The sequence below is a fragment of the Eleutherodactylus coqui genome, chromosome 4 (genome assembly GCF_035609145.1).
Source record: "Eleutherodactylus coqui strain aEleCoq1 chromosome 4, aEleCoq1.hap1, whole genome shotgun sequence".
Lineage (NCBI taxonomy): Eukaryota > Metazoa > Chordata > Amphibia > Anura > Eleutherodactylidae > Eleutherodactylus > Eleutherodactylus coqui.
In genome coordinates, this window is record NC_089840.1 from 80,512,556 (window position 1) to 80,584,644 (window position 72,089).

A 72,089-nucleotide genomic window follows, 5' to 3' on the forward strand; every position below is an offset into this window, starting at 1 on the left:
CCCTCAGGATGTGAGTGGCATATAACTTTTTACATTTGTATGACGGATGTATTTGTCTGAAGGATTAGGTTACATAACAAGCCATCCACAGTAGTTTTAACATCCAACAGCAGTTATTTATTACAGCACAGGAATTGCTCCGCTTCTATTAAGAGTTCCACTTCCTCTTTTTAAATGAAGTTAGCAGCCTCTTTTTTTTCCTTCCTCCAAACTCACTTACGGGCACAAGCCTATACTTCTATGCTATTATTAACGTTTAACAATTCAAAGGCAACACAGTTTAGTAGTCTGTCTTTTACTAGAAGGGATCCAATAATGCAACCTAACCTATAAAGTCCAAACCCACAGCGCGCCGCTGTGTACGGTGCATTATCTTGGCTATAACCCAGCCAATGCATTGCTCATTGCTCATTGCTAACACTCCCTTCTTACAGTTTAGCAGGACTGATACTAATTCTATATAACAACTCAGCAGGATTAGCTCTACACAACAGACAAGCACACTAACTTTATATAAAGGACAGGTAGGACGTTTTAAACACACAGAAAGATTGCTTGATTAATCAATGATAACTTGACTCTCCACCCCTTCCACACTTTTTTCGAGGGTGTAAGAATTAACCTTGGTACATTGTTTGCTGCCTTTCAATTTCAATCATGGCAGCCAGATTCATGATTATAGAAGTCTCCTCAGACGCCGGACACAGTATGCCCCGCCCTAGAGTCTCTAGCATTTCTGTCGCTACACAGTTTATCAATCTACCCTCAGACGGAGGGATCTACTCGTGGATATTTAAATGATAAACAAATATTTGTGGACACACACAAATAGACAGAGCACCAGTACGGCTGGCTTTAGTCTTACTGCCCCTCGGGATCCTGTCTGTCAGTTCCCTTTCTTCGGAAGCCTTTTACCAGACTTTACCGAAGTAGCGATACCTGCCCAGACGTTTGACGGCTTCCTTACTCTTAGGCTTTGTAACAAAACCAGACCAGAGCAGGAAAGCCTTTCCGTCAAACTACCCTCACAGGTCCCTTACTCTTAGGTTTTGTAACCAAACCTGGACCGAGTAATCGGGACACCTGCGCAGGGTCAACCCCCCCCCCCTTAAGGCAGCTACTGACCTCGCCACTCGACCAGTACTCTCAACACACCAGGCATGTAAACATTCCTTTATATCTTATGACAGGTTCTTATCATGTGATCGAGACTTAAAGAAGTACCTGCCGTCGTGCGTCTCCAAATCTATCGGCCTGGCACGGCACATAGGCAAGCCCGGAGTTAGCCACACAGGTATTGATAATTAATTTATCCTACCGTGTATTTGGTGGGCCCGCTAAGTCCAAGGTTGTCCATGTCCGTGCCTTGTGTCCGATTTCTTCGGAGCCTATCGATCACAGTCCCATCTGGGGTGCCACTGTCGTAGAATTCCTTTGCGGAATCACGGCTTACTCAATTTGGAATGTTTACACCCTTCCATATTAATTCTGAATTGATAATGCGCATAAGAAGTTTTCACACTGACACGAGGTTCAGCATGCATAGCTTCCTCAATTCTAACTTTAATGATCGGCGTGTAGCCTATTTTAAGAGTTTAACACATCCGCCCATCTGGGCAGGTCAAAGATTACATAGATACAACGTATTGTTTAATTATTGGATAAGCATCTTGCAATTCTTCCATCCTCCGGTCATCTGTGATTGGCCATCAGGTGGTGGATGAAATGAGTGGGTTGTCTTGGACCCACGTGTGGTTCTTTCGATATGATTGGATGTTACATCATGAACTATAAATTGCACAAACCTCCCATGTTATTTGCATACGTTTCCAGTAAAGTCGCTGGGGAAATTTTCGCGGTAACTTGAAAGCGGAAGCTTGTCTCAGATTCGGTTCATTGTCTACTTCCTAGTTCCTTTAATCACCCATGCAACCGGACAAACAGATATATTTATATCTTGGTTGCGTGCTAAATTCCATCCAGCAGAGTTTATAAAACAGATATTTCATATAAGCGGAAGTACCTATTGCATAACTGTAAGAACATTATATTTGTAGCAAGACAGAAGGCAAATATGTATACAGAATGTTAAATTGACAACTGTCTACTGCCAAGGCCCACCGATCCATATAGATATATACTGGGCTTCCACCACACATGTATGGCGGCAGTGGTTTTTGTACAAGTATCTCATTCAGTGTGACTACTTCAAAACCTGTTACAAACCTTCCTTCGTCATTCAGGTATCTAGATCCATCCACAAACATTTCAAGGTGGGGGTTTAGGAGGGGTTTGTCAGTGACATGTGCGAACCCAGCTGTCTCCTGCTCCATGAGCGCTGCACAATCATGCTGGTGTTCTGCGTCAAAGGCCTCCTCTTCATCAGTCAGAGAATTTGCAAAAAGCTGGTCCTCTGTACTTACTCCCCCATTTGAATCAGTGTCACCTAATGGTAATAAGGTGGCCGGATTCAAAGTGGTGCAACGTTGAAATGAGACATTGGATGAAGAGTATACTGCAAGTTCCATTTTGGTCTGTCTAGCACGGGACAGATGTCTACGGCTTACCTGTGTCAGGATACCATGTATGTCATGTGGGGTGTAGATCACCATGGTGTGATCTAAGAAGTTTCTCTTTGCTGGCTTTGCAGCCATTCTACTCTGATGGAGGAAACACAAAAGGCTTAGTGATGCATTGAGGTAACTATTTGTGTCAGCAGTACATAAAAGTAAATAAAAATAAATCATCAACATATTACAAGAGGGCGGTGCCCTCGGGAATTGGCCAGGCATCTAATACCAGCTTCATGCATCTGGTGAACTGGTTTTGGGCTATTCTGTGCCCCTTGTGGCAGCACTATCCAACAGTACTGTTTTCCTCTGAAATTAAATACAAACAAATACAGACAGTCTGTCGAGGTCCGTCTGACTGGTAGCCCAAAGGCTCGAAGGAACGACACTAAGAACTTGTTTCTCTGCGTGCGTAAGAGTGAAGACAGGTAGAGGTGTCGCTAGGTCTGCTGCCATCCGACAGAAGGTCGGGTGACTTTCAGACCTGGGGTGTATACGAGCCTCACCGGATGAGTGAAGTTCGATACAACATCCCAAGGATCCCATCATTTTGGTTCCCAATATGCTTTTAGGACTTTCCAGCACAAGGAAGCGCATGAGGCATCGTGACCCTTTAAACATTACCTCTAGTGGTTCAGTTTCTGCCAGCTGAATCGGCATTCCTGAAACCCCTTGCACCAATTACTGCTAGACAAATAGACCAGAACCTTGTTGCAAAAAATAAAAATAAAAATTTAGAAATTGCTGACCTGCAATACCTGGATCAATTATGTCAGATATCCAGTTCCTTGGGCTAAGCAATGACTCAGGAATTGGAGTTTGTCTTGGAGGTGGCTTACTATTTGTCAGGACCTGCGGAAAGCTGAGTTTCTGCAGTAGCTATCAAGACAAATACATGAGCCGGATCTACCAAGAGAGCAGTTAGTTTACAAACCTCCTCTGAACTGTAACTTGAGGTCTCAACCCGTATCGATCCATCCGGTGAAAATTTGATGGATGCAGATAAGGCTTGTAAGATATCAGTACAAATAACAGAGACATAAATTACAACAAGGCAGAATAATCCACAAACATCTAGCCACATTGAAATATGATATTCCTTAAGCAAATTCATTATTAATCTGATCCTGCCTGCAATGTCTCATCAAATTTGAGAAGGAAAAAAAAAACTTTTCCTAACTGCCCAAGCTCCTCACCCCCTTCCCTCCTTTGTAGACAAAAGAAGGATGAAACATTACCTACTTTTACATTATCTAACTCCACCCCTTGATGCTGGTCGTCTGCATGTCTCTCCTACAGAACATTCTCTCAGAGACAGTGCAGTACTAACAGCATTTAGCAGTGATATAGACGTCCAACCAATCACAGAACTGACATTTACACAAAAAGAAAAAAACAAAAATATATCTTAAAATCCCTATGTTCTCTATTTTTAAGACCGTATAATTCACATAATTCATTACAAGTTTCTTATTTCATCAGCGTCTGTCTTCCTTTCTATGACATTGAATTTTATCTCTATGAAACAGAACAATAGCTAAGATATTAATAAGCAACTAAAACATTCAGACTTTAAACAGCATTAATTATTAGTAATTACAAGACGTATACTTCTCTCCTAGGCTGGTCTGTGTTGAGGGTGGAGCAAGACCTCTTCCTATTGTTCTTCCCTCCCGTCTCCTTACATCACCTAGCTCCACCCCCTGTGATCTGGCTCAGCGTTTGGTCTTTCTTGCCTCATTTAGTTTCTAGCCACCGGACAGTATATACCATATAACACAATCTAACTCTCATACGGGCCCTTCATTAATACACAAATTCACACTCACTGGGGTTTTCATTCACTCATATACAGACTGATAAGTATCTCATGTGAAGTAGAAACTGGGATTGTATTTACTGTTCATAGAACTTCCCATATTGAACAAAGTATATATATATAAGAAAAACTCTTATGTACCGTGGTTTTTACATATTTTGTTCAGAATAGGCTATCCAATGACAAACATAATACAACTTATGCCCATTTCCATCCACATACTTATATTCACCACTCCAGATAGCAACTATTATCACCATTCATTGTTAAACCTTCTACCTTTCCTTAACTCATTGAACCTTCAGCTAAAATAGTTTACATCAACTTTTTCTTTTTACTTTCTTGTAACAAGTTATACTACACATTCTTTGTTCCCTATTAACCTGCACAGTCTGTTCACACCATTCACTACTACAGAGACAATATAAAAAAAACCCCTCATAGCTCACACCTTCTTACACTCAGAACATTACTTCACGGACAACATAAAAACCACACAGTATATATACTTCATTGTTCTTTTGAGCCCCCACAGATGTGAGTGGGGTATAACTTTCTTACCCTTATATGAAGAAGACTAAGTCGTACAACAAAGATTAGTTTACATAACAACAAGACTTACAAGACAAACAATAATGGTTATTTGTCACATAATTGTCCACAGATTTTGCATGAACTTACTTTATGTCCCAGAGGGACACAAACTATAGGAGGATTCCCTTTCTCTGATAACCCCTTACTGCCGTATCTATACTTGCCTTAATCCATCTGTCTAACATATTTTTATACAACCTTTTGACTATCTCTGAATCTTTTCCCCAAACTTGCTGGTCTAAGACTCACAAAATTCTAAACACCTTACTACATTCTTCTTCCCACAGCTAACGTGCCTTCTTTGTCTTTTACTATTTCTCTAGCTGATTTCCATATAGGCATACTGCTTGCCCTGTACGTTTCCCATATTGTCTGTTCCTTTATCTAAACCGGCGTCTCTGATATCTTTCATATGCTTTTTCCCGTACTATTACCAGAACTCATAGTTAAAGGTTCCCGCTTTTCTAAGTCCTATCTGTATATATATTTTATACGTTTGTCTGCGTTCGTCTCCCCCTTCCCTTTCTCTTATGGACTTACCTCTTGATTTACCACTGTTACACAGCATTGAGGATGCATACGGCTTTCCTCAGATAAATCTGGCGGTCCCTTCTTACCAAGCCCGCAGCTGGCAGGACAATTATTTCTCACACAGACCTCTATTTCCCACTATTCATCACTAAGTAAACAGGACCTTATTTCACACAGTACACTAAGGACCCCTGGTCCCTGGTCCTGGAATAGTTTTACGGACTCCTTAAGAGGGGGGGGGGGGTTTAGGGGAGACCAGACCTCTCTTCTAAGGGAACTTCTGGTGATATTATAACAGACTCAGTAAAAGCAAATTATGGCTAACACGACACAGACTATCAACGTACAGATTTCAACAATTACTACAGGCAACATGGCAATATACACACAAGGGTTCTTCCGTCTAGCACGGTTACTAAGAACACCGTAAATAACAGGCAGAAGCGTCCTATATAACATGCAGCAACTCACCCCCTGTCGACACGAGACTGAATGAAGCCAGGAGAGCCCAGAGCTTGAGTGGTAAGTCAAGAGCTTACCGTATACCGGTGTTTTGTAGATCTGGGGTCCCGTGGCCTCTGGTCCGGCTGGTCGGCAGGTAGTGTCGTCAGGTATCGGCTGCAGGTAAGGAGTTAGCTTCTGCCCCACAATGGGCGCCAAATAAACTGTGGGGGGTCTGGAACGCAGACCGAAATGCGAATGTTGCCTGTGTCCAAATTAAAAGGAAATATTATATAGAGTACTCATAGAGAACCATAATAAGCCACTACACAGACCGTCTAGTGATATCAGTATGAGTTCTGTTTATTGTTGTACATTGCTAGTTTATATGCAAGATGAAAAGAAGGCGTTTCCAAATGTTACCTGATGCCTAGTTACAAAGTATTTTTGGTGACCAGACCCTCATTCCAACAGGTTACAACATGACTGTAAATCAAAAAGCTTTCTAAACAAAAGGTATCAACAAAACTGTTTGAAGTAGACATAAAACAGTTACAGTGTGATAATAAAGGTTGACTCCTGGCTGTCTACTGGCTGAGTACTTTTGTTAATTACATTTCTTGTTTGACTAGAAATGTAATCTTCAAAGTCCATCAACAATTTGCACATCAAAAGAGGGGACATTGTTTCTAGTTTACACATAGAACTGGTTCAGCCACCTACTCGGGAGTCAGCACAAAGTTGATAAGTTGGTATTCAGTAAGATAGCTGAATAAAATCTAATTAATCATACATTTAGTATTCTAAAATCAATATTCAAATAGACTCTTGAATATACCTTTTTACATATGATTCTATATCCAAATTCTACTAGCAACTTCCGGAATGTTTTACATATTTTTCATTTCCATAATACATAACATTATATAACCAAATAACTAATGTCACATTTATTACACTGTTTCCTTATCTTTCTTATGTTAGGTTATGAAAAATATTGATTGACCCCTATCACTTTGTAGAATTGCCCAGATTTTCACACATGAAAACCTTAGCGAGCATCGGCGAAATACAAAAATGCTCCGGTCGCCCATTGACTTCAATGGGGTTCGTTACTCGAAACGAACCCTCGAGCATCGTGGTAATTTCGTTCCGAGTAACGAGCACCCGAGCATTTTGGTGCTCGCTCATCTCTAATAATAAGTTGTGAGATTGAGAAGTTTTTGTACAAATACCTCCATGTTATACCTATATAACTATGAGTGAAGAAAAAAATCCACGAAGATTGAGTAGTACAATAGAAGATTAGATAAGCTGATCATGTGATTATTTTCATAGGAGGGATGCAATGTCAGGCAATGGAGCGCACGTTGGCTGTACCTGCGTTCCAGCAAACGTCATGACGTACAGTTCCTCCCCACTACCCCTACATGGCTCGCATATATCTATATTACTCCCCAAATCCGCACCATTTGCAACCTGATTGGTTGTTTGAATTTACTCATTCCCGGTGATTGGTTATTTGGGTTGGCTGATTCACAGTGATTGGTTATTTGAGTTGGTTGATTCCTGGTCATTGGTTATTTGAGTTGGCTGATTCACGGTCATTGGTTATTTGAGTTGGCTGATTCACGGTCATTGGTTATTTGAGTTGGCTGATTCACGGCTGGCTCATGTAGAAGTGGGGAGTAAAAGGCTAATATGCTGATGGCTCTCCAAACTTGGAAGTGAAGCCGGCTAGGCAGGGTGAACGCCACAAAGTGAACACATGTGAGTGCAAAAAGAGAATATATACCTAAGTTGAAAATGTCATTGTATATGTATTATGCTTGTGCAACAAAACGCGTTGCAATAAAGGATCACATTTGATTTTGAAAATCGGAAGGATTGGAACATTTTTTTCTTTGAGCGCTGAGTAAATTTTTTTAATGCATTGGAACCTTCACTGTTGGCTATCTGCATCCCCGTAGAGAGGAGGAGATGAAATGGAGCACTTGTCATGCTTTTCACTACCTTTGCACCTATTTATGGCCTTATAATCCCCTCAGTGCTATTACTTTTCTTGATCTTTTTTTCATTTTTATTAACTCTTTCCCTATGGCAAATGTTGTGGAAAGATGGTTGGGGCATGTTGGATTTCAACATGACCCATCATTTATTGCTGCAAAAGTAAAGCTGCTGACAGAGATATCTCGCATTGATGTTCCTAAAGGGTACTTTACACAGGGTGATTATCATCAAATTCTCACTGGAAACAGCGAATTCAGGTGATAGTTGTCCCGTGTACACATGGCCATCAACAGGGCACTGAGGAGAAAATGCTCACCTGTTGGAGTCACTTGGCTTTTAGCAGAACTAAATAATAAGTGACTTTCGATCCGTATAAAAAGGAATCACTCAATGTTTGATCGACTCCTGTTGACTGTGAATGGAGGCAGGTGGTCCGGAACGATCCTTGCCCACTTCACCTCAATTCACTTGAACAACTATCGTAAACATAGGAATGATAGTCAGGTGCCAGTCCATAGACCATGTAAAGAGAACTTAAAGGGGTTGTCCCGCGGCAGCAAGTGGGTCTATACACTTCTGTATGGCCATATTAATGCACTTTGTAATGTACATTGTGCATTAATTATGAGCCATACAGAAGTTATCAAAAGTTTTATACTTACCTGCTCCGTTGCTGGCGTCCTCGTCTCCATGGTGCCGACTAATTTTTGGCCTCTAATGGCCAAATTAGCCGCGCTTGCGCAGTCCGGGTCTTCTGCTATCTTCAATGGGGCCGCTCGTGCAGAATGCCGGCTCCGTGTAGCTCCGCCCCGTCACGTGCCGATTCCAGCCAATCAGGAGGCTGGAATCGGCAATGGACCGCACAGAAGCCCTGCGGTCCACAGAGAGAGAGGATCCCGGCGGCCATCTTCAGCAGGTGAGTATGAAGACGCCGGACCGCCGGGATTCGGGTAAGTACTACCCGGTTTGTTTTTTTAACCCCTGCATCGGGGTTGTCTCGCGCCGAACGGGGGGGGGTTAAAAAAAAAAAAAAAAAAAAAAACCGTTTCGGCGCGGGACAACCCCTTTAAGAGTACGTATGTATGGGGAAGTCAAGAGACATAGAACCCTCATAAATATATGTAAAAATGTACCGTAACTCAAAAGAGTGAACATGTAGACAATAGGCTGTGAGGTTCTTTATCTTAGCAGAAGGTAGCACATGTGGCTACCAGTATCATAGAATAAAACGCCAGAGTATAAGAGGGTGAAAAATGTTTAATGTCACCAGTAAATAGTAGTGTAAGTCAGTAGTTTCCTTTATTGATACTGCTTTAGTTGCAAGCAAACATGGATTCTGAGGCGTTGGTGGACAAATACATGCAAGAATCAGCAAGTCACCATGTACATCAGAGAGAAGGTCCTAGTGATGGACTGTAAGAAGGTGGTTTGTACAAGTAGTATTATGGTCCCTTCAGCAGAGGCCAAGAAGGCCTTTCATATATCTAATAATCATCGAGACCTACATCATCTTTTCCCATAGAATCCAACCCTTCTCTTAATCTGACCACACAAAGCAGTAATCGTAAGATTACAATATGTTCAATACAGAAAGGTAAAACTGACAATTTGGGGTCAAGACAAAGGGAGAAATAAAGAATAACTATATTTTCAAGGAAAATAATACATTAAAATTAGAGATGAGCGAGCACGCTTGGATAAGTCAGTTACTCGAGCGAGCCTCGGTCTTCTCGAGTAACTGCATTCTTGTCCGAGCGTGCTTGGGGGGGCGGCGGTGTGTAGCGGGGTGGGGGAGTGAGAGAGAGAGATCTCTCTCACTCTCTCTCCTGCTATCCTCCGCACCCCCCCCTCCCTTCCCGAGCACGCTCGGACAAGAATACAGTTACTCGAGAAGACCAAGGCTCGGTCGAGTAACTGACTTATCCGAGCGTGCTCGCTCATCTCTAATTTTAATGTTTGGGTCACTACCAGGGCAAGTGGATACCGAGGCGTAATAAGCAGCTCAGACGTCATATTCTGTCTTCCTGACGAAGTGATACCACAAATTTGTATAGAATAGGGATACTGTATAGGTAGATTGAAAATGCGGCAATACAAAACATCAATAGCGCTCTATGGGCTAAAAGGCCACTAAATGTAAAAATAAGCTGGATTGTATAAAAGGCTATACAGAACACTCACATATATCGGTATATGAAAAAGTTTAGAACTGAAGATAGTTAGGATAAATCTGGGAGCGGTATTTCCCTACACACATTAGACTTCCTGTGCTAATATCTACTGAAGAACACTGTAGCCATGCTATTCCCATACACACAACAATGGCTTACAAGGTAGGGTTTGTGTGTGCATGCAATCAGCTTCATAGCAACAAATAGGGCTTAATAAGACGATCGTATGTGCAAATAATTAGTGCACATATCTGCGCATATTGCTGCACTTTTTGCGCACACAGGGCCAGTTCACATGCGTGCGCTCATGGGAACGAACCCATTTTTGTGTTTATCACGTGTATTTTTTATGCGCACAAAAACATGCGCAAATACGGTCATGTGAAGAAGCCCTTTAATGTAATGTAAAATACATCTAAATATGCACTTTCGTTGTAAACATTCTTCACCAATACGTTGGGTTTGCCCTGTTGTCAGCTTGAAACTGATGAAGCTAGAATTAAAGGAAACCTTTATCTTGGAGCCATATTAATGGGCTTTTCTGGGCAAATTCTATTGATGGCCTGTCCGCAGGATAGGTCATCAATAGATAACGTTGGGGACCTACCACTTGGGATCCCCACCGATCAGCTGATCGTCTGACTCGCTGTCAGAACAGGATAGGCCATCAATAGATTTTGCCCAGAAAACCCCTTTAATCTTGCACTAGGTATGTGCATTACCAGGAATTGCAGAATGTAAAAAATGTATCCTTTCACAAGTGGTAGCAATTTCCATAATAGAGTACAGTAGTAGTGAGGACAAAAAATCCAGAATAAGCAGAATTCACCACTTCATCTTGGGACCCAACAGAGTACTCTGGAACTAAGTGGTGTAACTGAAGGCGGAACCCTAACCAAGCAGCATTCCCACATTGGACTGCTGGTGGTATGCAGTCCTATATAGTTGTGTGACCATGTGCCTGCCCCTCACAGTGGTGGCGAACCACTACATTACAGAATCCCAAAAAGTAAGAGCTACCTTTTATGCTTCTGGCTGTGATGCATGGTGAGACAATGACCTAGCACTGAACTGTTTCTCCTGCTTCCCATAGTCATAGGGGGGAATTTATGCATCTGAAACCAATGGAGGAACATGCGCCAAATGTTTTAAGCAACGAAAGCCCATTAATACATTTAGCACATCTTGGGCCGTCTGTGTGCCACCAACTGAAATCGATGTCACCTATGAGCTGGCATGGATTTCACTTCGAATTTTCTAGCCAAAATTATAGTAAACTTGTGCCTATCTCATCCACTGGGCCATCACCACTTTTATAGAAAATGCCCAGGGCAGCAAAAAGGACTAAAAAGTAGAATATTCTTGTTCAAGTATAGCTGACACAAAAATCTGGTATTACACCAAGCTCTCTCTATTCATAGTGTGCATGCACTCTGCTAATATCATGGGAGGCAAATTGTTTTTGACCTAGTGGCTATACTTTCTTCCCAAGAAACTTGTATCAAAACTATTGATGTGCTTTATTCTTTGCTTATTTATTAGTCTTTGCAGGCATCAGAACTTTTTATATATTGGATATTGGATTTGGTCTTTGGGTGGTAGGAAAATAAATGGAAAATTTGAGGTATTACAATGAATGTTGGAGCTGGCACAGCAACGATTTAATGAGAGTCTTTCATTTGCCTCTGCATCTTCTGCAGAACCTCCTGCATTCTCCGCAACTGTAAAACAGAAATGAGGAAGAATGATGAAATAGTTCAGTAATGTGCAAAGCTGCAGACTGAAAGTGATTGTAAAGAAACAGCTGATTGCTAACTGAAAGGTTAGATACAGAAATGTGAAAACTGAGCTCTGGTTTCTACATTGAAGGATTACTGCATTAGGAACAGCGGGTTGGTCCACCTTCTTGGCTGATCATGGTTTTCAAATGTTGAGGGGAATAGATTCCATAAATTGGCAAACATCCACCATACTCAACTCAATCAATGCCCGTTGCAGCAGTTCTATCAGTTAGTGCAAATATTGCAGATAAGTGAGAGCAGATCACATAGCCCTTTCCAACATATCCCAAACATGATCAATGGAGTTAAAGTCCAGTATTTTTGGCAGCCAATGCAGTGTTGAGAATTCACTGTTTTGTTCCTCCAACCACTCCTAAGTGATCTGAGCTCAATGACATGGTCCTGTTCAAAGATGGCACTGTGGTCGGGGAAGACTTCCTGAAGATATGGTTGCAGATGGTCAGCTAACAGTTCACCATTCAAGGTCAGCTAACAGTTCATCACTCAAGGATTATGGTATGATGGCAAACAGTCCTAGGCCATGCCAGGAAAATGCTCGTTAAACCATGAACCCCACCACCACTAGACTGTATTACCCCACTCATGGGATACGAATTAACGCTGTTTACACCAGATGTGAATCTGGCTATGAATATGGGTCAGCAGTTATGAGGACTCGTCTATACAACCTATCTTCTACCATGTGTTCAAGGTCCATTGACATCTTTTCTGGGGCCATGCAAGGCATTGTTGGTGATGACATGGGGTCATCAGGGGCACCCTTGTCGGTCACAGGATCATTGTGGAAATTTGTCTAACTTCCCTACTGTAGAACTGCTGGGTCCACTGTTATACGTCATTGCTAAGATACCTTGGCAGACATGCCACCCCAACACTTGCATCTAGGATCAACCACATGTGGCCTGCCGCTGTATGCTCTTCTTTCGGATGTCTACCTATGGTTCAACCAGTCTTGGTATAGTCTTGATACTGGGAATCAACAATCTGCCTGCAGAGGAGTGGTCAGCACATTATCTGAGAGCACATAGTGATGTGGCCATCAGGTGGTACTGCAGTACTGATCACAAAATGTCACACGCCAGCTGTTCTTAAAGCAGGGATCTTTCAGTGTATAATAGTAAATAACACTGTGAACAATGCCCTCATATAATGGTATGATTGGAATGTCTTCCTTTAGAAAGAAGTACCATAATTTGGATAATAGAACAGAGCAGTATGTAGGAAATTAATTGGGTTGTTCCACATGTTGAGTCTGCCAGCTCTGGATTCCAGTTCTATAACTTAGTGATGTCCATATGACCTAATAGAGTTGTCTAGATGAGTTGCAGGTGCCATAAACAGAAAACAAGTATCTTTTATCATTTCTGGTCTCATGCTGTGATTGTACTCAGTAAGAGAAACCAAGTAATCCTGTAGATGTGATACCTTTTATTGACTAACAAAAATATATGATGTTGCAGCGAGGTCTCAAACCTACTTAGGGTTCTTCATCAGGCATAATAGGATAGATCTGAAGAATGTACCGGTATATTTGCTTCTTTAGATATGTCCTATTATACCAGATTAGAAACCCTTTGTAGGTTCAAAAGCTTGCCGCAACATCATCTCTTTTTGTTTGCGGTGTCCGGAATGTAGTGTCCTCTCACCTCCTCGTCCTTCTCACGGATGAGTCTCATCGTCTCATGGTCCGGTGATGGAGGAATGCTGGGAATTGGGAAATCTGTGCCACTTTCTCGAGTCAGTTTACTGTAAGAAGAAAACACAAACGTGCGGCTAAAATATTAGTTTATTTTTTGTTTGCATGAGCAGATATGAGCACAAACATGGCCTTAGCAAGAAAATGCTGCACTATGAAGAATTTGTGCAATTTTCAGGGTATGTTCAAACAAATAAGTTATGCAAGTTGATGCAGTTTCGGGCCAATCACATGATCTGGAAGAGTGATTAAAAGGGAAAAGCAGTCTATGAAGCTACCTTTCAAGATGTTGTCACATCCATGGAAATTGTTTTGTGTCAGTGATTTTCGTGTCTGGATAAAAGTTTTCATGACCAAGGGTCATTGATGTGCCTGCATCCATATTCCATTCTACAGTTCTGGTGTCCGCACTTTAAAAAAAATCATAACTTTTTTATTTCACTGGAGACATGTCTACTAGAGATGAGCGAGCACCAAAATGCTCGGGTGCTCGTTACTCGAGACAAACTTTTTGCGATGCTCGAGGGTTCGTTTCGCGTAACGAACCCCATTGAAGTCAATGGGCGACCCGAGCATTTTTGTATATCGCCGATGCTCGCTAAGGTTTTCATTTGTGAAAATCTGGGCAATTCAAGAAAGTGATGGGAACGACACAGAAACGGATAGGGCAGGCGAGGGGCTACATGTTGGGCTGCATCTCAAGTTCCCAGGTCCCACTATTAAGCCACAATAGCGGCAAGAGTGGGCCCCCCCCCTCCCAACAACTTTTACTTCTGAAAAGCCCTCATTAGCAATGGATACCTTAGCTAAGCACCACACTACCTCCAACAAAGCACAATCACTGCCTGCATGACACTCCGCTGCCACTTCTCCTGGGTTACATGCTGCCAATTCCCCCCCCCCCCCCATGACCCAGTGTCCACAGCGCACACCAAACTGTCCCTGCCCAGCCTTCAGCTGCCCTCATGCCACGCCACCCTCATGTCCATTTATAAGGGCGTCTGCCACAGGAAAAGCAGGCACACACTGCAGAGGGTTGGCACGGCTAGGCAGCGACCCTCTTTAAAAGGGGCGGGACGATAGCCCACAATGCTGTACAGAAGCAATGAGAAATCCAGTCCTGTGCCACCTCCATCTGGAGCTGCACACGTGGGCATAGCAATGGGGAACCTATGTGCCACACACTATTCATTCTGTCAAGGTGTCTGCACGCCCCAGTCAGACCGCGGTTTTTTATAAATAGTCACAGGCAGGTACAACTCCGCAATGGGAATTCCGTGTGCACCCACAGCATGGGTGGCTCCCTGGAACCCACCCGCTGTACATAAATGTATCCCATTGCAGTGCCCATCACAGCTGAGGTAGTAATGTCGTGCTTAATGCAGGTGGGCTTCGGCCCACACTGCATGCCCCAGTCAGACTGGGGTTCGTTAGAAGTGGAAACAGATGCATTTACAACTCCCTGTGGACCGACAGCATGGGTGGCTCCCTGGAACCCACCAGCGGTACATAAAAATATCCCATTGCATTGCCCAACACAGCTGAGGTAGTAATGTCGTGCTTAATGCAGGTGGGCTTCGGCCCACACTGCATGCCCCAGTCAGACTGGGGTTCTTTAGAAGTGGAAACAGATGCATTTACAACTCCCTGTGGACCGACAGCATGGGTGGGTGCCAGGAAGCCACCGGCGGTACATAAAAATATCCCATTGCATTGCCCAACACAGCTGAGGTAGTAATGTCGTGCTTAATGCAGGTGGGCTTCGGCCCACACTGCATGCCCCAGTCAGACTGGGGTTCTTTAGAAGTGGAAACAGATGCATTTACAACTCCCTGTGGACCGACAGCATGGGTGGCTCCCTGGAACCCACCGGCGGTACATAAAAATATCCCATTGCAGTGCCCAGCACAGCGGATGTAACGTCAGCTGTAATGCAGGTGGGCTAAAAATTCATTTGATTACACTGTAGGCGAGGGCCCACAAAAATTGCTGTACCAACAGTACTAATGTACATCAGAAAAATTGGCCATGGCCAACCAAGAGGGCAGGTGAAACCCATTAATCGCTTTGGTTAATGTGGCTTAATTGGTAACTAGGCCTGGAGGCAGCCCAGTTAAAATAAAAATTGTTGGAGGTGAAAGTTTCAACGCTTTAATGAGCATTGAAACGTATAAAAATTGTTTACAAAAATTATATAACTGAGCCTTGTGGGCCTAAGAAAAATTGCCCGTTCGGCGTGATTATGTGAGGTTTCAGGAGGAGGAGCAGGAGGAGGAGGAGGAATATTATACACAGATTGATGAAGCGAAAAGGTCCCCGTTTTTGATGGGGATAGAGAACGATGCTTCCATCCGCGGGTGCAGCCTACGTATTGCTTAGGTATCGCTGCTGTCCGCTGGTGGAGAAGAGAAGTCTGGGGAAATCCAGGCTTTGTTCATCTTGATGAGTGTTAGCCTGTCGGCACTGTCGGTTGACAGGCGGGTACGCTTATCTGTGATGATTCCCCCAGCCGCACTAAACACCCTCTCTGACAAGACGCTAGCCGCAGGACAAGCAAGCACCTCCAGGGCATACAGCGCGAGTTCAGGCCATGTGTCCAGCTTCGACACCCAGTAGTTGTATGGGGCAGAGGCGTCACGGAGGACGGTCGTGCGATCGGCTACGTACTCCCTCACCATCCTTTTACAGTGCTCCCGCCGACTCAGCCGTGACTGGGGAGCAGTGACACAGTCTTGCTGGGGAGCCATAAAGCTGTCAAGGGCCTTAAAGAGTGTTGGCCTGCCTGTGCTGTACATCCTGCCTGATCTCCGCGCCTCCCCTGCTACCTGGCCCTCGGAACTGCGCCTTCGGCCACTACCGCTGTCGTATGGGAATTTTACCATCAGTTTGTCCGCCAGGGTCCTGTGCTATATAGCAACACTCTCGAACCCCTTTCCTCTTCGGGTATGAGAGTGGAAAGGTTCTCCTTATACCGTGGGTCGAGCAGTGTGTACACCCAGTAATCCGTAGTGGCCAGAATGCGTGTAACGTGAGGGTCACGAGAAAGGCATCCTAACATGAAGTCAGCCATGTGTGCCAGGGTACCTGTACGCAACACATGGCTGTCCTCACTAGCAAGATCACTTTCAGGATCCTCCTCCTCCTCCTCAGGCCATACACGCTGAAAGGATGACAGGCCAGCAGCATGTCTACCCTCACTAGTGGGCCAAGCTGTGTCTTCAAAGTTTCCAAGGACCTGGCAGATGTCTGCCAACCAGGCCCACTCTTCTGAAAATAATTGAGGAGGCTGACTCCCACTGCGCCGCCCATGTTGGAGTTGGTATTCCACTATAGCTCTACGCTGCTCATAGAGCCTGGCCAACATGTGGAGCGTAGAGTTCCACCGTGTGGGCACGTCGCACAGCAGTCGGTGCACTGGCAGATTAAACCGATGTTGCAGGGTGCGCAGGGTGGCAGCGTCCGTGTGGCACTTGCGGAAATGTGCGCAGAGCCGGCGCACCTTTCCGAGCAGGTCTGACAAGCGAGGGTAGCTTTTCAGAAAGCGCTGAACCACCAAATTAAAGACGTGGGCCAGGCATGGCACGTGCATGAGGCTGCCGAGCTGCAGAGCCGCCACCAGGTTACGGCCGTTGTCACACACGACCATGCCCGGTTGGAGGCTCAGCGGCGCAAGCAAGCGGTCGGTCTGCTCTGTCAGACCCTGCAGCAGTTCGTGGGCCGTGTGCCTCTTATCTCCTAAGCTGAGTAGTTTCAGCACGGCCTGCTGACGCTTGCCCACCGCTGTGCTGCCACGACGCGCGACACCGACTGCTGGCGACGTGCTGCTGCTGACACATCTTGATTGCGAGACAGAGGTTGCGGAGGAGGAGGAGGGTGGTTTAGTGGAGGAAGCATACACCGCCACAGATACCACCACCGAGCTGTGGCCCGCAATTCTGGGGGTGGGTAGGACGTGAGCGGTCCCAGGCTCTGACTCTGTCCCAGCCTCCACTAAATTCACCCAATGTGCCGTCAGGGAGATATAGTGGCCCTGCCCGCCTGTGCTTGTCCACGTGTCCGTTGTTAAGTGGACCTTGCCAGTAACCGCGTTGGTGAGGGCGCGTACAATGTTGCGGGAGACGTGGTCATGCAGGGCTGGGACGGCACATCGGGAAAAGTAGTGGCGACTGGGAACTGAGTAGCGCGGGGCCGCCGCCGCCATCATACTTTTGAAGGACTCCGTTTCCACAACCCTATACGGCAGCATCTCCAGGCTGATGAATTTTGCTATGTGCACGTTTAACGCTTGAGCATGCGGGTGCGTGGCGGCGTACTTGCGCTTGCGCTCAAACACTTGCGCTAGCGACGGCTGGACGGTGCGCTGAGAGACATTGGTGGATGGGGCCGAGGACAGCGGAGGTGAGGGTGTGGGTGCAGGCCAGGAGACGGTAGTGCCTGTGTCCTCAGAGCGGGGTTGGATCTCAGTGGCAGGTTGGGGTACAGGAGGAGAGGCAGCGGTGCAAACCGGAGGCGGTGAACGGCCTTCGTCCCACCTTGTGGGGTGCTTGGCCATCATATGTCTGCGCATGCTGGTGGTGGTGAGGCTGCTGGTGGTGGCTCCCCGGCTGATCTTGGCGCGACAAAGGTTGCACACCACTGTTCGTCGGTCGTCTGCACTCTCAGTGAAAAACTGCCAGACCTTTGAGCACCTCGGCCTCTGCAGGGTGGCATGGCGCGAGGGGGCGCTTTGAGAAACAGTTGGTGGATTATTCGGTCTGGCCCTGCCTCTACCCCTGGCCACCGCACTGCCTCTTGCAACCTGCCCTGCTGCTGCCCTTGCCTCCCCCTCTGAAGACCTGTCCTCAGTAGGCGTAGCAAACCAGGTGGGGTCAGTCACCTCATCGTCCTGCTGCTCTTCCTCAGAATCCTCGGTGCGCTCCTCCCTCGGACTTAATGCCCTTACTACTACCTCACTGATAGACAACTGTGTCTCATCGTCATCGGCCTCCTCACCCACTGAAAGGTCTTGAGACAGTTGCCGGAAGTCCCCAGCCTCATCCACCGGACCCTGGGAACTTTGCAATGGTTGGGCATCAGTCACGATAAACTCCTCTGGTGGGAGAGGAACCATTGCTGCCCAATCTGAGCAGGGGCCCGAGAACAGTTCCTGGGAGTCTGCCCGCTCCTCAGAATGTCTCATTTTCATGGAGTGAGGAGGCTGGGAGGAAGGAGGAGCAGCAGCCAGAGGATTCTGAGTTGCAGCAGTGGACGGCGCAGAACTCTGGGTGGACGATAGGTTGCTGGAAGCACTTTCTGCCATCCACGACAGGACCTGCTCACACTGCTCATTTTCTAATATGGGTCTACCGCGTGGACCCATTAAATGTGCTATGAATGTGGGGACGCCAGAAACGTGCCTCTCTCCTAATCCCACAGCAGTCGGCTGCGATACACCTGGATCAGGAGCTCGGCCTGTGCCCACACCCGGACTAGGGCCTCCTCGTCCTCGACCGCGCCCACGTCCTCTAGGCCTACCCCTACCCCTCAGCATGCTGTATTACCAGGAATGCAGAAACACAACACTGTAATTTAATGTGCCGCTTATTGCCCTGTGGTTGTAGGCTGAGTTCGCTTACGGAACGCCAGGAAATAATTTTGCGCAAGCCTGCTGTAACACTTAGCTGGCTGCGTATTTATTTTGAAAACTACAACCCGCAGCAGACACAGACCCAGAACACTGAGCAGCTGTAACACTTAGCTGGCTGCGTATTTATTTTGAGAACTACAACCCGCAGCAGACACAGACCCAGAACACTGAGCACAGTGACAGGCAGGCCAAATAGTTTTTTTTCAAATAGTTTTTTCTAAAGGACCACTGCATATATTCAATCTATATATGTCTTCTGGCCCTGCCTACACAATTCTGTCCCTGATGGGTGTGTCACGGAACTGCAGCGTTAGACTGTTATTAAGTGCAACAGAGCGGTGATTTCAGAGGCAGGAAAGAATTTTGCGCAAGCCTGCTGTAACACTTAGCTGGCTGCGTATTTATTTTGAGAACTACAACCCGCAGCAGACACAGACCCAGAACACTGAGCAGAGTGACAGGCAGGCCAAATATTTTTTTTTTTCAAATATTTTTTTCTAAAGGACCACTGCGTATATTCAATCTATATATGTCTTCTGGCCCTGCCTACACAATTCTATCCCTGTAGTATTACTGCAGGGCGCAATGCTCTGCACGGCCGATATAGCAAAAAAAAAAAATGTGCAACACTGCTAAAAGCAGCCTCCACACTACTGCACACTGTTAGATGTGGCCCTAAGAAGGACCGTTGGGGTTCTTGAAGCCTACACTAACTCCTAACACTCTCCCTGCCTAACCACCACTTCTGTCCCTGTAGTATTACTGCAGGGCGCAATGCTCTGCACGGCCGATATAGCAAAAAAAAAAAAAATGTGCAACACTGCTAAAAGCAGCCTCCACACTACTGCACACGGTTAGATGTGGCCCTAAGAAGGACCGTTGGGGTTCTTGAAGTCTACACTAACTCCTAACGCTCTCCCTACAGCAGCTCCAACACTATAGCACTGTCCCTCAGCTATCTCACAACGCATCTGAGGCGAGCCGCGGGAGGGGCCGATTTTTATACTCGGGTGACACCTGATCTCCCCAGCCACTCACAGCAGGGGGGTGGTATAGGGCTTGAACGACGCAGGGGGAAGTTGTAATGCCTTCCCTGTCTTTCAATTGGCCAGAAAAGCGCGCTAACGTCTCAGAGAGGAAACTGAAAGTAACTCGAACATCGCGTGGTGCTCGTCACGAGTAACGAGCATCTCGAACACGCTAATACTCGAACGAGTATCAAGCTTGGACGAGTACGTTCGCTCATCTCTAATGTCTACATGAGGGCTTGTTTTTTTGTGGACGAATTAGATTTTTCAATTGTTTTAGCGTACTGTATAATGTATTGGAAGGCTTATAAAAATGTATAAATGGGGCAAGATAGGAAAAAAAAACTGAATTGTACCATGGGGGGTGGGATTATTTTTAATGCATTCATGGTGCAGTAAAAGTGTCATGTCTTTATTCTGTGGGTCAGTACGTTTACAGTGAAACCAAATTTAGATTATTTTATATGCACTTAGGATGGATATAGCTGTATGTTTGACACAAAGGGTTTAAGTAGTAAAGAAGTCTCTAAGAATTCTCTCCCACAGCCTCATAATAAAGATTAACCGCAGATTATGGACATAGTCAACACTACTTTAGGACAATATTCAAGCAGTTTTTGAATCAATGCAATGTCACGTTAATGACTGTGTCACCTAAAATGATGACCCCACTACTTACTGATAATCCTCTTTATTGGGCCATAGGAGATATGTAATTGTATAAAATTAAAAGTGATAGTTCAGAACTTAATTCTCTAACGATTTCTTCATTTTCTATGTGAGGCAGTGTAAAATCATTATTTATGTATCATCATACTGTGGGGACTGTATTCACAGTGTTTCCTGTAGATCAGGGGTCCCAAAACTCATTTTCACTAAGGGCCACATCAGCCGTATGATTTTCTTAAACGGGTTGATTGTTGTTGTAAGACTGTATAGTAATAGTAACCCCCATAGTGACCCCAGTAATAATAGTGACCCCCCTCCATAGTGGCCCCAGTAATAATAGTGACCCCCCTCCATAGTGGCCCCAGTAGTAATAGTCACTGCCATAATGGCCACAGCAGTGATATTGCTCCAGTGGTAATAGCGACTCCCATAGTGACCTCAGTAATAATAGTGACCGCCCATAGTGGCCCCAGTAGTAATAAGGTCCACCATAGTGGCTACAGTAATCATAGTGAGCCCCATAGTGTCCACAGTAGTAATAGTGACCCTCATAGAGGCCCCAGTAGTAATAGTGACCCCCATAGTGACCCCAGTAATAGTAGTGACCCCCCTCCATAGTGGCCCCAGTAATAATAGTGACCCCCCCTCCATAGTGGCCCCAGTAGTAATAGTCACTGCCATAATGGCCACAGCAGTAATACTGCCCCAGTAGTAATAGCGACTCCCATAGTGACATCAGTAATAATAGTGACCGCCCATTGTGGCCCCAGTAGTAATAAGGTCCTCTATAGTGGCTACAGTAATAATAGTGAACCCCATAGTGTCCACAGTAGTAATAGTGACCCCCATAGAGGCCCCAGTAGTAATAGTGACCCTCATAGTGGCTGCAGTAGTGATAGAGTCCCCTATAGTGACCCTTGTTATAACAGTGACCGCCATAGTGGCCCCAGTAGTAATTGGGTCCCCCATAGTGGCCACAGTAATAATAGTGAACCCCATAATGGCCACAGTAGTAATAATGTCCTTCATAGTGGCCCCAGTAGCAATAGGGTCCCCATAGTGGCCATAGTAATAATAGTAAATCCCATAGTGGCGACAGTAGTAAGTGTCTTTCATAGTGGCCCAAGAAGCAATCGTGACCCCCCATAGAAGTCCCAGTAGTAACAATGATGTTTGTAGTGGCCCCAACATTAAGTGTCCCCTGTATTGGTGGCCCCAGTAGTAATACTGATTCCCCTATAAGCCTATGGCCGGGCAGCATCCCTACAAGTACTCCACTCAGCCAGCCCGCAGATCCGATCTGGCGGCAGCCGCCACAGAGTCTGTGACCAATAAGCTACAGGACCGCGAACACAAACATTGGGGGGGAAGACATGAGCAGTCACAGACTCTGCACTGAAGCCCTGGGACCGCTGCTGCAGGCTGGGTGAGTGGAGTGCCTGTTAGTTTGCTGCACAGCAAAATGAAGTGGCGGGCCGGGTTTGCCCCACGGGCCTTGTGTTGGCATGTATGCTGTAGATACTCCAAAAGTCGTAGACTAACATTAGCAAATATTCTATTCTCTGAGAGCAGTATTACAGGCAATATATAGAAGGACAGCCTCTGTTTAGTGACTTATTTCATGTGTTCATGTTGTTATTCCAGTAGGGGGCAACAGAAGCTAATATACAGTATAATATCTTAATAGTGGTGGTCTTATAGCAGAATTAGTTCCCGATGGACAATGTTGTACATGCACTTACTTGCGATTCCGTTCCCTCACCACCCGTTGTGTCAGGCTCTGAATGCACTGCGCCCGGTAGTTTTCATAGTGGGTTTCTCTGGTCACGTCCTTCAGGTCTTGCATGTGAGTACGGACCAGCATTGTGCGCAGCTTGACAAAGTCACAGTGCTGCTCATTCTCCACTAGGAAAAATATTAGAGCGTTAGAACATGCGCTCATGGCAGCGGGTTGTCCTGATTTACGGAAGTGTTGGTTAGAACATGAGTGGAGAACAGGATGATTATCACGTTTAGGAAGGTTATAGTCGCAGTTCAGGCATTTATAAAGGAGCCCAGTGGCGATCCCCGAAAAGTAGCAAAAATAAAATAAAATGTGACTACTAAAATGACAATAACCAATCCCAGAAACCGTAACCCCTTCCCGCGGCAGCTCTTTTTGTTTTTTCTTTTTCATCTCCCCATCATAACCTTTTTTGTTTTTCTGGACACATAACTGCATGTTTTGTTGCGGGACGAGTTGTATTTGTCAATGGTACCATTTAATAATGTATTGGGAAACTCTTCAAAATGTTTAAGTAGCGCAAAATGGCAAAAAAATGCAATTGTGCCATTTTTTTATGGTGGGGGTGTTTTTATGACATTCATAGTGCTGAGAAAATGCCATGTTTATATGGTACTAATTAAAAAAAGTTGCTTTCTTCCACCATCTTTGACCCCCATAACTTTTTTATTGTATCGTTGCCTGCTCTGTGCAAGGGCTCAATTTTCGCCAGATGACCTGTAGTTTTTATTGGTACCTTTTTGGGGTACATAATAGATGACTTTTATTTTTTTTTATTCAATTTTTTTTAGAGATGGAGTGAAGTAAAAAGGGCAATTCTGGCATTGTGTATTTTTTTCAGAAGGCATTCACTGTGTCAGATTAGTAATATGATATTTTAATAAATTGGTCTTTTAGGGATGCAGCGATACCCATTTTAATGTCTTTAATATGTTTTACTTTTTAATGCGACAACTGGGGAAAGTTTTTTTCTTCTAATTTTTATAGTTTTGTTTTAATAATTAAAAAAAAATCTTTATTTTACTTGATTCTTACTTTTCTTTTTTTAGTCTCCATAGAGGACTTGATTGGTTAGGCAGAGTTATTATACTTGCCTTGTGCTGCCAGTCATTTAGTTGTAGTCTAGCTATGTAGGTAGGGTTACTATACTCTGTATTTTGTCGCTAGCTCTTATGGAGGATTGACCATTTGTTAGATTTAAAACCTTAAGGCCCAATGTCCAAGGGCGGATTTGATTTGTGGAACCTGCACGGGGCACCAGCAAATCAAGCCGCCCATAGGGATGCATTAGCATCCGCAAAACAATTTAAAGCATGCGGATATGATTCTTTTTTTTCCCCTGCATGCATGCTCCACTTTTCTGCGGATCCCGCAGGGAAGGCTTCCATTGAAGATACCATGGCACCCAAACAGCACCCTGCCATCTCATCATGGAGGGTGTCTGGGACTGTTTCCATCCTGATCGCTCCATTTAAATATCTCTGTCAGAACTGACAGTGGCACTTAAAGGGTTAACAGCTGTGATTGGAGATATCTCTGATTGTGGCTGTTGTAGGCAGGTGTTGGTTGTCGACAGTCGATACCCGTTGTGTATGGACATTATCTGACCACTATGGCCTCTGATTAGCTGCAACAGTTATGTGGTACCTGTTCCTAAATAATGACCATGAGGACCATGGGGCTGCAGCGCTGAATCGCCCCGTCTCAGAAGGGGTAAGCTCTGTTGGTTTTATTATGTTAACAGGGTTGGACCTAGTTTTAAAAACTTTTATTGCAGTAAGACAACCCCTTTAATGGGAGCATTTCTTTCACATCACTTAAAAGTTTTCATACCAGTTTAAATGAAAAGAATGAAAAGCGATGACACTTACCTTCTACAACTCCCCAAGGATACAGACGGCCCCGGACACGTTTTCCATTTTTTTCCACAATGGTATTAGAACCAATCACAGCGAAAGGGATGCTTCTCTGAAATGGAACAGGTAAATGTCATTAGAGGTTAGTCATTGCATCTTCATTGCACCCGCCAGCTTTGTGTTCTCTGCAGGTACAAGCTCTGGGCGCATTACTTTGCCCTACTTTTATTCAATGGCAATGCAACAACTTGGCAGCATTCATGTACTAAAAGATAATGAAGGTGTTACTTCAGGTATTGACAGACTATTGGTGTTACCTTGAGTTCCATATCTTGACTCTTAAATTCTTCATCTTGATCAGAGTCACATTCTGGAAACTGATAAATTCGAATCCCATAATGATCTAGTTCGTCACGTATCTATGGAGAAAGAGGCTGAGGTCAAAGGATTACTAACATAAAGTATATTTAATCTGGAATTAAAAATAGATGAATTTGTAGATATGCACAAACAGTAGGCGCTCAGGTCAAAGCTGGATTGATTATATTACAGGTGAACCATGATGTGGGTGTTCTGGGGCCCCTGGAGAGAGAGGGGCTAGACCAAATGGACTGCATCCTCATTTTAATGGGTATTGGTAAACTAATCTTTTTACAGCTCCTATACACAAGAGCGTGGGAAACTACCCCCAAGATCATGGTAAAGAGCTAGAGTTGATCGAACGTGCTCGTTTAGAGCAATTACTCCAACGAGTATCGCTTTTTTCGAGTAACTGCCTAATCAGGTGAAACGATTCGGGGGGCGCCGGGGGTGAGAGCTCCCCTTGTTCCCCGTTTCCCTCTGCTCCACCCCAGCGCCCCCCGAATCTTTTCGCCCGAGTAGGCAGTTACTCGAAAAAAGCGCTGCTTGTTCGAGTAATTGCTCTAAACGAGCACGTTTGCTCATCTCTAGAGCTAACAGCAAACAAGCATTAAGCCCTTCCATTCCAATGGTTTAGGGGTGATGGTGTTAACCAGCACCAGAAAGGGGCCTCTTGTTAATCTTTACTATGGGGCCCTTTCATCTCTATGTACACAGCTGGTTTATGGGAATACTGATGGAATTACATTGTAAATACTGATGTAGCAAAGTTTAACTTGAGACTTAATGTATGAAGAAAACCTTCTCTACCACAGTTTATGTGCCCGTTCACTAGCTTTTCAATGATTTAACAATAAGACAACTTGTCACAAAAAGTTAACATGCTCAAGTTAAATTAATTGTTGTTATAGAATATCTATAAAATACTAACTATTATTTTCTACCTACTATGTAATATCATTATATATGGTGGAAAGCTGCTTAGGATCAGGTCAGTGTTGTTTGACCCAGGCAAACATTTGCATTGAAGCTCAAAAACATTCAAAGTACAGTACATCTCTAGGTATTACATAAATTAATAACTTCAGGACTATTCTAACAGTTTCTCTTGCCTCCTTACTGACAGAAAAAAACTGAAGCTACATCTCCCTCCAACCCCCTCTTGTTTGTCTACTATTGGCCGGTTTCACATCTGCGTTGGAACCACCTGTCAGAGGTTCCGTCTCAGATCCGGCACAAAATCCCGGAAGAAGAAGAGTGGCATGCAGCACTTTTTCTTCTGGCTTAATGCCTGGCTGGGTGTAAAGCGAACAGACCCCATTACTGTCAATGTGATCCGTCTGGCGCTGTTTGGTTTCATCCTAAGACGGAGATGTTTGGCCACAGAGATTCCCCTTTCCTGCTCCCATAATGGAGCAGGAAAGCGGAACTCTGAGTGCAGATGTGAAACCACCCTTACTATTTTGTATTTACTGTCTTTTACTTTACTGTATTGGGTTTATTGTGTTTTGCTTTACTGCGTTGACAACTTTTTGGACTGAAGAGGGTTTTTGAACATTTACAAAAAGTCAACCAGTAGAGAATGGACAATCTGTCGGAAGGTAGGGAAGTTGCCACCCCACGCTAACAAGTTTATTCCCCTACCTGAAATGTATGTGATTATTCCGGTACCTGTATTCCTGATTGGTCTGCGCTTACTATACAATTTCTGTATCTCTTTTCTCGTACTCTGTTATACAGCAAAAGCTCTTTATGAATAAATGATAAAATCTCCATAAATGTTCTTGTTAAACACACGCTGAGGATGATAATTCCATGACTTTTTCTCAGATAATGAGATATAAATGTCAGTGGAGTCGCCTCATAAAGTGCGACAGTGACATCTTATCACCAAGGCAGGAATTAGAACATGGTGAGCCACAGCAAGGAGGTGACTACCAACACTTTGCCTTAACCTTTATATATATCACAGCACAGGAAAAATCCGGCGTGTATAGTGACATATTCTGCATTACGTAAGGATGACCTTTCTATGTGTGTATATTAGAAAATAGGTATAGGAGATGTTTTACATCAGACATGTGCTTTACGAGGGGCAGAAAACCCCAAAAAGGCTGTCTGTACATGGCTCTCATTTCCTACATTGTTACAAGGCCTGTTAACAGGTAGGGCATTGACTTGCAGGAATGCTGCCTTCTAATAGGTGGCGCTGTAGAGGTATTGTTCCATCTTCCCATTTCCCAGAGGAGCATGGATGACCTTATAAGTCTACTCTCTCCTATTAGGTGCTCTCTCTAAGGAGACATTTTACCCCTAACGACCCACATAATAGGCCTCTCACCCAACCAGTAATCTACTGCACACTGATGAGGGGCAAAAACACTAAAAAAAAGTCTGTCTGTACATGATTATCTACACGATGTAGTAGCTCTTTCACAAGACAGTCTGTAAAGCCGAAACAGCTGTATGTGTAGGATTTTCTGGCTTTTGGTTTTCAATTCTCAATCATTGTTATAAAGACTTGTATAGAGGGTCTGACATTGATTTGCAGGAATGCGGCCTTCCAATAGGTGGTGCTGCAGAGGTATTGTTCCATCTCCCTTATTTGCACATTAGTAGGAAAAACTACACAGGACATAGATGTGATCTTACGTCCTTCACTAAGACAGGTCATTGGGCACGTGGCAGTCTGACAGTGCTGGGGAATGTCTCTCCAATTATTTAATGAATTTGCAGCCTCTTCTCTTGTCTATGCCAGGATTCAAACTTGGAGCCTAGTCTGTGGGAGGCAGAAAGACTTGGGGTGCCTTCACCTGTGGCACATTCACTGTGGACTTTCCGCAGTGGAAAATCTGCAGCTACGAGATCAATTTAGCTGTGTGATCAGTTTAACACCAGCGCACAGCTTACTTAGGAGTGGCAGCAGGCAGGAGTCGTGAGGTGAAGGCTTTCAGAGGCTGGTCTGGTGACAAAGAGGGCAGCAAAGAAGCCATTTCTCTCCAATACAAATATTAAGATAGACTGACATTCTTCAGGAAGTACAATGATTGGACTGCAGAAGACTGGGGTAGAGATATTTTCTCTGACAAAGCCCCTTGAGACAATTGGTATGTCTGGAAGAATGATAGTCCAGAGAAGAAAAGTTGAGTGCTAGCATGAGTCCTGGGTCATGCCAACAGTAGAGCATCCTGAGGCCATTCATGTGTGGGGTGCTTTTCATCCAAGGGAGTGGGCTCACTTACAGCCTAAGAACACTGCCATGAATAAAGAATGGGATCTTCCAAGAGCAACTTCTCCCAACCATCCAGGAGCACTTTGGTGATGGAACAATGCTTTTCCAGCCTGATAGAGCACCATGTCACAAGGCAAAAGCAATAACGAAGTGGCTCAGTGAACAAAACATTGACATTTTCTTCTCGGCCCAATATCTTGTTTGGCCGTGTGAATGTAGCCTAAGGCTACATGCACACAGGCAAAAATCTCATGTGAGTTTTGTGCGTTGCAAGCAGCACTTACAGCCACTGCCTTCAGGACGGGATTTTGGAGACTTGGATTGTAGGGGACTTTACTCTTCATCGTCTGGATGCTGAATAATCATGAGTTAACTGCTAGCCCACCTGACTCTATTCCTCTGGGGGATACTCAACTACACCAAGACATTACATCACAGAGCAGAGACCAACCCTTCCCATCAACCCCCACCATTTTACTGCAGTGTAGCCAGGTGGGAGAGGGGCATAAACCGTGATAGCCGCCGTGACCATCACCTCCCCCTCTGGCACAGGTAGTGACCTCCTACCATGCCCACTAAATAGTCACCCAACCAGAATACTGTATAACATGCAGGTTCTCATTCTATTGTCAGCCTATTAGGTGACTCAACAGCTATGACCAGGTAGAAGTGCAGACCCAGTACCATATATGTACTCCAAAGTATTCTGGTGTTACTCGCTCACCCTTTCCTTTTTTTGAATGAGCTCTTTCGGTGTCAGACTGTCAGCTTTTCCCAGAATTGGAACAATATTTACTTTATCATGAAGCGCTCGTAGGAATTCTACGTCTAGAGGTCGCAATCTGAAAAAAAGATAGAAAAATAAAGATTGCATTCTATAACATAAAACACAAAGTGATGTAAATGAGAAATGGAGAATGGGGATTTGAATTATTATTAGTCAGCAAGTTTTTCTTACTTTATTTGGGGGGGGGGGGCTTTTTCATTTCACTGATTTTATATTTTATTTGTTTTGTTTAAAAGTGTTACTATCATTACAATTTTTTAATGTACATAATAGGAGATTCTTAGCAATTTTGCAATTAGTTTTATCAGCTTATTCTGTACATTAAAAAAAATTGTAATGACTGTTACACTTTAACCCTTTGGAATCCAATTTTGGATTCAGGGTTTCCTAGGGGTTTTTCTCTTTCTGCCATTATACAATGGCGCCACCTGCTGGCTAGAGCCAGTACTGCGGTATGGGACATGCTGGAGAGGCCCCCGACAACAGAGCGCCAGTAATATACAGTAAGAATACAATGCCAGACGTCTTCCGACATCGCAGCTGTACAGCCTTCAATCAGAATGTCTTCAGACGTCAGACAGTGGATTGGAAAGGGTTAAGGCCTCACGCACACAAGCGGATTTGCATTGCGGAATCCAGAGCGGGTGACCGCCCCCGTACTCCGCAGCAAGTATTGCGCATAGCATGCTAAGGAAAAATGATTTTACATATGCATGAGCAGAAACCAATTGAGGTTTCCGCTCGCAGAGGAAAAATCGCAGTATGCTCCATTTTTGAGTGGATTCCACTCGGACGGCTTGCATTGAAGTCAAAGGATGCTGTCCAATCCGCGACCCTTTCGCAGTTGACATTACGGAAAGGTCAGGGATTTTGCGCCATTGCTAGACGATGCCGCTGGAAAAGCAGGAGTTAAAAAAAAAGTGTACCACGCATATCTGACGGCGAGGTGTGCGGACCATCCTCAGTACGGATTGAAGAAAAGAAAAGCAAGTATGTGCGGACGCTGCCGCTGCCAGTGCAGGATGCCACTGTGGAATTCTGCATGTGGAATAGAGCACCACTTGCGCACAGTACTGTGTGTAACCTGGATCCTCCTCCTCCTTGGTTGCTCTAGCATGCTCTGAGAGGCCAGAATAGTGGACTCAGAGGAGAAGGATCCAGGCTGCACACAGTGCTGTACCCCGGCAGAGCGCCATAAGAGGAATAATGGAATAAAGGTGTGAAGGTCTCAGACAAATGAGGGTCCAAGGAGACTGCTACTGGGGGACATGGGCAAGGAGGGATATCACTTAGGGATGCAGGGCCACAGAGGACACACTACTACATGGTATGGGCACAGGGGGAGTAGTATCAATTAGGGGGATCAGCAGTACAGGGAATGCACAATTAAATAATTATATGGGAGTGACAAGGGCACAGAGGAAGCACTATTACATGGCAGGGGCACAGAGAGAGCACTATCACTTGGGTAGAGCTGGGGGACAGGGGACGTACTAATACATTGCAGGTGCAGTACAGGGAATGCACAATTACATGATTATGTGGGAGTGACAGGGGCACAGAGGATGCACTATTACATTGAAGGGATGTCACAGGGAGTGCACAATTCAATTGCAGGGGTGGCACAGTAGACAGACAATGAGATTGAGTAGGTGGCACAGGGGATGCAGCCTTGAACTCTGAAGTTAAGTTGCACTGAGGGGGCACAAGATAAACTTTTGCACCAGGGCCCAAGAGCCTTTAGCTATGCCCCTAATCACACGTTATAGTGACCTAGTGGCTACTGATCATTCCTTTACATTAGCAGTGATCTGTACATAGAGAAATGCAGGGAGGACACAGATTAAATTCTTCTATCTATCTATCTATCTATCTATCTATATATACACATACACATTTTAGCCTGATATGGGGCGGTTTGTTATCAAAACAACTCTGCCCTCCTGTGTACACATTATGTAACTACACTATTTGCCTCACACTCATCATCACCATAGCATCTACAGGGTGGTCCACGGAAAAGTACCCCAGCACCACACTCTTATGAAAGCTGTCTGAAAGAAAATGTCTTTGTGGCTCACAGCAACCAATCACAGTGCAGCTTTAATTTCTTATATTGCTGAGGTAACATAAAAGCAACACTGTGATTGGTTGCTATGGGCAACAAAGATTTAAATTTTTTTAAATACTAGGTTAATTCTATCAATAAATATTTTTTCCAGTATGGCACATACCCGTGTCCCAGAGGCGATAGGAAGTACAGACAGCAATGCACACGCGTGTCCTGGAGATTCTTGCGGTTTAAGCCACTCTCATCTCTGAAGTATTGCTCAAATTGCTGGTCAATGTAATCAGCCACTGGCTTCCAGCTGAAAGGCACATAAGTAGGGTGTAAAGCTGGATCCATATGTCAACTTTATGGTGTGCATGAAAAAATGTAATCACACTGCCTTTGTGAGCACCATTACATCCTTATACGTGATTAAATGTGACATCACAGGATTTATAAATATCCTACTTAATATCAGATCAAAAACACCAATATTACTCCCATCTGGCCAATCAGAAGGCTAGAAGAAGCAAGCTCTGCACCCCTGATTGATGACACTCACGGTTTCTGCCAACAGGGGGCGAGGCACTAATGTTTCTACATAGGTGAGTCAAAATACTATATACAACATCAGAGCCACATGGGCTCTAAAGGCGCATACATACCACTCCTCGTTGTTTATGGCATCCCCATAGCCTGGTGTGTCCACTACTGTTAGACGGAGTCTGACACCCTTCTCCTGAATATCCACTGTCTGCTTCACAATCTCTATGGTCTGGGTTACACGCTCTGTGAATAAAGGGTTAAATACAAAAGATGTGATGGGGCAGTAATAAAACGTTGTCATTAGGAAATGTAAAAAAATAACTCTGCATGACAGAATAAGGATTGTAGCTGTAGGGGGCGCAGAGGTAGGGGTCAGACTTGGAGCCTAAGAGGACCTTCTTCCACATAGGAGGACAGCAGTATTATAAACAACACGTGGTAGGTGGGTGCCCCATTATAAATTGAGTTTTGATATAATTACGGTCTAAGGAAACGCTAAGGAAAGGACAATTATGATGAAGGGAAATAAAATAACTTTGTATAATAAAGACATTTTACTTATTACAATACATATCATACAATACATATTTTTTAACCTGCAAAAAAAGTACCTTCTGGGCTTGGGAGCTGACGGCCCCGATACAGATCTGTCAAGAAAAGACTATTTATAAGAGTAGACTTTCCCAAACCGGACTCACCTAGGAAAAAAAAAAGAGGATAATCAGAAACCTCTACATCAAGGTTGACTATATCCTACAGTACATGTAGTCTGCTAAGACACACCGCTGACTTATTATATAGTCAAGTGCAGTTTCATAAGGTATTTCTAATGCTATTAAAACCAGTTGGCCATTTCCTAGTCCACTGGCGTAACTATAAGGGATGCAGGGGATGCGGTTGCACCCGGGCCCAGGATCCTTAGGGGGCCCATAAGGCCTTTCTTCTCCATATAGGGAACCCAGTCCTATGACTAAAACATTATAGTTGTGGGCCCTGTCACAGGTTTTGCATTGGGGTCAAGGAGCTTCAAGTTACACCTCTGTGTTAAGGGGTTAAGAGGAGTTGGGGGGCCCCAAGATAAACTTTTGCACCCGGGCCCATGAGCCTTTAGCTACACCCCTGTCCTAGTCGGTACACCCCTAGGGAGAGATTTACTAAGGCTGGTGCTTTACACAGTACCCCAGTCTTTTAAACTGAAGTTCATTGGAAATGCACCCAGTTGATTAAACAGAACATACTTCTTAATAAATTCAGCTCATCTTGAGCTCTTCCTAAAGATATCTTTAGCAATAATCAATCTGATGCATAGTTCCTGGCAATGCCCTCTGCTGTTCAACCCCACTAACTTTTCTTACCACTGTTCAAAATTGGTGACTGACAAAAAAAGTTGCAAATTTTAGTGCAAATATGATGTGTGCCAAAATTTGCAAATTTCTTATGGCAAAATACTGGCACAAATCAAATGATAAATTAGTCACTAGTAGAGATGAGCGAACACCAAAATGCTCGGGTGCTCGTTACTCAGGATGAACTTTTCGCGATGCTCGAGGGTTCGTTTCGAGTAACGAACACCATTGAAGTCAATGGGCGACCCGAGCATTTTTGTATATCGCCGATGCTTGCTAAGGTTTTCATTTGTGAAAATCTGGGCAATTCAAGAAAGTGATGGGAACAACACAGAAACGGATAGGGCAGGCGGGGGGCTACATGTTGGGCTGCATCTCAAGCTCACAGGTCCCACTATTTAGCCACAATAGCGGCAAGAGTGGGCCCCCCCCCCCCCCCCCACTGTCAGCATAAAGATCGTTCTCCTCTGCCATAGCTGTAACAGCTGTGGCAGAGAAGAACGATGTTAGCCCATTGAATTCAATGGAGCCGGCAATACAGCAGGTTCCACTGAAAGCAATGGGCTGCCGGCGATCGCAGGATGAATTGTCGGGAAGGGCTTAAATATATAAGCCCTTCCCTGCAATTCATCCAGAAATGTGTAAAAATAAAAATATATACCGTATATACCGGCGTATAAGGCGACGGGGCATATAAGATGACCCCCCAACTGTCACCTTATACGCCGGGAATACAGCGGAGCAAAGAATAAAAATCATTACTCACTTCTCCTGGCGTTCTGCGGCGCTGCTGCAGGCTGTTGCTCCCTCCTGGTCCCCGGCAGAGCATTGCTTTCTGGACACAGGGCTTGAAATCCCCGCCTCCAGAAAACACACGTCCCTTCAGCCAATCACAGCCATTCAATGACATCATTGTCATTGGCTGTGATTGGCTGAAGGCACGTGTGTTTTCTGGAGGCGGGGATTTCAAGCCCTGTGTCCAGAAAGCAATGCTCTGCCGGGGACTAGGAGGGAGCAACAGCCTGCAGCAGCGCCGCAGAACGCCAGGAGAAGTGAGTAATGATTTTTATTCTTTGCTCCGCTGTATTCCCGGCGTATAAGGTGACAGTTGGGGGGTCGTCTTATATGCCCCGTCGCCTTATACGCCGGTATATACGGTATATATTTTTATTTTTACACATTTCTGGATGAATTGCAGGGAAGGGCTTATATATTTAAGCCCTTCCCGACAATTCATCCTGCGATCGCCGGCAGCCCACTGCTTTCAGTGGAACCTGCTGTATTGCCGGCTCCATTGAATTCAATGGGCAAACATCGTTCTTCTCTGCCACAGCTGTTACAGCTGTGGCAGAGAAGAATGATTTGTCTTCTATATGTTCTCAATGGGGTCGGCGCTGCTGCCGCCGGCCCCATTGAGCGCATATAGAGAAGAGAACAGGAATCGCAGATCGCACATAGGTGCGATCTGCGATTTCTATGGCCTAAGAAGGACCGTTGGGGTTCTTGAAGCCTAAAATAACTCCTAACGCTCTTATAGCAGCAGCACCAGCAGCAGCACTTTCCCTGATTTATGTCAGAAGGCATCTGTGGCGAGCCGTGGGAGGGCAGATTTTAATACTCGGGTGACACCTAATCTCGCCAGCCACTCACTGTAGGGGGGTGGTATAGGGCTTGAACGTTGCAGGGGGAAGTTGTAATGCCTTCCCTGTCTTTCTATTGGCCAGAAAAGCGCGCAAATTTCTCAGGGAAGAAAATGAAAGTAACTCGAACATCGCGTGGTACTCGTCTCGAGTAACGAGCATCTTGAACACCCTAATACTCGAACGAGTATCAAGCTCGGACGAGTATGCTCGCTCATCTCTAGTCACTAGTGTGCCCGAGAGGGAAACTCTCTGTATAGTCACAGGGAAACTTTCTAACATGCTGGAAACAAAATGCTTTGACTCTTTGAAATGCTTAAAGGGAATCTGTCACCAGGACATGAGAGGCATGAACCGAGAATAAGTATGTGCGTCCACTTATGTCCTATTGTGAAATGCTGCAATGTTTTGGAACAAACATACTATGAAGTTTGATGCTGAATAGTACCCCAAGTCACAGGGTGGCGCTGTGCTGGCCTCTACCTGCTTTGGTGGCCAAGACTGACAGTTCTTTCCCTGTTTGTGTATGGAGAGAGGGATATCACTGAAGATGATGCGGGCGGGGAGAGGTTGGAGTGGCACTGCCCAAGTAAAGACTAGAGTTGAGAGAACGTACTCTGCTGAGCTTGATGCTCGTTCGAGTATTAGCATACTCGATGGTGCTCGTTACTCGAACGAGCATCACGCCGTGTTCGACCCCGCCCCTGTTTTTGGCTGCTCTCCACTGTGACATGCCTGTTTTGCCACCTCCCCGCCGCATCGCGCATGGCAAATCTTTTGGCTGGCAGGGAGGCGAGAGAGAGAGAGAGACACCCCCCCAAAAAAGCTCGGGACCTGGCAGGCGACATACAAAAATGCTTGAGTCTCCCATTGTAGTCAATGGGGTTCATTACTCAAGTAGAGCTCTCGAATTTTACGAAAAGGGTGTATGTTCCTTATCTGTTTGTGCGTGTGAACGGTGTCCTGTTCAGTGTATATGTTGTATTCCATCTATGGCAAGCCAGGCCCCTAGGTCCTTGTTGTCTCGTGGGTTCCTACTCTAACAAGACAATTTCCCCGGAGTCCTGCCTACAAGCAGGGTGATCATCCCAATAGGGACGGCCCCATGCTGGAACCTAGGGGCCTGGCTGATATACAACATGTGCACTGAACAGGACACCGTTCCCAAGGAACATACACACTGAACGGGTAACTGTTTACACCAACAAACGGAATCTCACCTAGAACCTTAAGCAAGCAAGCAACACCAGAGCAGAACATGCATGACACCAAGCACCAGAGTTCAGGGAGGAAAAAATAGCTAAAATGGATAAATGATCAGCACCATCTACAAAGAGGGGCTGGTATTTATATGCACAGACTGGTGTTAATTGGCTGGAGAACTCCACACCATCAGCCAGCCAGCTCAACACCTGCAGCAGTGTGCTCCTGAAATATTCATGTGTACATTTAAGCAACGAATGGGTTAATCTGGTTTAATAATATTGAAGAATATTAATAAATATTAAGGAAACTTTTTTATTATTATCATCATTCTGTCATTTTTGTTTCTCTTCTTAGGTATTTGAAGAGAGAAATGAGCTACTATTTGTGCATTCTTTCTTTTTTTTGGTAGTCAGAAATTTGCTCTAGGCTCAATATTTAAAACTCCAGACAGCACAGATCTTTGGTATGTCAAAACTTCATGGTATGTTAAAGTACAAATGTTCCACCTATTCAGAATAATTCAGTAACTAGAAAATGTAAAACCTTCAACTTTTAGGCCCCCTGTCCACGGGCGATGCGGTATCCTGCAGCGAAGCTCCGCCGCGGGAGCCGCTGCCCAGGAGCAGGAACCGCCGCCGAATCTCCGCAGGTCAGCCCTATCGAATAGATAGGCTGGCCGTGGAGAATCGGGGCAATATTAATGGATTCTTTAAATGTGCTGCCCCACGTTGTGGTTGTTGTCAGTACACCCTTAATAAATCTAGGGAATTTAATAACCCACAGAACAACAAAAAATACAAAATCAATAGTTTTATTAACTGCAAAACTAGTGGAATAATCTATATAGTAGTATGCACCCTATGTAATCTACTCTATGTGGGATGTACCTCTAGGAGATTACATACCAGAATAGCAGAACATCTGAGGGACATCCAAAAAAATCTATTAGGAAAATCAGGGGTTGCAAATCACTTTATCCTAAAACATGGTGGTGAAACAAAAAATTTCTCATGTTTGGGTATAGACAGAGTTTGGAAAAATAGGAAACAAAAAGTGGAAATGAAGGATATTCTCCGTAGGGAAGCGTATTGGATTTTGGAACTAAATACTAGATTTCCATTTGGTATGAATTATAGAACGGATTTATTCTGTGTTTATTAAAAAATAGGAAGGGGAGAGGAAAAGAAAAAAGAAAAGGTATATATATATATGTTTTTTTTTCAGTTTTTTTTTTTCTTTTAACTTCTACTCTGTAGATTTTGGTGAATTTATATACCCTGCAATCACTTTATTATTATGCAGAAATAGCTTGTGCAACTATATATCTAGGAAATCTAGGAGCATGTATTCAAAAAAAATTTTTTTTTTTTCTTTGCTTTTTTCTTCTTGATTTCTGCTCTGTAGATTTTGGTGAACTTATATACCCTGCAGTCGTTTTATTGCTATGCAGAGATAGATTGTGTAACTATATATCTGGGAAATCTAAGAGCATATACTCTAGGTTTTTTTTTTTCTTTATTTGGATTTTTGCTTTGCTTTGTTGGGATTTTTTGTCTTCCAGACTCTTTTTTCCCCTCAGAATTTCTACTTATTTATCGCTATGCAGATGTATTCAAGTATTGTTTTCCAGATATCCACATGCATACTTGTTTCTCTATTTGTCTGTTTTGAACCCCTTTGCCACAAATCTCTGTATGCTGGTTGTAACATGTGGTGTAATTAGCTCTTGAACACACCCTCCAGACCATTCCTCAGCCATTTCTCCTCCTGACAAGCTAGCACACACAGGTATTGCTTCTTTGATTTTAATTTGTATTTGGTCTATAAATGTCTTGTGTATTCCATACCTCATAGCTGTTGACAAAGGCTACCATAGCCGAAACGCGTTCAGCGCGAACCTGTGAGTTGTATGCTTTTTTTTATTCAATAAAGAATGGAATTTTTTTAACGGTAGCAGCTCCCCTCCATCTCTACTTTTTGTTCTGATGGCTGACTGCCAGTGTCTTAAGTATATTCTGAGTCCAGTCATGAGATTATTGCCTGACTGCTTATGTCTGTATTCAGTCTGAGGAGTAAGTTTGTATCCAGTCAAATGGGTGATGTCTGACTGCTATGTTTGAACCCATTCTTGTCTGTTCCTTCCATTCGAGGGTTATTGGATGTCTGTACCCGATCCTGTTTGAACTCCATCCAATGGGTTGTCAGACATCTGAATCCTATCCTGTCTGAACTCCATCCGATTGGCGGTCAGACACCGGAACTATGTGCTATTTGACTTGTGGTCTATACTTTGGTGTATTGTTGTTTGCAGACTCTCCTCTGAAGAGGTTTGCGGCTTGTCTGCACTACCTGTTTCTGATTTGCGTAAGTCTTTTTGCTCATCTACTATAAGCTGGAGTTTTGTAAGATCTTGCTCGCTGTTTTGTGTGGCTTTATAATGTGTGACATCTGTGCCACTGCTTCCTTCTGCCACCTAACAAGAGACAGAGCCGCCCTAGTTTTCTGACATGGGGCCATCCCTATAGGGACGATTACTTCACTTGTAGGCAGGTCTCCCTGTAAGGCCAGGGTCAGATGCCTTGTTGGTGTTCCCCTGATGTCATATATTGTAATTTCTGTTTATATATTAATAAAATGTATATGTGTCGGTACAATACAGTTGAAAAGTCTTCAGACTCTTTCACTTTTTTTACATTTTATTATGTTGTGACTTTGTGCAAATGAAAAAAAAATTAAGTTTATCCCCATCATTCTGCCCTGAATACCCCACAATGAAACACAGAATCTTCAAAATTATTTGAAAATGAAAAACTAACATTTTGCATTGACATAAGTATTCACACCCTGTACTCAGTACTTAGTTGAAGCCCTTTTGGCAGCGATTACAGCCTCCAGTCCTTTTGGGTATGACGCCACAAGGTTTGCACACCTGGATTTGGGGATTTTCTGCCGATCCTCTCAAGCTCTGTCAGGTTGGATGGGGTTCTTCTGTCTGTGGACGATCATTTTCAGGTCTCTCCAGAGATGTTCGATTCGGTTCAAGTCAGGGCTCTGGCTGGGCCACTCAAGAACATTCACAGTTGTCCCTAAGCCACTCTTGTGTTGTCTTGCCTGTATGTTTAGGGTCATTGTCTTGTTGGAAGGTGAACCTTCTGCCCAGTCTGAGGTCCCTTGTTCTCTGCATTAGGTTTTCATTAAAAATATCTCTGTACTTTGCTCCATTCAGCTTTCCATCAAAACTGACCAGTCTCCTTGTCCTAGCTGCTGAAAAACACCCCTACAGCATAATGCTGCCACCACCATGCTTCACTCTAGGGATTGGTATTGGGCAGGTGAGGAGCAGTGCCTGGTTTGCTCCAGACATAATGCTTAGAATTGAGGTCAAAAAGTTCAGTCTTGGTTTCATCACCACAAAGAATTCTGTTTCTTGCAGTCTGAAAGTCTCTTAGCTGCTATTTGGCAAACTCAATGCAGGCTTTCATGTGCCTTTTACTAAGGAGTGGCTTCTTTCTGGCTATCCTGCTATAAAACCCAGACTGGTGGAGTGCTGCAGTGATGGTTGACCTTCTCGAAGGTTCTCCTATCTGCACACAGATCTTTGGTGCTCAGCTTAGTTTGATGGGTTGGCCAGCTCTCGGAAGAATCCTGGTTTTCTAAATCTCTTCCATTTAAGAATTACAGCAGCCACTGTGCTCTTGGGAACTTTTAGTGCAGGGGAATGGTTTTATAGCCTTCTCAGATTTCTGCCTACCCACAATCCTGTCTCTGAGCTCTACAGGCAGGTATTTCCTCCTCACGGCTTGCTTTTGACTCTGATATGCATTGTGAGCTGTCAGACCTTATATAGACAAGGGTGTGTTTTTCAAAATTATGTCCAGTCATTTAAATTTACTACATGTGGACTCCGACCAAGGTGTAGAAACATCTCAAAAATGATCAAGAGAAATGGGAGTCCACTAGAGCTAAATTTCCAGTATCATACCAAAGGGTCTAAATACTTATGTCAACGTAGAATGTTAGTTTTTAATAAAAAAAATATTACAAATATTTCTAACATTCTGTTTTCACTGTTATTATAAGGTAATGAGTGGAGAATGTTGGGGGAAAACTTGAATTTTTCTTAAATTTGTACAATGCTACAACATAACAAAATGTAAAAAAAAGTGAAAGGGTATGAAGACTTTCCGAATGCATTGCCTATTCTTGTTTATCATGTTCTGACAGGACACAAGGTGTGCGCCCATGCAGGCCCTCTTTTAGGACATTTCATATACACTCATGTAGGCATGCAGTATAAGCCCTGCACAAATGTAACACCACCTTTTCCTATCAAATTCCTTTCCTATTTTTTTGTTTAGGTGTGTGGACTTCTCAGTTGAGTATTCTGATGTGTTGAGACCTAAATTCATTTTGACCCTTTAGATAAAAAGCTAAGGACCACATCTGCTGTTTGAGCTCCATATTTAGCATATATTTGGTATACAGTAATAACTCAGTTGTGCCATATTATTAATATGTTATGCTATATACCAATATTTTGAAGTTTATACAGACAGTCCGCACATTTTATTTCTTTCCGTTTTTCTCATTACCTGCAACCATGAGAGTGAATTCAAAGCCTTTCTTCACATACTTTCTATGAACTTGGTTGGGGAGGGTTGCAAATCCAACATATTCTCTGTCCTCCTACATACGAGAATGACAAGTAAGTGACTAGAGTACATACATGGGAAGACTAGTACTTCATTTAATTGCATAAAACATCCTTATATAAAATATATCTGGTTTTAATATCCAGAAATCCCTATTATGCTCATACAGCATTTTACCAATCGAATGCTTTAAAAGCAGGAGGAATTCGGGAAGTAGGAGAGAGCAGAAGTGAGGAAAGCAGAATCACACCCATTGGTTCTTCTTAGTGCTGTCAACAAAATATGGACCCGGTTATGGCTGTACATAGCACCTGTATTCTGCTAAAGACACCAGGAAGAGCCAGTTCAGGTAAATTTGGCTCTCGCTCTAGGGTACCTAAATTGCTCCCATTCGTGAAGAGAATGACTGTGGCAATTGATGAAGTGTGTGTAAGCATCTTACTGGTATAAAAAAGAAAAATGTTAATTCAAGAAATAAAAGTAATCGTGAGTGATCATTTTGTACCTCACTGGAGTCATAGGGGTCCAGTTTTCCCCATGGGCTTTTAGGTCTAGAAGGACTTGGAGGTGGTACCAGAGGTGGACATCCCCAACCTGGAGGCAAGACAGGAAGGGTCTGGCTTGTATCTTCTCCCTCATCATTGTTCTCCTTAATATGCCTGACAGAAAATAGCTCAGGCTCTAGATGGGACTGCATGGCATCATTGCATAAGTGTTCTACGTTCTGCTCCCTGTAATATTTCTGTTGATCACTATTGTGCCTTTCAGTTTCTTGCTCCCACCAAAGCTTTTCCCCTTGATGGTCTATGTATAGGTTTTCTTCTTGTTGCTCGCAATGTAACCTTATTTCTTGTTGGTGATCTCTGCGTTGTCTCTCCTCTTCTTGTTGCTCTCGTCGAAGAGCTTCTTCCTGATATTGTCTATGGAGTCTTTCCTCCTCTTCACGTTGCTGCTCCCTGCGGAGCTTTTCATCCTCTTCACACCGCTCTCTGCGGAGCTTTTCTTCCTGATGCTCTCTACGGAGCCTCTCTTCTTCTTCTTGATGCTCCTTAACAAGACTCTCTTCGTCGTGATCTTTAAGCAGCTGCTCGTCTTCTTGATGCTGTTGTCTAAGATGTTCTTCGTCTTCTTGTGCTTTCCTCGGGTGAAGCCTTTCGTCTTCTTGCTGTCTTTGGGTAGTTGCTTGTTGCTGTGGTATATGGAATAGCTCCCTTTTCTCTTGTGCTCTCTTGTTACTTTCTCTAGGAAATGTATGGGTTATCTCTTTCACTTCTTCTTCTGAGTCATTACGCAGAAAATTTCGGATCTGACAGGGAGACATAGAAAACAACAGTAAACATTAAATTCAATTACTAAAGCCTTTCTCATAACAATGCCTGAAAATTCAGATTTAATTGCTACAATCCCATTTCTGACATCCTATTCATACTCCTAGGAGTTCAGAGAGCTAAGATTTATGGTGCTATTTAGCAGTATTCTCATGGAGTTCTAGCGTATGACTCTGCCAAACAGCACTATAGATTAGATTTTTCTGGATCTTTGGGAGTTTCATATAGGAGTAATTAGAGACTGGATGTAACCTAAATGGAACAGTCATTTTTAAGGGGAACCTGTCACCTTGGAACAGCACCATGGACTAAGTCCCATAGACTTCTATGGGAGAGTGCGTGTACAGCAATCTGAAAAGAGTCAAATTTTCAGACCATGCACAGACTTTACCGATAAACAGTGGGGGGAGAGGGGTGGGGAGGTGGGGAATACATACTTCCTATCACTTTCCCAAACAGCACCATAACTTAGATTATGGTGCTGTTCCGAGGTGACAGATTCCCTTTAAATTTGACCTTAAAGGGGTTGTCTCTAGAGATGAGCGAACGTGTTCTAAACGAACACTTACGCACCCAGACACCGGCTTTACCGAGGACTTCAGTGTCCGCGCGTAAAGATTCGGCCGGCGCCGGGGGGCGGGGAGAGGCGCGGCGGCGCGGGCGGCAGCAGCGGGGAACAGGGGGGAGCCCTCTCTCTCTCCCTCTCCCCCCCACTCCCCGCCGCACCCCCCCGCGCTGCCACGGCGACCCCCGAACTTTTTTCGCCCGAGCACGGAATTGCTCGCAAAGTTCGGTGCTCGGGCGAAAAGGGGCGGAGCCGAACACGTTCGCTCATCTCTAGTTGTCTCACTATTAAATCCTACATTCTTACATTTCTCTCTTAGATCAAACAAGTCTGTTAAGTCCTCGATCCTCTCCAGCTGTCAAGTGTGGCAGAACCTGGAAGCCATTGCCCATTAAGAATGGACTAAGATGTCTCAGGGACACCGTCACAATTTGGTGGCTGGCTAGTCATCACATTTGCACCAAGTTATTATAAAAAAAGGCGCTCTACTAAGTACTAATGATGCTTATCATAAAGGGGTTGAATAATCCTGAGACTGCAGTAATAATTAAAAATGGCCTTTTGTGTTGAATTTGGAGAAACCTCTTGTGATATTAGTTGTGTCGAGCTATTTAAATTGTTCTTGTTTGATTGTTTTCTTTGCAAACCTCTGAAAGTTTAGAATTTCGGCAAATTAACCTAATTTGCAATGGGGGATGAATAATTTAGATTGCAACTGTAACACAAGTAGTTATCAAGTAACATAATCTGTCATCAAGACCTTTACATCAATAACACCTACTGTACTAATAAACAAAGTGCAAGTTGTTACCAATCATTTAGAGACATTTCAGAACCTCCTCCTTCTTCTCTATTTCCAATCCTTGTAGACTGTAATCTAGTATGGGCACAGATCCCACCTAATGTTTCCTGGTATTGAAGTGTTTTACCATAATAATGAATGAAGCAAGACTGGGTTCTAGGGTCTATGATGGTAACAATGATGTATTCTGCAGGATTAACCTTAATTTAAAACAAAAATGGCAAACTAGATGAAAGACTGGCAGACTGATCAATAGGATAGGTCATCAATATCCTAGACCCTTTAAGTTAGGCCTCAATCACATTGGCATTAACACGCTGCTACGACGTCTGCTATTTTACTGCATTATAGGAGCAGAGCAAGGAAAGTAATTGAAGTTCCAGCTCCATTATATGTTGGACCCCAACGGTGCCTAATGTACCACATTCACTATAATGGGTTCCGTTGGGATTCCGTCATGGTGTTCAGCATTTTACTGGAAGTAAAGAAACATCATGCAGCACTATTTTTTTTTTCAGTAGTTGTAGCGAAATTTGTGAGGGAAGTTCCTAATAGAACCTCCAAAGCAGATGTGAACTAGGCCTTAGTGAGGTCAAACATTTTAAAAACGGACCCATTAAAGCTGGCACAGCTAGTGGGAATTTTTGCTTTTCTAGTGCATATGGATATCAGGGCCAAAGCCAAAGAGTGGCTCTTCCTCTGGCAGACTTGAGGTGTCCATATAGTATACATGGTTGGCCTCACAGTTGCACAGACGCATGTAATACATTTACCCCGCAGAATAGAACTTTCTTCCAAAAAAATCAGTTGTTTGCCTGGAGGAGTGAGAATCTAGCGGACTGGATCTGAAATAAATGGAATTAATCTAAAAAGAATCATGGCTTACATGTATTATAAATGCTTCCTAACTAGAGATGAGCGAGCACCAAAATGCTCGGGTGCTCGTTACTCGGGACGAACTTTTCGCGATGCTCGAGGGTTCGTCAATGGGCGACCAGAGCATTTTTGTATTTCGCCGATGCTCGCTAAGGTTTTCATGTGTGAAAATCTAGGCAATTCAAGAAAGTGATGGGAACGACACAGCAACGGATAGGGCAGGCGAGGGGCTACATGTTGGACTGCATCTCAAGTTCACAGGTCCCACTATTAAGCCACAATACCGGCAAGAGTGGCCCCCCCCTCCCAACAACTTTTACTTCTGAAAAGCCCTCATTAGCATGGCATACCTTAGCTAAGCACCACACTACCTCCAACAAAGCACAATCACTGCCTGCATGACACTCCGCTGCCACTTCTCCTGGGTTACATGCTGCCCAACCCCCCCCCCGCACGACAGTGTCCACAGCGTACACCAAATTGTCCCTGCCCAGCCTTCAGCTGCCCTCATGCCACGCCACCCTCATGTCTATTTATAAGTGCGTCTGCCACAGGAAAAGCAGGCACACACTGCAAAGGGTTGGCATGGCTAGGCAGCGACCCCCCCATAAAAGGGGCGTGCCGATAGTCCACAATGCTGTACAGAAGCAATCAGAAATCCAATCCTGTGCCACCTCCATCTGGAGCTGCACACGTGCGCATAGCAATGGGGAACCTATGTGCCACACACTATTCATTCTGTCAAGGTGTCTGCACGCCCCAGTCAGACCGCGGTTTTTTATAAATAGTCACAGGCAGGTACAACTCCGCAATGGGAATTCCGTGTGCACCCACAGCATGGGTGGCTCCCTGGAACCCACCGGCGGTACATAAAAATATCCCATTGCATTGCCCAACACAGCTGAGGTAGTAATGTCGTGCTTAATGCAGGTGGGCTTCGGCCCACACTGCATGCCCCAGTCAGACTGGGGTTCTTTAGAAGTGGAAACAGATGCATTTACAACTCCCTGTGGACCAACAGCATGGGTGGGTGCCAGGAAGCCACCGGCGGTAAATAAAAATATCCCATTGCAGTGCCCATCACAGCTGAGGTAGTAATGTCATGTTTAATGCAGGTGGGCTTCGGCCCACACTGCATGCCCCAGTCTGACTGGGGTTCTTTAGAAGTGGACAGATGTAGGTTAAACTCCCTGTGCACCTACAGCATGGGTGGGTGCCAGGAAGCCACCGGCGCTACATAAATATATCCCATTGCATTGCCCAACACAGCTGAGGTAGTAATGTCATGTTTAATGCAGGTGGGCTTCGGCCCACACTGCATGCCCCAGTCAGACTGGGGTTCTTTAGAAGTGGACACATGTAGTTACAACTCCCTGTGCACCCACAGCATGGGTGGCTCCCTGGAACCCACCGGCGGTACATAAAAATATCCCATTGCATTGCCCAACACAGCTGAGGTAGTAATGTCATGTTTAATGCAGGTGGGCTTCGGCCCACACTGCATGCCCCAGTCAGACTGGGGTTCTTTAGAAGTGGACACATGTAATTACAACTCCCTGTGGACCCACAGCATGGGTGGGTGCCAGGAAGCCACCGGCGGTACATAAATATATCCCATTGCATTGCCCATCACAGCTGAGGTAATAATGTCATGTTTAATGCAGGTGGGCTTCGGCCCACACTGCATGCCCCAGTCAGACTGGGGTTCTTTAGAAGTGGACACATGTAGTTACAACTCCCTGTGCACCCACAGCATGGGTGGCTCCCTGGAACCCACCGGCGGTACATAAAAATATCCCATTGCATTGCCCAACACAGCTGAGGTAGTAATGTCGTGCTTAATGCAGGTGGGCTTCGGCCCACACTGCATGCCCCAGTCAGACTGGGGTTCTTTAGAAGTGGACAGATGTAGGTTAAACTCCGTGTGCACCTACAGCATGGGTGGCTCCCTGGAACCCACCGGTGGTACATAAATATATCCCATTGCAGTGCCCTACTCAGCAGAGCTAACGTCAGATACAATACAGGTGGGCTTTGGCCCACACTGCATGCCCCAGTCAGACTGGTAATATGTACCTTAACAGTAACCTCGTTGGTGGTAATGTGGTGGTGACTGCGGACCTAGTAGCGCGGTTTTATGTAGTTGGTTTTCGAAATGTGGCCATGATTAAGTGGGCCATGGCGGGGGGATGGTGGTGGTGCTCTCTTGTAGTGTCGTTAAAGGTGAAATTCTTGGACTGCCACCAGATGGACCAATGCAAAGGTATTTGCCAAGAATGTTTTCATTGTTGGAGGAGGAGGGGGATGTTTTGGAGGCACTATGTGTCCTCTCCACGTGTCCGTGGTTATATGCACCTTAACAGTAACAGCGTTGGTGGGAAATGGCCTTGCCGCCATCATGTCTTTGTGAAGCCTCTGTTTCCACACCCCAGTGACATACCATTAGCTGCGGTATAGGCAGAGCCCCGAATTATTAACATTTCAGCGGTAGTATTAGGGACAGGCCCCACTAACATATCACTAGCAGCAGTATAGGGGGAGCGCAGTCTTAGTTCCATTTCAGTAATAGTAGCACTCAAGACAGGCCCCAGTAACAATTCCCATTGCAGCAGTATAGGAGGAGCGCAGTCTTAGTTCCATTTCAGTAATAGTAGCACTCAAGACAAGCCCCAGTAACAATTCCCATTGCAGCAGTTTAGGGAGATAACAGTCTCTTTCACATTTCAGTAGCTGCAGTATAGACAAGGCCCCAGTTACATTCATGTAGCAAAAGTGTAGGCCAACCCCACACACCTTTCTGTACCATGAGTGCAGGCGAAGAACATAGAAATTACAATGATTACACTGTAGGTGAGGGCCCAAAAAAATTGGTGTAGCAACAGTACTAATGTACCTCAGAAAAAAATGGCCATGCCCAACCAAGATGGCAGGTGAAACCCATTAATCGCTTTGGTTAATGTGGCTTAAGTGGTAACTAGGCCCAGAGGCAGCCCAGTTTAACGAAAAATTGGTTCAAGTTAAAGTTTCATCGCTTGTAAGAGCATTGAAACGTATAAAAATTGTTTGGAAAAATTATATGAGTGAGCCTTGTGGCCCAAAGAAAAATTGCCCGTTCGGCGTGATTACGTGAGGTTTCAGGAGGAGGAGCAGGAGGAGGAATATTAGACACAGATTGATGAAGCAGAAATGTCACCGTTTTGGATGGTGATACAGAACGATGCTTCCATCCGCGGGTGCAGCCTACGTATTGCTTAAGTATCGCTGCTGTCCGCTGGTGGAGAAGAGAAGTCTGGGGAAATCCAGGCTTTGTTCATCTTGATGAGTGTAAGCCTGTCGGCACTGTCGGTTGACAGGCGGGTACGCTTATCTGTGATGATTGCCCCAGCCGCACTAAACACCCTCTCTGACAAGAGGCTAGCCGCAGGACAAGCAAGCACCTCCAGGGCATACAGCGCGAGTTCAGGCCACGTGTCCAGCTTCGACACCCAGTAGTTGTAGGGGGCAGAGGCGTCACGGAGGACGGTCGTGCGATCGGCTATGTACTCTCTCACCATCCTTTTACAGTGCTCCCGCCGACTCAGCCTTGACTGGGGAGCGGTGACACAGTCTTGGTGGGGAGCCATAAAGCTGTCCAGGGCCTTAAAGAGTGTTGCACTGCCTGTGCTGAACATGCTGCTCGATCCTCGCACCTCCCCTGCTACCTGGCCCTCGGAACTGCGCCTTCTGCCACTAGCGCTGTCGGAGGGGAATTTTACCATCAGCTTGTCCGCCAGGGTCCTGTGGTATAGCAACATTCTCGAACCCCTTTCCTCTTCGGGAATGAGAGTGGAAAGGTTCTCCTTATACCGTGGGTCGAGCAGTGTGTACACCCAGTAATCCGTAGTGGCCAGAATGCGTGCAACACGAGGGTCACGAGAAAGGCATCCTAACATGAAGTCAGCCATGTGTGCCAGGGTACCTGTACGCAACACATGGCTGTCTTCACTAGGAAGATCACTTTCAGGATCCTCCTCCTCCTCCTCCGCCTCCTCCTCCTCAGGCCATACACGCTGAAAGGATGACAGGCAAGCAGCATGGGTACCGTCAGCAGTGGGCCAAGCTGTCTCTTCCCCCTCCTCCTCGTCCTCCCCCTCCTCCTCCTCAACGCGCTGAGCTATAGACAGGAGGGTGCTCTGACTATCCAGCGACATACTGTCTTCCCCCGCCTCCGTTTCCGAGCGCAAAGCATTTGCCTTTATGCTTTGCAGGGAACTTCTCAAGAGGCATAGCAGAGGAATGGTGACGCTAATGATTGCAGCATCGCCGCTCACCACCTGGGTAGACTCCTCAAACTTTCCAAGGACCTGGCAGATGTCTGCCAACCAGGCCCACTCTTCTGAAAATAATTGAGGAGGCTGACTCCCACTGCGCCGCCCATGTTGGAGTTGGTATTCCACTATAGCTCTACGCTGCTCATAGAGCCTGGCCAACATGTGGAGCGTAGAGTTCCACCGTGTGGGCACGTCGCACAGCAGTCGGTGCACTGGCAGATTAAACCGATGTTGCAGTGTCCGCAGGGTGGCAGTGTCCGTGTGGGACTTGCGGAAATGTGCGCAGAGCCGGCGCACCTTTACGAGCAGGTCTGACAAGCGTGGGTAGCTTTTCAGAAAGCGCTGAACCACCAAATTAAAGACGTGGGCCAGGCATGGCACGTGCGTGAGGCTGCCGAGCTGCAGAGCCGCCACCAGGTTACGGCCGTTGTCACACACGACCATGCCCGGTTGGAGGCTCAGCGGCGCAAGCCAACGGTCGGTCTGCTCTGTTAGACCCCGCAGCAGTTCGTGGGCCGTGTGCATCTTCTCTCCTAAGCTGAGTAGTTTCAGCACGGCCTGCTGACGCTTGCCCACCGCTGTGCTACCACGCCGCGCGACACCGACTGCTGGCGACGTCCTGCTGCTGCTGACACATCTAGATTGCGAGACAGAGGTTGAGGAGGAGGAGGAGGAGGGTGCTTTAGTGGAGGAAGCATACACCGCCGAACATACCACCACCGAGCTGGGGCCCGCAATTCTGGGGGTGGGTAGGACGTGAGCGGTCCCAGGCTCTGACTCTGTCCCAGCCTCCACTAAATTCACCCAATGTGCCGTCAGGGAGATGTAGTGGCCCTGCCCGCCTGTGTTTGTCCACGTGTCCATTGTTAAGTGGACCTTGCCACTAACCGCATTGGTGAGGGCGCGTACAATGCTGCGGGAGACGTGGTCGTGCAGGGCTGGGATGGCACATCGGGAAAAGTAGTGGCGACTGGGAACTGAGTAGCGCGGGGCCGCCGCCGCCATCATACTTTTGAAGGACTCCGTTTCCACAACCCTATACGGCAGCATCTCAAGGCTGATAAATTTCGCTATGTGCACGGTTAACGCTTGAGCGTGCGGGTGCGTGGCGGCGTACTTGCGCTTCCGCTCAAAGACTTGCGCTAGCGACGGCTGGACGGTGCTGTGCGAGACATTGCTGGATGGGGCCGAGGACACCGGAGGTGAGGGTGTGGGTGCAGGCCAGGAGACGGTAGTGCCTGTGTCCTCAGAGGGGGGTTGGGGCACAGGGGGAGAGGCAGCGGTGCAAACCGGAGGCGGTGAACGGCCTTCGTCCCACCTTGTGGGGTGCTTGGCCATCATATGTCTGCGCATGCTGGTGGTGGTGAGGCTGTTGGTGGTGGCTCCCCGGCTGATCTTGGCGCGACAAAGGTTGCACACCACTGTTCGTCGGTCATTAGGCGTCTCTGTGAAAAACTGCCAGACCTTAGAGCACCTCGGCCTCTGCAGGGTGGCATGGCGCGAGGGTGCGCTTTGGGAAACAGTTGGTGGATTATTCGGTCTGGCCCTGCCTCTACCCCTGGACACCGCACTGCCTCTTGCAACCTGCCCTGCTGCTGCCCTTCCCTCCCCCTCTGAAGACCTGTCCTGAGTAGGCGTTGCACACCAGGTGGGGTCAGTCACCTCATCGTCCTGCTGCTCTTCCTCCGAATCCTCTGTGCGCTCCTCCCTCGCACTTACTGCCCTTACTACTACCTCACTGCAAGACAACTGTGTCTCATCGTCATCGTCCTCCTCACCCACTGAAAGGTCTTGAGACAGTTTCCGAAAGTCCCCAGCCTCATCCCCCGGACCCCGGGAACTTTCCAATGGTTGGGCATCAGTGACGATAAACTCCTCTGGTGGGAAAGGAACCACTGCTGCCCAATCTGAGCAGGGGCCCGAGAACAGTTCCTGGGAGTCTTCCCGCTCCTGAGCATGTGTCATTGTAGTGGAGTGAGGAGGCTGGGAGGAAGGAGGAGCAGCAGCCAGAGGATTCAGATTTGCAGCACTGGACGGCGCAGAACTGTGGGTGGATGATAGCTTGCTCGAAGCACTTTCTGCCATCCATGACAGGACCTGCTCACACTGCCCATTTTCTAATAAAGGTCTCCCGCGTGGACCCATTAAAGGGGTGGTCTCGCGAAACCAAGTGGGGTTATACACTTCTGTATGGCCATAATAATGCACTTTGTAATGTACATTGTGCATTAAATATGAGCCATACAGAAGTTATTCCACTTACCTGCTCCGTTGCTAGCGTCCTCGTCTCCATGGTTCCGTCTAAATTCGCTGGCAGCTTGCTTTTTTAGACGCGCTTGCGCAGTCCGGTCTTCTCCATTCAGCACGAGCCGCTTCAGTGTGCTCCCCGCTACAGCTCTTCTGCGCATGCGCAGACGAGCTGTCACTGCTCGGGAGCGCGCTGCAGCGGCCATTCTGTACCTTCCTCTGTTAGAGGAAGGTGCAGAAACTGGAGCTGCCCAGCGGAGAAGCCCAGCCCAGCCGCCCCGAGAAGCCTCCCAGGTAAGTGATTTGTGGGGGGGGGCTGCCGCTGCGCCGGGCTGCGCCGGGGGGGGCTGTCGCTGCGCCGGGGGGGGCTGTCGCTGCGCTGGGCTGCCGCTGCGCCGGGGGGGCTGTCGCTGCGCCGGGGGGGCTGTCGCTGCGCCGGGGGGGGGCTGCCGCTGTGATGGGGGAACTAGCGCTAGGCCGGGGGGGCTGTCGCTGCGATGGGGGGGCTGTCGCTAGGCCGGGGGGGGCTGCCGCTGTGATGGGGGAACTAGCGCTAGGCCGGGGGGGCTGTCGCTGCGATGGGGGGGCTGTCGCTAGGCCGGGGGGGGGCTGCCGCTGCGATGGGGGGGCTGTCGCTAGGCCGGGGGGGGCTGCCGCTGCGATGGGGGGGCTGTCGCTAGGCCGGGGGGGGCTGCCGCTGCAATGGGGGGGCTGTCGCTAGGCCGGGGGGGCTGTCGCTGCGATGGGGGGGCTGTCGCTAGGCCGGGGGGGGCTGCCGCTAGGCCGGGGGGGGCTGTCGCTGCGATGGGGGGGCTGTCGCTAGGCCGGGGGGGGCTGCCGCTAGGCCGGGGGAACTAGCGCTGGGCTCCGGGGCCTTCACCTGGGCTGAGGGTCTAGCGCTGGGGAGCCGGGGGCTAGCGCCTTACCTGCTGCCTGGCGGGGGGCGTCTGGTCGGCGGCTGCGATGCGTCCGGTTGCCATGGAGACACAGCTGGCGGCGTCTCGGGAGCGCGCACGTCGGGCTGCAGCGAGCGACGGGGAAAGAGCCGGCGGCCATCTTGAGGAAACTTTTATAAGTTGCTGAAACGCTGGAACGGTAAGTACGAACCAGCTAGAAATGTCATTTACAGGGGGGCTTAGTAATGTGTACTTAATGGGGGGGACTGGGCAAAAAAAAAATTTAACTGCTTCCTCGAGACATCTCCTTTAATTGGGCGATGAATGTGGGGACGCCAGAAACGTGCCTCTCTCCTAATCGCGCAGCAGTCGGCTGCGATACACCTTGATCAGGAGCTCGGCCTGTGCCCACACCCTCACTTGGGCCGAATCCTCTGTGCGCTCCTCCCTCGCACTTACTGCCCTTACTACTACCTCACTGCAAGACAACTGTGTCTCATCGTCATCGTCCTCCTCACCCACTGAAAGGTCTTGAGACAGTTTCCGAAAGTCCCCAGCCTCATCCCCCGGACCCCGGGAACTTTCCAATGGTTGGGCATCAGTGACGATAAACTCCTCTGGTGGGAAAGGAACCACTGCTGCCCAATCTGAGCAGGGGCCCGAGAACAGTTCCTGGGAGTCTTCCCGCTCCTGAGCATGTGTCATTGTAGTGGAGTGAGGAGGCTGGGAGGAAGGAGGAGCAGCAGCCAGAGGATTCAGATTTGCAGCACTGGACGGCGCAGAACTGTGGGTGGATGATAGCTTGCTCGAAGCACTTTCTGCCATCCACGACAGGACCTGCTCACACTGCCCATTTTCTAATAAAGGTCTCCCGCGTGGACCCATTAATTGGGCGATGAATGTGGGGACGCCAGAAACGTGCCTCTCTCCTAATCGCGCAGCAGTCGGCTGCGATACACCTTGATCAGGAGCTCGGCCTGTGCCCACACCCTCACTTGGGCCTACGCGTCCTCGGCCACGTCCACGTCCTCTAGGCTTACCCCTACCCCTCAGCATGCTGTATTACCAGTGATTTTTCCCAGGCAGGAAATAAATTGGCGCAAGCCTGCAGGCCAAATGGAATGTTTCCCTTTTTTTTTTAAAGGGAAGGCCCACTGACTATATTCAATCAGATAAGATTAGAACTGTGTTCCACAGAACTGCAGTGTTATATGAAGTGCAGCAGAGCGGTGATTTTTCCCAGGCAGGAAATAAATTGGCGCAAGCCTGCTGTTAAACGTAGCTGGCTGCGTATGATTTCTTTACGTTCTCCACCCACCACACACGTACCCAGAACGCTGAGGACTGTCAGAGGCAGGCCAAATAGAATGTTTCCCTTTTTTTTTAAAGAAAAGGCCCACTGACTATATTCAATCAATAATATATGTCTTCTGGCCCTGCCTACACAATTCTGTCCCAGTAGTATTACTGCAGGGCGCAATGCTCTGCACAGCCGATTTTGAAAAAAAAAAAATGCAACACTGCTAACAGCAGCCTGCACAGTACTGCACACGGTTAAATGTGGCCCTAAGAAGGACCGTTGGGGTTCTTGAAGCCTACACTAACTCCTAACACTCTCCCTGCCTAACCACCACTTCTGTCCCTGTAGTATTACTGCAGGGCGCAATGCTCTGCACAGCCGATTTTGAAAAAAAAAAAATTGTGCAACACTGCTAACAGCAGCCTCCACAGTACTGCACACGGATAGATGTGGCCCTAAGAAGGACCGTTGGGGTTCTTGAAGCCTACACTCACTCCTAACACTCTCCCTACAGCAGCTCCAACACAACAGCACTTTCCCTCAGCTAACTCACAAGGCATCTGAGGCGAGCCGCGGGAGGGGCCGACTTTTATACTCGGGTGACATCTGATCTCCCCAGCCACTCACAGCAGGGGGGTGGTATAGGGCTTGAACGTCACAGGGGGAAGTTGTAATGCCTTCCCTGTCTTTCAATTGGCCAGAAAAGCGTGGTGTCTCAGAGAGGAAAGTGAAAGTAACCCCAACACCGCGTGGTGCTCGTTAAGAGTAACGAGCATCCCGAACACCCTAATATTCGCCCGAGCATCAAGCTCGGACGAGTACGTTCGCTCATCTCTATTCCTAACTCAAGGTGGAGATCTCAGACTACAAACAGCATCAAACAAAATACTGCTGCTTTAGTAAAACTCCTTCATTAAAAATGTCAGCTTACTTCAAAAAGCACCACCACTGATGTCTGTGATTGGCTGCACCGGTCTGTAAGGCCTCGTTGGCACAGAGTGTTAAGGCAGCAGAAATGCAGTCCTAAGCTCTTGCTCACGCCCCGAAGGTTGCGAGTTCACTCCCTGCGTGGTTCAGGTAGCCGGCTCAAAGTTGACTCAGCCTTCCATCCCTCTGGGGTCGGTAAAATGAGCACCCAGCTTGCTGGGAGATAAAAGATGATTGGGGAAGGCAATGGCAAACCACCCCACAAAAACAGTCTGCCGAGAAACTTGCACTAGGGGACTTTACCTTTTACAACAGACTAACTACACATAGAGAACAGATCGCTGGCGGGGAGTAAGGAGATGTGGTACTTGATCTGCAGGCCTTGGGGACAGGAAAGTATATATTAAATAACCCCTTAAGGACCAGCTCTTTTTTTTTTCATTTTCTGGTTTTTCCTCCCTACTTTCAAAATATTTATCCATTGATGTAGCTTGAGTTTTTTGGTGGGACGAGTTGTATTTTTTAATGGTACTATTTAATGCACCATTTAATATACTGAAAACTTTAAAAACTTTTTTCTAAGTGGAGCGAAATGGAAAAAAAACCCGCGAAATTCTGCCATCTTCGGGCACTTTTGTTATACAGTATACACACTGCAGCAAAAATGGCATGATAACTTTATTCTGTGGGGTGGTATGATTAGGACGATACCAATGTATTATTACATGATACGGCGATCTGACAGGATTCTATCAAGCTACAAACAGGTAGAGAAAACTATCCAGCGTGATTATTTTTTAATGATTATTTTTTAATAAAGCTTTGACTTTGTCACGCCACAGGCATGACTTGATGGGCAATCAACTATGGCAACACTCGGGGCCTTGTGATCGCAATCCAACTTCGATCAGGGGATTTAAATACTGCTGTCAAAACTGACAGCAGCATTTACAAGGTTAACAGCCGCGATCAGCGTTCACTTCTTGATGTGGAAACGTGCAAAAATGTGGCTTTCCGCATTAGATTCCCACGCGTGGATTTTGCCCACTGAGAGTGCAAATTTAGCATGTGGATCTGCATGAAAAACTGCGTCATAAAGACGGAGATTTTGACAGTGCGAGAACATACTGTTACACTGTTTAAGGAGTTTGCAGAAAGACCTGCGTTGGCTTTGTTTGTTATTCTTCACTTACTTAGTATTCTTTTATATCAATCTGTAGCGCTTTCTGTGTTTGACATTTAGCTTTTATCCCGGACATATTAAATGCATAAACATCAATACTGCCTGCAGTACCCGTGTTCTACACATTCCGGAAGAAAGCAATCAATATATTCAATGGTAATTACACCAGCAATGGGATTCACATTTCTATGTCAATGAGCTTTTCCTGCCTCAAAAACAAAGGGCACATTAATGGGGTTTCTGCACAGACAGTGATATGCAAACTGATGAGTGTTGCTGTAAGTGCACTGGCACACCGGTGCTAAAGTCCCCAAATGCCGGTATAATACACAGCTATGCAAAAAACTACCACGAAATTGACCAGAAATGCTAGTAAATGCATTCACCAACAGATTACCTAATATACATTTCATATATCAAACTTGATGTCTATCATAAAATCCTTCATTTGAAGCAATTATAATTCTCCAGATGACTGACGTTCTACATGTCAAAATTTGAAGAACTTGTCCATTATATTTACCTGACTTTACTGAGAAGTAGCGATGAGCAATTATTGGAATAATCGGGTTGGGAATAATTGGACCGATTTCTCCAAAATAATCAAGAATTGGGATGACTCAATCCCGATTCCCATTGACGTTAATAGGGCTAAAAATCCGGGTTCAGTAATGTGGCCTCCAGAAGGTCTCTAATGTTGCCAAATTGCATGGAAATACAGGGGGGGGGGGGGGGGAAGAGGCAGGGTCCTCTTCAACTAACAGTGGCTCAGTGATTAACATTGTTGCCTTGCAATCCAAGGTTCGTACATTCACATCTCATGACAGACAACATCTGCATGGACTTTGAAAAAATCCATACAGATGTTGCCCATGGTCAAATCTGAACCTAGAACTTCAGCACTGCAAGGCAGCAGTGATAACAACTGAGTCACCAAACTTATTTTTGTTCTCTCCAGAGAAGAATAATAAGCATAAACAAAAAAAAAGAACACAAAAACACCATACAGATGTTGTCCTTGTAGATATTCAAGGCTGTTCCCTGACCCCGCCTTCATCTTATATGGCTGTGAATCCTGTCTGTGCACCTTATGTGGGAGATATGGCACAGGAGAGGCTAAGGATCTCTGTCGACTTGTTCGATCTATTGTGCATGCCCCGAGTGTGACATAGAATGAACTCTGTGACATCACTTGACATTGCTGAGGTGTCCTCATCTTCTGGTGCACGCACAATGAACTGAGGAAGTCAGCTGGGATCCACAGTTCACACACAAGGCACAAACATGGGATGTGTAGCCATATTAGCCAAAAGCGTGGTCGGTATAACTGATCAGGGGACAGCCCAGGGGTATGGTTTAGAAAGGAGGAGAGCCTCCAAAGTGATGTCATCTTGCTGATTACCATATTTGGTGACAAACGTTTGGTCATTTCTGGATAACTGAAATACAGTATAAAAACACATTCTCAACATGCCCTACTATAAGGGGTATGCCATGTAGATGGGTTAGTAAGGAACGGACTTGCAGTGTTATGTACAATGCTTGTTGTGTTCTCTCATGTATTCCCATTTATACAATTGTATTTCTGCCATTTGTTGTATAAGTGCGACTAGTGGTCTTGTAATGTAACTGTTTAAGTCTCCCCATGGAGTGTAATAATCTTGGTTGTGATGGGTCACAAGGAATGGGATATTGTAGTGGCCCAGAGTTTGCAGACCCCTCCAGCACCTCAGAATATATATTTTATGTTGGTCTTGTTCACTGTCTTGTATGTGGAATGAATCAGGTTTTTGTGCACTAGAGTTTACAGACATGAAAAGGTTAATCTCTGGTCATGTCTAGAAAATGTATTGTTTTGTCCTGTGTGTGGTATATAAGAATAGTCACGTGTGAGCCCAGAGAGTTTGAGGAATTCCAGTCCTAGTTGTAGTTTGAGAGGCTAGAGTAAGGAATTGTTGAGAGTTAGTGAGACATGGAGGAGGCTGAAAGGTGGTCCGCTGTCCCTATTTGGGCCTAGCCACTTCAAAGATACTCACCAAAACCACTAGCTGCAAGGAGTGTATGAGCCCGGACAAGAGAAAAGTCACACAAGAACCGCATGTGTCCGGAGAGAGAGAAACCGCCAGAGAGCGATGAACAAGTGAGTGACTGACAGTAGAGAGAGAGTTACCGGGAGAGAGAGTTCCTACAGATAACTGCAACTGTGGATGTACAAATGCCCCGTGAATCCTAACTGCTTCTTCACTGTAAGAACTGCTTATTGTTGTTTGCTACAAGCGTTTAAGTAAACGAACAGGACCGAACATTCCCAATTCTCGTCCAGAAAAGACACTCTGTGTATGAGGACTAGTTTATTCTTTGTTATTACGTCTGAGAGATCACCGCAGAGGATGGAACGTTGGCGTCATGAGTGACAAACAGGACTACAAGTAATATCGGTTACTAATTTGTGATCTCCTGTCGGTAACGAGGTCGGGTCTTGAGCTACCCTTGGGGAGGAGGCAGTAGAGCCCTGTTACAAGGTATTCCTCTATCCTGCTGTCTCCTCAGCTGAGGACCTGCTCTTCGGATGCTGCAATATAAATCGCAGGTCCATGAGCTTACTAGGACATCTGGGGCATGTAGGCACCATAAATATGTGCACTGCACTATGTGTGACGTAGTTCACACCAGAAGTTGTTGCAGTAAGGATGCGGCTGCCGGCTGGGTATTGTAACAAGCCGTCTGGCACGGCCTATAGCTGTTTAGTCTATGGCATGTAAGGGGAAGTTAAAGAAGAAGATTTGCAAGTTCAGGGAAATTCCTTGATTGGGTCGACAGACATCTGTGACTACCCACGTGCCCTGCCACCATGAGCACTTGTATCACATCCTCGATGCCGTGAACTTGTTGTAAGGACTCTGACCAGTTGCCCACGTGAGTGGGAATACATCAGTCGCCCACAAAAGTGATATATAGAGGAGCTACTGGATGACTTCCCAGTGGAGTAAGCGGATGACACATGGACTCGAGTCTGCTCATTCATTTGTGGGACTGTTTATGCTCAAATCAGAGGCATAACCTGAAGCTTCTGGGCCCCAATGCAAAACCTGTAACAGGGTCCACAACCATATTGGTTTTTTTCACACTACTAGGCTTACTATATGAAAAAGATAGGCCTTATGGACCCCCTAAGGGTCCTGCAACCACATTCCCTGCATCCCCTATAGTTACGCCCCTGGATCAAGTGTCTCCTATTTCTCCGATGTTTATTACAAACTTAATAAGGGAATGTCCTCGATAACAGGGGTTAAGAACTGTAGCCATTACCGACAATTGCGAAACATTTAAAAGCCGTCACCTCCGATGTCTTGGAAGATCCCTTGTTGGATTGTTAGAATATATCACTACAGCATCATGGTGGGTTCACTGTTTATTACTCAACGAAAGCCCTTGTCACTTCCGATTCAGCCTTGTAACCGAACCCACTTTGACAGTATGGCCCAGGGACTGTAACCTGTGTAATGATTCCGGAGTCAGCACACCTGGAGGAGAGAAGTCCCTTCTAACCAATGGCAGTACCTGCAGCAACCAGGAGGCAGCGTCGGAAACAGGTATCCGATATCACCCTCGCCCATGTCAATACACTCTTAGTTATTTAGTTAACTGAAGTTCCTAACAGACAAAGGCCGTTATGTCCTTGGCCATAATTGAATTGTGGAATCCGCGTGGTTCTCCCGTGCGATGATCCGCAGTTCAATATGCCCATAGACTATCATTGAGCATCCACAGGTATTTAAACGCAGCATATCCCATTTTCTGCAGTTTTCCCGCACGGATGGCTTATGCAGGCTCCCATTGAAGTCCGCAGGTGACACGGGAAAGAAGGAGTTTAAAAAAAATAAAAAAAGGCACGGCGCCGGCATCCCGAGCTCATCTGCCATGCAGAAGAAAGAAGATCCGGCCGTGTCAGAGGAGAGCCCCGCAGCATCCAGAAAAGTGAGTAAAATGTGGCCTCATGTCTGCGGGCCCGGTAGAATTTGTTGCGGGATTTTGCACGGGGAAACCTTGCAGGCTTGTGGACATGAGGCCTAAGTTACTTCTATTGCCCCCCCACACACACTAGTGTCCAAGATAACTTCGATCACAGCTGTAAACCCTTCAGATGCTGCTCTCAATTCTCACAGTTGCATTTACATGTCCTGGCAGAGAGAGGAAGCTCTCCATTTGTCTCCTTAGTGACTCCTACCCCTTCGCTTTAAAAAATGTAAACGTACAAAACCTTTTTCCAATTTTTAAAGTAAAAAAATAAATAAACATACGTGGTATCGCTATATCAGTAAAAGTCTCGTCTATTAGGCTGGGTGCACATAAGGCGGATTTGCCGCGGTTTTGCTGCAGCAGATCCACCCGCGGCCAATCCGCCCGCGGCCCCTAATCTCGGGATTAGCCAGCCATGTGGACGAGGTTTCTCAGAAATCTCGTCCACACGGGACGGCTAATCCGCTGCGGTAAATCCGGCTGAAACCACGGCTGCAGCCGCAGTTTCAAAAGATGCAGCATGTCTGTTTACTTTTTTTTTTTTGTTTATTTTCATCGCGGCCGCGCTCTCCTCTATGGAGCGCCGGCCGCAACGGAAAAGCAAGCGGCCGGGCCGCTTCAAAGCCGCCGCGGCTTAAACTGCGACGGTTCTCCCGGTGGAAATCTCGCGGTTTTTGCTGCGGCCAAACCGCGAGATTTCCGACGGGAATACGCCCCGTGTGAACCCAGCCTTAAAATAACATTTTTAATACTGCAGAGTGAAGGCTGTCAGAAAAAAGATACACAACGGGAATTGTACTCTTTTAGTCACTCCATCTCCAAGACAAAATGTAATAAAAAGTGATTAAACAGTCACATGGTACCACCAAAAGTACAGGCCAACCAGCAAAAGAGCCTTCACACCACTCTATCGATAGAGAAATAAAAAAGTTATGGTGGGCAAGAGATGGTGGCAGAAAGTTGTTTTTTTTTTTACTTTCAAAAAAAGGTATTCTATTTTTATTAACCCCTTAGGGATGTGGCACTTTTTCTTTCTATTTTCAGTTTTTCCTCTCCCCTTTTAAAAATTGGTAACGCTTTTATTTTTCCATTGAAATAGATGTCTGAGGGCTTGTTTTTGCAGGATGAGTTGTAGTGTTCAATGGTAGTATTTAGCATACCATACAATTTACTGAAAAACATAAAAAATATTCTAAGTGCAAGCAAATGGAAAAAAACTAAAGTAAAAGATCTTTAGGAGAGTTTTGTTTCTACGGTGTAAACACTGCAATAAAAATGACATGATAACTTTCTTCTTCAGTCAGTACGGTTACTATGATACCACATTTAGGGCTCAGTCACACGGGCGCGTCGGAGCCGGTGTACGGGTGCCGATGCGCCCGTGTGACTGAACCCTTTTATAGTTTTTTTTTTGCGGTACTACTTTAATTTTTTTCTAAAGATATTTAATTTCTTAAAATTATTTTCTGCTGACATCTTCTGCGCCCAATAACTTTTATTTTTTCATCAACAAAGTAGTGTGGGGGGCTCATTTTTTGGGGGACATCCTGTAGTTGGTACCATAATGGAATACATACACCATTTTGATAGCTTTTTATTAGATTTTTTCTTGGAGACAGGGTGACCAAAAAAAAAAAATGCAATTATGGCGTTGTTCATTTATTTTTTTCTTACAACATTCACCGTGCAGGGTAAATAATGCATTAGTTTGATATATTGGACGTTTAGGGTGGCTTCACACGGGGGTGTTTTTGTGCGCGCGTACGCGCGCACAAAAGCACATGTCTATTAAAACACATGCATTCCCTATGGTGTTCACATGTCCGTGTTTTACAGGTGCGTGCCTGTAAAGGTAGGACATGCATGCACCATAGGGAATGCACGCATTGTCTTCAATGGAGTCACGGCTGCTGGCGGCTCCATTGAAGGCAATGGTCTGCCAGCACCCCTGAATTGTTTTTCAGGGAAGGGCTTTAAACACGAAAAACAAACATTTTAGTGTAAAAAAACAAAAAAATAAATAAATATTTTTTACCTGCCCGCCGCTGCCGTGTACCCCCCGGGGATGAATAACACATCTGCCGCATGCAGGCAGATGTTTTCTTCATCCCCGTGGGGAAAACGAATTCCCGGCTGCACCTGCCACAGATGTGACAAATGCGGCAAAGGAATTCTTCATCCCTGCGAGGAATAAAGAATTCCCTACCACAGCTGTCATAGATGACAGTTGCGGTAGCGGATCCAGCTGCCGACACCTTGTAATTGTTTTTCAGGGAAGGGCTTTAAATATAAGTCCTTACCTGAAAAACAAGGCAAAGTAGTGTAAAAATAATAAACACCACATACTCACCTTCCTTCAGCTGCCGGGGCTCAGCCACGTCCTCTCTGCGCTGTACCCGGCTCTGCAATGCAGTTCTTTTAGCAGGCGGGGAATTAAAATCCCCGGCTGCTGAAAAAGCTGCTTGTGATTGGCTGAAGCGCTCAACCAATCACTGGCAGCTCTTGCCTGTCATTCATTCAGTGAGAGCTGCCTGTGATTGGCTGAGGTGCTTAAAAAAATGTAAACTAATTTTTACTTTTTTTTTTAGCCCTCAGAGGGAACAAGAACTTGTGATGCTTTAATCGCTCCTGCAGTATGATGTAATGCCATAGCATTACATCATATTGCTATCTCACAGGCATTCCATCAAGCCATGTAACAGTTGAAGCCCTGCAATTGAAGCCCTGGGGCCTTTCAGAAGTCCCCTGGCTGCCATGGTAACCGCACAGCAACCCGCGAACTCAATCAGAGCATTTAAATGCCACTGTCAGAATTGACAGCAGCATTTAAAGGATTAACAGCTCCGATGAGCAGCGCTGCTTATCGGAGCTGCTGCAGGTAGTTGTGGGCTGTAAGAAACAGCCGGCACCCTCATTGTATGCAGCCAAATCAACCCTCAACCCCCTCGATACAAACCCCTAACCTTCAGGACGTAAATGTACGTTCTGTAGCATCAAGGGGTTAGAGCAGTATCAAAAAAACCATATAAATATTTGATATCACCGCAATTATACCGATCCACAGAATACAGTTAACATGCCATTTTTGCTGCACCGTGCATGCCCCAAAAATTGCATTTCTTTTTCCTTTCACCTCACTAAAAAAAAATGCTAAAAGTTTTTCAGTACACTATATGTCACATTAAATGGTACCATTGAAAAACACAACTCGTCCCGCAACAAACAAGGCCTTATATGGCTATGTTAACGGAAACATAAAAAAGGTATTATTTTTTAAAAGTGGAGAGGAATAAACAAAAATGAAAAAAAGGAGCGTGTATCAGGGGGTTAAAGGGGAAATTACTGCTTTCCAGATTATACAAAATCTGAAAGAATAAAGTTGAGTAATAGATCTTATTTGTTTGGTCCTATAATGTAAACTAGAGCTTACTTTGTCCTCTCTCATCTTTCCAACCACTATCCAGCCACAATGGATATATTGATTAGAGCATTGTCCTTTCTTTCCGACCTTCACACTGTCTAGTCTCATGAGCTTTACTAAAAATCCTACTCCGTGCTAGTCCTATGGTTCAATCTAACTCAACCAAGTCATCACAAAGCTAGAAAATTGCGAGATCCTTTCCCACTACTGAAAACGGCCAGTGAGGACCATGTTAATAAGAGTCATTTATTTATAAAGTGCCATCATATCCCTCAATGTATTAGAAGATTCAACATCATACAAGGAGAACAACATAGAAACTTACAGCTCAACATAAGGTCAGAAGTCAAAGCCAGCAATCTTACAATTTAAGCCCCATGCACACGGCCGGGTCGGATTCCGCATGCAGGATCCCGCAGCGGAATCAGACCCTGTGCCAGCCGGTGTTCCCCTTGATTAGTCTACTTTGTTCCATGGCTGTGCCAGCCGGCATGCTACCGTACATGTGCAGTGCAGAGAATACCGCACCGTCAATTACATGGATCTGCGGCGATTTCAAAATTGACATTTCAGTATCGCAGCGGGTCGAACAGCTTCCATTGACTGCAATGGAAGCCGTTCGTTCGAGTAATGCACGAAAATAGAGCATGCTGTAATTCTTTGCCCGCAAGTGATTTCTGCTCGTGTGCATGGAAGAATCGTTTTACATTGCATGCTATGGACGGACATTGCCGCGGAATCAGCAACAAAAATCCACCCGTGTGCATTGGGCCTTACAATGGCAGTTTACTGCTCTGAAAAGCCATAATAATAAATAGGGATAATGACTACAAATTGAGTGTTAACCCTTTCCAATCCACTGTGTGACGTCTAAAGACATTCTTATTGAAGGCTGTACAGCTCTGATGTCGGAAGTCGTCTGGCAGGGTATTCTTACTGTATATTACAGGCCGCTCCGTTGTTGGGGGCCTCTCCAGCATGTCCCACACCACCGTACTGGCTCTAGCCAGCAGATGTCGCCATTGTATAATGGCAGAAAGAGAAAGCCCCCTAGGAAACCCTGCATCCGAAATTGGATTGCAAAGGGTTAATGCACTGGGGCATCTGTATAGTTCTCTGTGCACAGAAACTGCTCTGTAATATTTTTTTAAAGGGGTTTTTCAATATGACAATGCCTTTTTATAATGAGGCCTACCCAATGACCAGTTGACCACTGAAAGTGAGCTTTAGAAGCTCCAGTGATCAGCTTTTATCTTTAGGAGCTCCAACTGGTCACACATTTTCTTGTTTTACAAAGTCAAATAAATTCTGTCCCATCTAACTCATGTATGGGTGGGTCCATGTCCTCCACTGTTTTTGTGCAGGTTCATCGAAAGGAGTCCAGAGCTGGTACCTCTGTCCTGTCATGTCCATGTGCTCTAACAGGGTATATGGCCTGAGGTAGTGTTGAGCAAACTTTTGAAAAGTTTAATTGGCTGGCTCGCTGAACTTTTGCTAAAAGTTTGGTTCAGTCCAAAGTAAGTTAACTAAATCCCCTAAAACATGTGATTAACACTATCTAAGGCCCATAAAGGCCCCATACACTCTCATAGTATTATACAGAGCATGTATGGCTCTTAGACCGTGTTATACACCAGTGTTCAGGACTAGCATTGAGCAAACCGAACCAGTAGAACCCTGTTTTGGGTAGAACTTTGCTAAAACCTTGGTTTGGGTTTGTGCTGAATCAAACTTTTAGCACAGTCTTGGGTTCGGTTCACTCAACACTAGCCAGAGGTTTGAAAATGAGCAGAATATTGAAATGGAGAAGAATAAGAAACCATAAACAGCTCAGTGAAGTATGCATATTTAATTGCAAGAGAGAAGGAGACGGGCTCCTGCCAGACACGTCATACCGCTGTGTATCTCTTGGCTGAGCAAAAGAATTGGGCTTCCTGAAATCCAAAATTATTGATCCACTTTTTCTGCCAATACTTGCTATCGTGGAATAGTTGGAATCCCCATGCACATTACATTGTCTAGATCCGCGATCATTAATCAAATGTCTATGGTCATCTCAACACTTCTTGTCACTTTTTTAGTTTATGTTATATTGATGGCATGAACATGTGCAAGGACTACACAATGTACCATATCTGTAGGTTTTTCCAACATGACAAACCACTGAGCCATCGTACAGTAAATCCTGTCCCAAACCACTATGGATGATTCTTAAAGGGGTGGTCTCGCGAAACCAAGTGGGGGTATACACTTCCGTATGGCCATATTAATGCACTTTGTAATGTACATCGTGCATTAAATATGAGCCATACAGAAGTTATTCCACTTACCTGCTCCGTTGCTAGCGTCCTCGTCTCCATGGTTCCGTCTAAATTCGCTGGCAGCTTGCTTTTTTAGACGCGCTTGCGCAGTCCGGTCTTCTGCTCAGCGCGAGCCGCTTCAGTGTGTTAGACGCTACAGCTCTTCTGCGCATGCGCAGACGAGCTGTAACCTCTCGGGAGCGCGCTGGAGCAGAAAGGTGCAGAAAGTTCAGCAGCCCAGCCGAGCGGAGACGAGAAGTCCAGCCGAGAAGCCGCCCATGTAAGTCGCCTGTCCCCGGAGCCCACCGCCTGCCCCCGGAGCCCACCGCCTGCCCCCGGACCCCACCGCCTGCCCCACCGCCTGCCCCCGGAGCTCACCGCCTGCCCCCGAAGGTCACCGCCGTGCTGCCCGAGCCCGCCGCCGTGCTGCCCCAGCCTGCCGCCCCCGGAGCTCACCGCCTGCCCCCGAGCCCGCCGCCGTGCTGCCCGAGCCCGCCGCCGTGCTGCCCCAGCCTGCCGCCCCCGGAGCTTACCGCCTGCCCCCGGAGCTCACCGCCTGCCCCCGAGCCCGCCGCCGTCGTGCTGCCCGAGCCCGCCGCCGTGCTGCCCCAGCCCGCCGCCGTGCTGCCCGAGCCCGCCGCCGTGCTGCCCGAGCCCGCCGCCGTGCTGCCCCAGCCTGCCGCCCCCGGAGCTTACCGCCTGCCCCCGGAGCTCACCGCCTGCCCCCGAAGGTCACCGCCTGCCCCCGAGCCCGCCGCCGCCGTGCTGCCCGAGCCCGCCGCCGTGCTGCCCCAGCCTGCCGCCCCCGGAGCTTACCGCCTGCCCCCGGAGCTCACCGCCTGCCCCCGAGCCCGCCGCCGTCGTGCTGCCCGAGCCCGCCGCCGTGCTGCCCGAGCCTCCCGCCGCCGGGACACACACACAGACAGACACACACACACAGACAGACATATATATAGACAGACAGACAGAGATATATATATATAGACAGACAGACAGACAGACAGATAGATATACAGATAGATAGATAGATAGATATACACAGACAGACACACACACACATATATATATATATATACACACAGACAGACACACACACACACATATATATATATATATATATACACACAGACAGACACACACACACACATATATATATATATACACAGACAGACACACACACACACATATATATATATACACAGACAGACACACACATATATATATATACACACACATACCCACACGTGTTTTTTTATATGCGTGTGTATATATATGTGTGTATATATATATATATATATATATAATGTGTGTGTATATATACACTCACGAATACGCGTATGCGTATACTCGTACACACGTATACTATATATATATCTCTCTATATATCTATATATAGATATATAGAGATATATATATAAAAGATGTGTACACGCATATATACACACACACATTATATATATATATATATATATATATATATATATATATATATATATATATATATATACACATACACATATATACACACGCATATAAAAAAACACGTGTGGGTATGTGTGTGTATATATATATATATATATATATATATATATATATGTGTGTGTGTATATACACTCACGAATACGCGTATGCGTATACTCATACACATGTATACTATATATATCTATCTATATATATATATAGATATATATATAAAATGTGTACACGCATATATACACACACATATATATTTAGGTGAAAAAACTATTTCATCTAAAACAGTGGCAAGTGAATTGCAGGGAGGCATTACAGTACCTTCTGCTGAGAATTCAGCACTGGACAGCTCCCTGCTATTACGAAGCCTGGGTTACTTGTGCAGGGGGAAAGGATCAGCACTGGACAGCTCCCTGCTAATACGAAGCGTGACCGGCGTCTCGGGAGCGAGCACGTCGGGCTGAAGCAAGCGCAGGGAGAAGAAGCGGCGGCCATCTTTGGGAAACTTTTTATAAGTTCATGAAACGCCAGAACTGTAAGTAGGAACCGGCTTTAAAAGCCATTTACATTGGTACTTAGTAATGTATGCTGAAGAAGGGGGACTGGGCAAAAAAAATATTTCACTGCTGCCTCGAGACATCTCCTTTAATTGTGACTTACTCCATTATCCTACACTTCAACAGCGCCAAATATTCCCCTAGTGGCAACATTTTGTACTATATTTTTTATTTGAGAAATCTAAACCCCATACCCCACTAAGTATACACAACATTAATTGGGTTCTGCCCACAGTTTTTTTCGCTGAAATAATCTATACACCAAATGTAATCATGACCACCCTGTATATTAGGCAACAAAAGGAATATTTCAATAAATCATTTTTATAAGTAAAAAAAGGTGATACATTTCCATTAAATTGGAAGATTACGAGTTAAGCAGTGCTGTTGGTAGGGAAGGGGAAATGTGAAAGATACTGTATGTTTCAGAAACGAATATCAGGATTTGTAACCTACCTTCACTTAAAGCACACATGTCAAACACAAGGCCCGTTGGCCCACAGCCTCGCTTTATGTGGTCCTTTGGCTGTGCATTAAACCTTAAAGGGGTTATACAGGCAAAGTCCAAAGGGATACACTGGGGTTTGAGCGGAAGCAGTCCTCTAACCCCTGTGTAGTGGCCGGTGCTTGTAATTGCAGGCGCAGCTCTCACTGAAATCAATGGGACCCCAGCCTGCAATTACAACCGCAGCTCCCATTGATTTCAATGAGAGCTGTGCCTGCAATTATAAGTGCCAGCTGCTACACAGGATTCAGAGCAGCCCATTTACTCCGACCCTGGGGTATCCGGGTGGGCGCTCCCTCGATAACCCACCAGGATGCCCCAGGTATCTCAGGTACCCCGGGAATTCTTCTCACCCCTCCTGCAGCTCCGGCCCAGACGCAGTACAGAGTCTGTGACCACCAACATCTGCGCCAAGGTGAGAGGTCAGTGGTCACAGCCTCAGCTGCCGCCGCCGATCCGTCCCTGCAGCCTGACCAGATGCAATAGAGGGGTTGCTATTGACCTCTGGCCGTACAGCATCCCTGGAACTACTATGTGGGTCACTATTACTAATGGGGCCAATATAGGGGACACTGTTACCACTGAGGCCATTATAGGGAGTCACTATTACTGCTGCAGCCACTATGGGGGTCACTATTGGGGGTCGTTCACGCAGGCTTAAGCGCATTTTGGTCATAAAAATACACGGCATATTTGTGGACACAAAAAATAACACAGACCGGCTCATTGAAGTGGTTTCCTGCATATTTACAGTGTATTTGCCTCTGCTCATTCACTTCATTGATCTATTGCGGTGCTTAATACGCACTAAATTTCATGCAATCACGTAAAAAATACTCTTGTGTGAATAAATCCATTGAAAACATATTCTATTTGCTACATATGACACACACAAAAACTGCACATGTAATACACTGCGCAAATACACTCATATGAACAAGTCCTTACTATACAATTACAATCGGCGCTTTGAGGGCAACCATAATGCTGATGTGGCCCTCGGTGTAAATGACTTTGACATCCATGGTTTAAAGGGGCAATTGTGAATCAAAGGTTTTCTACTGGGGTGTACGGTCCAGCATAAATTAAGGACTAAAAAGTTATAATTTTAATGCTTTTTTTTTTTTCAATTTCTTGAATGTATTCATAACATGGATTGAAAACCAAAAAGAGAAAAGTCCACGCCAACCCAAACCGTCGCTGGAGCTGCCCTGTAATCTGCGCAAAACAAAATGGGGAACCCATTCCTGTACTTTATTTTACCATAAACGTACTCATTTTAAAAATAAAGATAAAAAACTGCTTTTTTAAGTTTTTGTAAACATTACGACTAATAAAACAAAACAACAAAAAAAAAATCAGTGATAAAAAAAGGTATTAAAAAAACTGCAAAAATAATATCTTCCAAACCGCAGTCTCTTGATTGTTTTTTTTTTGTGTGTGTGTCAAATAGGATAAATCTCCGGCCATGTAGTAGTCAGACCAGCATATAATACAGTAACCACTTACTGTATATAAAAATAGTCATGCTATATAAAGACAAAAAACATACATCATCACCTAATAGGAACAAATCACCAAGGACAAGAGAGCTAATTAAGTGCATTAGAGTTCATGTAAAAAAAACCATGACATGAAAAGTACAGAAACGAGATACAAATTGTGTTTCTGCACTTTTCACATCTCGTTATCACTAAAGTCTGTAGTGATATCCTAGACCCATAAACAATAAAAGTCATTTCTGGGAGTAGATAGATGGGGACGTTCCTTTTACCTGGCTCTCCTCCTCTCCATCACTCCCGGTCTCCTCGCTGCTGCTCTCCATATCTGTCAGCCGGTTCCCAAAGGATCGTTACTGTTTATATATAGAGCAGCACAACCACAGCAGGCATCATGACTGCCCCAAGACACATGCTAGTTGATGTACCATCCCCCATTCATCAATTTCACTGTGACACTGTGGCATAACGAGCTGCTGTAGCACATTCTAGAGTTGGCATTCGCATTAGTACATGTTTCATAGATTGCAAGCAACAACTTCATCCAATAACACCACAAATTCACAAAACGTCCTTTGCATTAGTTATTGTTTTGAAGAACGATGCTGTAAAATGTATCTGTTTATATGAAATGGGGACATTGTAGCAAAACAGGAAATGAGCCTCCCTTCCCAACTTCAAATGGTTAGACAAGGTAAATCCTGAACATCTACGTTTCCCAAACTCCAGTCCCCACGAACCGCCAATAGGTGAGGTTTTCAGGATTTCCATAGTATTGCGCAGGTGATGTCATTGTTGGTGCCTCATGCATTTGCACAAGTGTTCTCTAGAAGATATCCTCAAATCAAGAGCTGTTAGGGGGTCATGAGGACTGGAGTTTGGGAAACATTGATCTAGTCAAAAGGATCAATGGGAGGAACTGAAATCCACTATCAGACTGGGGTTTAGAGATGAGCGAGCACCAAAATGCTCGGGTGCTCGTTACCCGGGACGAACTTTTCGCGATGCTCGAGGGTTCGTTTCGAGTAACGAACCCCATTGAAGTCAATGGGCGACCCGAGCATTTTTGTATATCGCCGATGCTCGCTAAGGTTTTCATTTGTGAAAATCTGGGCAATTCAAGAAAGTGATGGGAACGACACAGAAACGGATAGGGCAAGCGAGGGGCTACATGTTGGGCTGCATCTCAAGTTTACAGGTCCCACTATTAAGCCACAATAGCGGCAAGAGTGCCCCCCCCCCCCCCCCCCCCACTGTCAGCATAAAGATCGTTCTCCTCTGCCATAGCTGTAACAGCTGTGGCAGAGAAGAACGATGTCAGCCCATTGAATTCAATGGAGCTGGCAATACAGCAGGTTCCACTGAAAGCAATGGGCTGCCGGCGATCGCAGGATGAGTTGTCGGGAAGGGCTTAAATATATAAGCCCTTCCCTGCAATTCATCCAGAAATGTGTTACAATAAAAATATATACCGTATATACCGGCGTATAAGGCGACGGGGCGTATAAGACGACCCCCCAACTGTCACCTTATACGCCGGGAATACAGCGGAGCAAAGAATAAAAATCATTACTCACCTCCCCCGGCGTTCTGCGGCGTTCTGCGGCGCTGCTGCAGGCTGTCGCTCCCTCCTGGTCCCCGGCAGAGCATTGCTTTCTGGACACAGGGCTTGAAATCCCCGCCTCCAGAAAACACACGTGCCTTCAGCCAATCACAGCCATTCAATGACATCATTGTCATTGGCTGTGATTGGCTGAAGGCACGTGTGTTTTCTGGAGGCGGGGATTTCAAGCTCTGTGTCCAGAAAGCAATGCTCTGCCGGGGACCAGGAGGGAGCGACAGCCTGCAGCAGCGCCGCAGAACGCCAGGGGAAGTGAGTAATGATTTTTATTCTTTGCTCCGCTGTAATCCCGGCGTATAAGGTGACAGTTGGGGGGTCGTCTTATACGCCCCGTCGCCTTATACGCCGGTATATACGGTATATATTTTTATTGTAACACATTTCTGGATGAATTGCAGGGAAGGGCTTATATATTTAAGCCCTTCCCGACAATTCATCCCGCGATCGCCGGCAGCCCATTGCTTTCAGTGGAACCTGCTGTATTGCCGGCTCCATTGAATTCAATGGGCAAACATCGTTCTTCTCTGCCACAGCTGTTACAGCTGTGGCAGAGAAGAATGATTTGTCTTCTATATGTTCTCAATGGGGTCGGCGCTGCTGCCGCCGGCCCCATTGAGCGCATATAGAGAAGAGAACAGAAATCGCAGATCGCACATAGGTGCGATCTGCGATTTCTATGGCCTAAGAAGGACCGTTGGGGTTCTTGAAGCCTAAAATAACTCCTAACGCTCTCCCTATAGCAGCTCCGGCACCAGCAGCACTTTCCCTGATTTATGTCAGAAGGCATCTGTAGCGAGCCGCGGGCCGGCAGATTTTAATACTCGGGTGACACCTGATCTCGCTAGCCACTCACTGCAGGGGGGTGGTATAGGGCTTGAACGTTGCAGGGGGAAGTTGTAATGCCTTCCCTGGCTTTCTATTGGCCAGAAAAGCACGCAAATTTCTCAGGGAAGAAAATGAAAGTAACTCGAACATCGCGTGGTACTCGTCTCGAGTAACGAGCATCTCGAACACCCTAATACTCGAACGAGTATCAAGCTCGGACGAGAATGCTCGCTCATCTCTACTGGGGTTCCTTGAGCTCACTAGAGGATTACTCAGCTTTGTCATTGGCTGCAGTAGCCTGTGATATTCCATACACAGGCTGCTGCAGCCTGTAAACATTGCATCAGAGGGAAGACCCGGAGCAGGGACAGAGCAGGGAGCCAGGATGGCGGAGACTATAAGCTGCTTTGTTATTTTTAGACACGGGGAGCCTGTTGAAATAATATTTGGATAAGTTAGACAGCGCCTTTAACCCATTTCTGACATGCGCCATATACATATTTGTCTGTGTATGAAGAGCACTCAGTAACTGAGCTGTTGCATGAACGGCTGCTGTCAGCCATCTTTGACAGCTGATGCCCTCTAGCAACAGCCACCATCAGCATTCATGCCAATTGTGGCTGTTAACCCTTTAAATTACACTTTCAATTCTGACAGCATCATTTAAATGCCATAATCGACATTTGGGGCTCATGAATGCTCCCTCATAATGCGATCAGGGGTGCTGTTCAGTTGTCATGGCATTATACTCTATGAGTGATTCAAGGATGTCAAGTTAAAGTCCCCTGTGGGGACTAAAAAAAATGTAACAATAAGTTTTAAAAACAAAGATAGTAAAAGTAAAAAAAAAAATTCCTCCCTGCTGTGTTCCTCTCATGAAAAAGAATTAAAGGAGATGTCCCGAGGCAGCAAGTGGGGTTATACACTTCTGTATGGCCATAATAATGCACTTTGTAATATACATTGTGCATTAATTATGAGCCATACAGAAGTTATAAAAAGTTTTATACTTACCTGCT

The 72,089-nt window shown here is 45.8% G+C and overlaps 1 protein-coding gene across 1 annotated transcript; it reads right to left on the reverse strand.

Moving 5' to 3' along the window:
* Positions 1–11,736: 11,736 nt before the first annotated feature.
* Positions 11,737–43,456, reverse strand: LOC136624664 (septin-4-like). Its single transcript, XM_066598618.1, is given in 12 exon segments — positions 11,737–11,857; positions 13,585–13,684; positions 22,700–22,862; positions 24,612–24,708; positions 24,914–25,015; positions 28,913–29,030; positions 31,210–31,344; positions 31,691–31,814; positions 32,183–32,269; positions 40,356–40,449; positions 41,283–41,318; positions 43,427–43,456. Coding segments are annotated over 12 exon segments (1,146 nt in total). The 3' UTR covers positions 11,737–11,797.
* Positions 43,457–72,089: the final 28,633 nt, after the last annotated feature.